Source organism: Miscanthus floridulus, chromosome 19 (genome assembly GCF_019320115.1).
Source record: "Miscanthus floridulus cultivar M001 chromosome 19, ASM1932011v1, whole genome shotgun sequence".
Classification (NCBI taxonomy): Eukaryota; Viridiplantae; Streptophyta; class Magnoliopsida; order Poales; family Poaceae; genus Miscanthus; species Miscanthus floridulus.
The window spans coordinates 24,393,562-24,465,067 of NC_089598.1; the positions used below are offsets into that span (position 1 = coordinate 24,393,562).

A 71,506-nucleotide genomic window follows, 5' to 3' on the forward strand; every position below is an offset into this window, starting at 1 on the left:
CATAAGAACCTGGTCGAGTAACCTCTTTGACGACATAAGGCCCTTCCCTAGGGGAAGAGAGCTTGTGCATCCCTTCAGTTTTTTGTTTTCTACGGAGAACAAGATCGCCGACAGCAAATGAATGACCTTTGACGTTTTGGTTGTAGTATCTCTATAAGCCTTCTAGATATTTAGATGTACAGACGCAGGTGATTAGGCGTTCTTCCTCGGCCCTGTCGACATCCTCAGACCGAACAGCCTCGGCCTGCTCTTCATCATAGTTTTCCACTCTAGGTGCTCGAAAAGTAACGTCCGCTGGTGGTATGGCTTCTAAGCCGTAGACCAAAAAGTATGGAGTCACGCCGGTGCTGTGACTAGCTTGAGTACATAGTCCCTAGACTATAGCTGGAAGCTCCTTGAGCCATCTGCCTAGGTGCTTTTCTTCTTTCTGATACAGTCGCTTTTTGAGGGCATCGAGGATCATGCCGTTCACCCGTTCGACTTGGCCATTGGCTCTTAGATGGGCAACGGAGACATATTTGACGGAGATGCAATGGTCTTCACAGAAGTCCTAGAAGTGATGGCCAGTAAACGTAGTTCCAAGATCGGTGATGATGCTGTTTGGTAGACCAAATCTGTGGATGATATCTTCGAAGAGCTCAACTGCCTTCTTTGTAGTAGCCGAGATGAGCGGTCTATATTCAATCCACTTGGAGAACTTATCGATGGCGACATATACATACCGGAAACCACCTGGTGCTAGTTTGAAAGGCCTGATCATGTCCAGTCCCTAGCATGCGAAGGGCCAGGAAGCTGGGATGGTTTGCAGCTCTTGCGCCGGCACGTGTATTTGCTTAGCGAAGAATTGGCATCCTTCACAATGTCGGACGAGGTCTTCTGCATCAGTGATGGCTGTGGGCCAATAAAAACCAGCTCGGAAAGCCTTGCCGACCAGTGTTCTCGAGGCCACGTGGTTGCCGTTGGAACCAGAGTGAATTTCGAGAAGTAGCTTTACTCCCTCCTCTTGGGTGATGCATTTCTGCAGTATCCCTTACTTGGCACTTTTCCTCACCAAGCTGCCGTCCACCAGCACGTAAAGCTTGCTTTGACGAACTAGGCGTTCAGTTTCAGTCTTGTCGGTGGGTACCTCGGCGCTGGTGAGGTACTTGATGAATTGCTCCCTCCAATCGGCGACCGGCGAAGGTACCGCAAGTACCAACTACTCGGCAGGGGGAACCTCTTTGACTTCCTTATCTTCTTTGATAGATGGCGTCGGGAGATCTTGAACGAAGACCCTCGGCGGGATCGTGGCGCGAGAAGAGCCCAGCTTGGATAAGTGATCGGCGAGTTGATTTTGGTCCCGTACCACATGGTGATACTCGATGCCATAGAATTTTCCTTCGAGCTTCCTGATTTCGACGTAGTAGGCATCCATCTTCTCACTGGAATAGGACCAGTCCTTGTTGAGCTGGTTGATAACCAACGCGGAGTCCCTGTACACCATGAGGCGTTTGACGCCGAGCTCGATGGCTATATGGAGACCATGAAGACACGCTTCGTATTCTGCGGCGTTGTTGGAGGCTAGAAAGTGTATCCGGAGAACATAGCGTAGCTTATCCTTGGTCGGCGTAATGAATAGAATGCTCGCGCCAGCACCATTGATGTTAAGGGCGCCATCGAAGTACATCACCCAGTGTTCGGGGCAAGTAGCGGCGATGGGCTCTTGGATCTCGGTCCATTCAACGACAAAATCAGCGAGCGCCTATGACTTAATGGTAGGTCTGCTTCTGAATTCGATGGAATATGTGCCGAGCTCAATAGGCCACTTAATGATGCGGCCATTGGCGTCTTTGTTGCGGAGAATGTCCCCTAGAGGGAACTCAGTGACCATGGCGATCTTGTAGTATTCGAAGTAGTGTCGGAGTTTGCGCGACGTAATAAGAATGGCATATAACAGCTTTTGTACCTGAGGCTAACGAGTTTTGGGCTCATTAAGTACCTCGCTGATGAAGTAAACTAGATGTTGTACTTTATAAGCGTGCCTGGCCTCCTCGCGTTCGATGACAATAGCTGTGCTCATGATGCAAGAAGTGGCGGCGATGTATATTAGCAGAGTCTCATCTAGACATGGCGCCGTCATGATCAGAGGCTTTGTTAAGAACACCTTGAGCTGCTCAAAAGCTGAGTCTGCTTCCTCTGACCAGGAGAATCGCTCGGAGGCCTTGAGGAGTTTGAAGAATGGTAGCCCTTTTTCGCTGAGGCATGATATGAAACGACTTAAAGCAGCTATGCAGCCTGTAAGCTTCTGTATATCCTTGATGCATGTCATCCGTTTCATATTGGTGATGGCGGAGACCTTGTCAGGGTTAGGTTCGATACCTCGAGCATTGACGATGTAGCCCAGCAGTATACCGGATGGAACTCCAAAGACACACTTTGAAGGGTTCAGCTTCCATCGGTACTTGTTCAGGTTGGCAAAGTTTTCTTCGAGGTCGGCGATGAGATTGTCGGTTGTCTTGGTCTTGATGACCATGTCATCTATGTAGGCTTCGACATTGCGGCCAATCTGGTGATCGAGGCACATCTAGATGGCCCTTTGATAGGTAGCCTCGGCATTCTTGAGTCCGAAGGACATAGTTGTGTAGCAGTATGCACCAAAAGGTGTAATAAACGACGTCTTGATCTGGTCTTCTTCCTTGAGGGAGATCTGATGATATCTGGAGTAACAGTCAAGGAAGGAGAGTAGTTCACAGCCGGTAGTAGAGTCTACAACCTCGTCTATCCGAGGCAAGCCGAAGGGGTCTTTAGGGCAGTGTTTGTTAAGATCAGTATAATCAACACACATTCTCCATTCTTTATTCTTTTTTAGAACGAGAATAGGGTTTGCTAACCAATCTGGATGATACACTTCTTTTATAAACTTAGCAACTAAGAGTCGTTTTATTTCTACCCTAATAGCCTCCTTCTTGTCTGGCGCGAATCGGCAAAGTTTTTGCTTGATTGGTTTGGCAGTCGGCGAGACATTCAAGGAGTGCTCGATCTTCTCCCGTGGTACCCCTAGCATGTCTGTAGGTTTCCAAGCAAACACATTGGCGTTGGCACGTAGGAAGGAGACGAGCGCGCATTCCTATTTGGGGTCAAGGTGAGCCCCAATCTTCACGGTCTTGGAGACATCGTTGAGGCCGAGGCCAACCTCCTTGATTTCCTTGGACTTGGCAGAGGCGTGGGGAAGCTCTAGCTCTAGGATCTCCATGTCATCGGCGGGCGCTATCTTGGCTTCGGTGACCACGCTAGCCATCTAGATGGAGAGGTCGGTGGCTTTGGTGAGAGCGGGACTCTCTATCTCGCAAGCGTAGGCAACGGAGAGGTTGGCCCGCAGAGCCAGGACTCCTGTAGGCGAAGGCATCTTCATCACCAGATATGCATAGTACAGTATGGCCATGAACTTGGCTAGAGCTGGCCGGCCAAGTATGGTGTGGTAGGCGTTGTCAAAGTCAGTGACGTAGAAGTTGATATGCTCGACGCGGTAGTTGCTTGCCGTGTCGAACTGTCCTGGTAAGGTGATCTCTCCAAGTGGTCTAGATGCCCTTCTAGGTACCACACCCTAGAAGGAGTCCGAGGGTGTGAGATCTGTTATTGCGAGGCCCAACTCCCTTAGGGCCCCGGTGAAGAGTAGGTTCAAAGCACTGCCATCGTCAATGAGGACTTTTCTGAAGAGCACCTTCTGGACGGTTGTGTCAAGGACGAGGGGGAAACACCCTATGTAGGGTATGTCCGCCTACTGGTCAGCCCTGCTGAAGGTGATGGGGACCTTGGACCATGGGCGATAGCTGGGGTCGGCGGTGGTTTCCTCTGAAGTGACGGCGAGCACTCGTCGGGCGGTGAGCTTCCATTCTCTTCTACTCTCAGTGGAGGCGAGGCCCCCGAAGATGGTGGCGACCACCTTATTGTGGTCCTAAAAGGCATTGTTGTTGCCCCTAGGTGGTCGGTGACCTTTGGCTACATCGTTGGCATCGTCATCGAGCCTCTTGTCCTGGAACTCCTTAGCCAGGCCAATGTAGTCCTTCATCTTGTGTTTGGCGTTCTTGTGAAGAGGGCATGGGGCGTCGAGGATCTTTTGGTACTATTTGTCATAGTTGCGCTTGGCGCAAGGTTGACTGATGGCGGCGACGATGTGTTCTGGCTAGCGGCGGCGATTTTGGCCAGGCCTGTGTCCTCCTATCCGATCACGGCCGCTGTCGCGATGGTGAAAGCTCTAGTTTGGTTTTTGGTTAATTGATGAAACCCTAAGTGCTAACCTAGTTTATCAAAGTAATTATGAGATAGGTAGCACTACTCCAAGTGATGAAGCAATGGTGAAGATCATGACAATGATGATGGCATGGTGATGGTCAAATGCTTAAACATGGAAAAGAAGAAAGAGAAAAACAAAAAGGCTCAAGGCAAAGGTAAAATTGTAGGAGCCATTTTGTTTCGGTGATCCAAACACTTAGCGAGTGTGATCACATTTAGGATAGATAGCCGTACTATTAAGAGGAGTGAAACTCGTATCGAAATGCGGTTATCAAAGTGCCACTAGATGCTCTAATTCATTGCATATGCATTTAGGATCTAGTGGAGTACTAACACCCTTGAAAATGTTTGTGAAAATATGCTAACACATGTGCACAAGGTGATACACTTGGTGGTTGGCACATTTGAGCAAGGATGAAGGAGATAGAGTCGAAAAGGAGTTAGTCGCTCTGGTTACAGAGTGACCAGACGCGTCCGGTATGGTGATCGGACACGTCCGGTATTTGGCGACAAACTCAGCGACCGGATGCGTCTGGTCGCCACACCGGACACGTCCGGTGTGATTTAGCAAATGCAGTGCTCAGCAGATCTTTTGATCGGACGCTGGCAGCGTCCGGTCCGGTGTGACTGCACGCGTCCGGTCATCCATGGGTGCTTACTGTACTCGACCGGACGCTGAGGCTCAGTGTCTGATCAGTTTCTAACAGACGCGTCCGGTCGGCCCTGGTGGCTTACTAGACTCGACCGGACTCGGCGGCTCAATGTCCAGTCAATTGTGTTTGTGCGTCCGGTATGAGCGTCCGGTCGTTGGCAGAATGGGCAGCAATGGCTCGGTTGGTTTGAACTAGACACGTGGCAGTCTGGGAGCTACCGGACATGTTCGGTAGGCTAACCGAACGTGTCTGGTATTCACAGCCGGAGAGTCCGGTGCTACGTCTGGTGCATTGTGACCGAAGCGTCCGGTCGATGCACAGTCAGCCAAATATTTGAGCCAACGGCTCTATTTCATGGGGGCTTCTATTTAAGCCCCATGGCCGGCTCCAGCTCACTCTCTTGCACATTTTCATTGACATAGCAACCTTGTGAGCTTAGCCAAAGTCCTCCCACTCATCTCCATCATTGATCCATCATCTTTATGAGATTGGGAGAGAATCCAAGTGCATTGCTTGAGTGATTGCATCTAGAGGCACTTGGTATTCGTGTTGCGCTATGAATTTCGCTTGTTACTCTTGGTGGTTGCCACCACCTAGATGGCTCGGTGCAGCGGTGGAGGATCGGCACGAGTTGGTGATTGTTCGTGGCCGTCTCCGGTGATTGTAAGGGGAGTTGTACCTTCCCCGGCGGAGTGCCGAAAGGTAACTCTAGTAAATTGCTCGTGTCATTGAGTTACCTCACTTGTGGGTAGGTTCTTGCGGTGTCCAATCGTGTGGACGAGGTTTGTGAAACACCTCTTAGCCGCCGAACCAGCAAGTGTTGGTCGACACAACGGGGACTAGCGTGTTGGCAAGCACATGAACCTCGGGAGAAAAATCGGTTGTCTCTTGCCATTTGATATTCTCTCGGTGATTGGTTTAGTATTCATCTTGTGATTGGTTCATTCCTCTACACGGCGGTATAACCATCCTACTCACTCATTTATATTCTTGCAAACTAGTTGTGGCAAGCTCTTTAGTGTAATTAGAATTGAGAGCTTGCTTTGTTATTTTAAGTTCATCTAGTGGAGCTCTTTAGAGTAGCAAGATTGAGAGCTCTTAGAGAGTAGTAACTTTACAAGTTGTGTGCCTAGTAATCATTGCTACTAGAATTGTTGGATAGGTGGCTTGCAACCCTTGTAGAGCTAGAGCAAGTTTGCATTTTGCTATTTATCATACTAATCAAATTGCTCTAGTTGATTTGTAGATTTTTAAATAGGCTATCCACCCCCCCTCTAGCCATATTAGGACCTTTCAAGTGGTATCGGAGCCGTGGTCACCGTTTGATTAAAGGCTTAACAACCTCGGTGTCAAATTATGGCTCAAGTTGTGTTCAACCATGTGGGGGGTAAACCACCGTTCTTTAATGGCACATGCTATGATTATTGGAAGAGAAAGATGAGGATGTATCTTGGTTCAATCAATGATCAAGTATGGGAAGTGATCGAGAATGACTATGCTATCATTGATCCTGATGATCCAACCAACCAAGATAAGATCAACAAGCAATGCAATACAATGGCTCTCAACACCATATACAATGCCATTGATTCCAAGGTGTTTGAGCAAATCAAGGATTGTGAAAGAGCAAATGAGGTATGGAAGAGATTGGAAGAAACTTATGAGGGCACACCGGCAATGAAGAGTGCCAAATTGTATATCCTCAAGGATAAATTGACAAGCTTCAAGATGAAGGAAGATGAGAGCATTCCAGAAATATTCCATCGTTTGTAAGTGATTATCAATGATTTGAAGGCATTGGGAGAGAAGATCAAGGATGATGATATCTCTCATCGGTTCTTGATGTGCCTACCTCTAAGATTTGAGATGTTGAGATTGCTTATCATAAGAGGAGGATTGAAGGAGATTACCCCCAACCAAGTACTAGGTGATGTCATGACCCAAGAGATATACCGTGTGGAAAGGGAGGGGGATGACAAGGATGACAAGAAGGAAGAAGAAGACAAGAAAAAGAAGAGTATAGCATTCAAGGCTAGTTCATCATCATCCAAGAACAAGGGCAAGTCCAAGAAAGAATCAAGCGATGATGATGATCTTAGTGATATTGATGATGAAGCTATGGCCTTATTTGTTCGCAAGATGGGAAAATTCATGAAGAAGAAGGGCTATAGTGCAAGAAAGAGAAGAGATCACACCAAGAGCAAAGAGTATGTGAGAAGATGCTACAATTGCAAGAGCCTCAATCATGTTGTAGCAAATTGTCCCTACAATAATGATAATGATGAAGATGAGAAGAAGAAGAACAAGAAAGATAAGAATGAAAAGGAGAAGAAGGAGAAGAGAATGACCTTCCAAAAGAAGAAGAAAGGTGGAGGCTATGTAGTCACTTGGGATAGTCATGGCTCATCGGATAGTGATGACTCTAGTGATGATGGCAAGAAATCTATCAAGAAAGCACTAGCAAGTATCGCCATCAACAACAAGCCCTCCATCTTCGACACTCCATCGACATGTCTCATGGCAAAGCCTACCAAGGTAAAATATGATGAGAGTGATGATAAATGTGAAAGTGACTCTTGTAGGAATAATAATGATGATGATGAGGATGAGGAGTACACCAAGGAGGAGCTCTTGGACATGTGTGAGCAAGTGCACGCTTGCAATGAGATGAAGAGAAAGGAGTGCAAAGAATTACGCAAGAAAGTAAAATTTCTTGAGCAATCCTTTGATGAGCTCAATGCCACTCATGAGCGACTAATGGAAGCCCATGAGAAGCTTGGCAAAGCTCACTCTAAGCTTGAAAAGGCCCACTCCTCTCTCATTGAGCAAGTCAAAGTGGAGGAAGCTAAGAAGGAGCAAATGATCATATCATGTGATGTGAGACTAACATGTGATCTTATTAATGAATATATTTTTGTTGCTCCCACTAATACTTCTTGTAGAAATATCACTTCTACTTCACCTTTGAGTGATGGTCTCACTTGTGAAACCTCACTAATGGTGGAAAATAAGACCCTCAAGAAGGAGGTGAATGAGCTCACTCATGCCTTAGGCAATGCCTATGGTGGAGATGCCCGCTTGCTAAAGTGCTTGGGTAGCCAAAGGTTTTCTCTCAACAAAGAGGGGTTAGGCTATACCCCCAAGAAAGGCAAGGCGGCCTTTGTCACTCCCAAAGTTAACTTTGTGAAGGGCAATGGTCGGTTTTACAATAGATGCAAGCAAGTTGGGCATATAGAGCAAAATTACAAGACTAACAAGAACAAGCTACCTAATGTATCCTCAATTAAATTTGATTCTTGTTACATGCTTTTCAAGGGTGCCAATGGTGTGAAGGCTAAGTTCATTGGTACACCAATTATGGGCCCAAAGAAGAAGGCCATTTGGGTACCAAAGACCTTAGTGACTAAACTACAAGGACCCAAGCAAGTTTGGGTACCTAAAAGGAATTGATCTTCTTTTGTAGGTGAATTATAAAGCCAGAGGAAGGCATTGGGTGCTTGATAGTGGGTGCACACAACACATGACCGGTGATTCAAGAATATTCAATTCAATCAATGAAAACAAGAGCAATGGGTTTGATAGTATCACATTTGGTGACAATGGCAAAGGCAAGGTCAAAGGGCTTGGTAAGATTGCAATATCCAATGACTTGAGCATTTCCAATGTGCTACTAGTAGAGAGCTTGAACTTCAACCTATTATCTGTAGCTCAATTGTGTGATCTTGGTTTCAAGTGCATATTTGGTATGGATGATGTAGAGATCATAAGTGTAGATGGCTCTAACTTGATATTCAAAGGATTTAGATATGAGAATCTATACTTGGTTGATTTCAATGCTAGAGAAGCTCAATTGTCAACATGTTTGATCACTAAGTCTAGCATGGGTTGGTTATGGCATAGAAGGCTTGGTCATGTTGGAATGAAACAATTGAACAAGTTAATCAAGCATGATTTAGTTAGAGGCTTGAAAGATGTCACATTTGAAAAGGATAAGCTATGTAGTGCATGTCAAGCCAGAAAGCAAGTTGGTAACACACATCCTAAGAAGAGCATGATGAGCACATCTAAGGCATTTGAGTTGATGCACATGGACTTGTTTGGACCAACCACATACACTAGCATTGGTGGAAACAAATATGGGTTTGTAATTGTGGATGATTTCACTAGATACACATGTGTATTCTTTCTAGTGGATAAGAGTGATGTGTTTGCAACATTCAAATCATTTGTCAAGGGCATTCACAATGAATTTAAAACAACCATCAAGAAAGTTAGAAGTGATAATGGTAGTGAATTCAAGAACACTAGAATTGATGAGTTGTGTGATGAATTTGGAATTAGACATCAATTCTTGGCCAAGTACACTCCTCAATCAAATGGCTTAGTTGAAAGGAAGAATATAACTTTGATTGACATGGCAAGATCAATGTTGAGTGAGTACAATGTGAGTCATTCATTTTGGGCCAAAGCAATCAACACGGCTTGCTACTATAGCAACCGACTCTATTGTCACCCCAGGATGGAAAAGACACCTTATGAGCTATTGAATGGAAGAAAGCCCAACATAGCATACTTCCGGGTTTTTGGTTGTAAATGCTATATATTGAAAAAGGGCACTAGATTAAGCAAGTTTGAAAAGAAATGTGATGAAGGTTTCTTGCTTGGTTACTCCACTACTAGCAAAGCTTATAGAGTTTAGAATTTGGCTAGTGGTACTCTTGAGGAGGTTCATGATGTGGAGTTTGATGAAACAAATAGTTCCCAAGAGGAAGATGAGAATCTAGATGATGTAAGAGGCACTCAATTGGTCAATGCAATAAAGAACATGGACATTGGTGAGTTAAGGCCTAGAGAGGTGATTGGTATTGAAGATGACAAGAATCAAGTGCTCTCTAACTCAAATATGCAAGCTAGTGGTTCTCATGATCAAATCCAAGCAAGCACTAGTGATGGCAATGTGCAAGATCAACAAATGGCTAGTTCATCATCTCAACCAAGTAATCAATCTAATGCAAGCAATCAAGTGCAAGTGCTTCAACCAACCAATGTTGTAAGAGATCATCCATTGGACACTATCATTGACTATCATTGATGATATTTCAAGAGGTGTGCAAACAAGATCAAGATTAGCTTCATTTTATGAGTATTTCTCATTTGTGTCATCCATTGAGCCTAAGAAGATAGATGAAGCTTTGAAGGATGTTGATTGGGTCAATGCTATGCATGAAGAGCTAAACAACTTCACAAGAAACCAAGTATGGGAGTTAGTTGAGAGGCCTAAGGATCATAATGTGATTGGAACCAAGTGGGTCTTTCGGAATAATCAAGATCAAGATGGGATAGTAATAAGGAATAAAGCAAGATTAGTGGCTCAAGGTTACACTCAAGTTGAAGGTCTTGACTTTGGAGAAACATATGCCCCGGTTGCAAGATTGGAAGCAATTAGGATCTTGCTAGCTTATGCTTGTGCCCACAACATCAAGTTGTACCAAATAGATGTGAAAAGTGCATTTCTCAATGGGTACATCAATGAGCTTGTGTATGTTGAGCAATCTCCTGGTTTTGAAGATGAAAAGAAACTCAACCATGTTTACAAGTTGAGATAGGCTTTGTATGGATTGAAACAAGCACCTAGAGCATGGTATGAGAGATTGAGGGATTTCCTACTCTCTAAGGGATTCAAGATGGAAAATGTTGACACCACTCTCTTCACCAAGAAGCTTAGAAATGACTTGTTTGTAATGTAAATCTATGTTGATGATATCATTTTTGGGTCAACAAATCAAGATTTTTGTGAGGAGTTTGGCAAGATGATGGCAAGTGAGTTTGAGATGTCCATGATTGGAGAGCTTAGTTACTTCCTTGGTCTTGAAATCAAGCAAATGAAGAATGGCACATTTATGAGTCAAGGCAAGTATATCAAAGACATGCTCAAGAAGTTTGAAATGGATTATGCTAAAGCTATTAGTACACCAATGGGGACAAGTGGAAGCTTGGATAGTGATGCTAGTGGCAACATGGTGGATCAAAAGATGTATCAGTCCATGATTGGAAGTCTACTCTATGTGACCGCATCAAGGCCGGATGTGATGTTTAGTGTATGCATGTGTGCTAGATTTCAAGACTCACCAAGAGAAAGTCATTTGAAGGCAACTAAGAGAATATTGATGTACTTGAAGCATACATAACATGTTGGATTATGGTATCCCAAAGGAGCAAGATTTGAGTTGATTGGATATTCAGACTCCGATTATGCAGGATGCAGAGTTGAGAGAAAGAGCACATCAAGCACATGTCAACTATTAGGAAGATCGCTTGTGTCTTGGTCATTAAAGAAGCAAAATAGTGTAGCACTTTCAACCGCCAAAGTGGAGTACATTTCAGTCGATAGTTGTTGTGCACAATTACTTTGGATGAAGGCCACTTTGAGTGATTTTGGAATCAAGTTCAAGCAAGTGCCATTGCTATGTGACAATAAAAGTGCCGTAAAGCTCACCAACAACCTGGTTCAACACTCAAGAACAAAGCATATAGATGTCCATCATCACTTCATAAGAGATCACCAATAAAAAGGAGACATTTGCATAGAGAGTGTGGGCACCGAAGATCAGCTTGCCGATATATTCACCAAGCCACTTGATGAGAAGAGGTTTTGCAAGCTAAGGAATGAATTGAACATACTTGACTTCTCCAATATGTGTTGATGCACCCCCACTATATGACATGCCTCTCCTTTGAGCAAAGCAAGGTAAAATTGATTGACATGTCATCCATCCATCCATTGCTAAGGACTTGTTTAGTGCATCTAGTCATTCCTATCATGTCCTAGGCTCATTCATGAAAATAAAATAAATTTGATGCTTGTATGGTACCACTATTGCTTGTATGTTTGAAATGAACTAGTGGTAGCATATGACATGTTTGTGGGCTTTGTAAACCTAGTGTTTGATTTAGAAAATGAGCTATAAGTGTTTAACTCAACATGGTACAAGATAACCCTTATTTGGAGGTGTGAAGAAGCTTGTCCTTGGATCAAACCGAGTTAAATATCTTTTGCAAGTAATCTAGATTGAACCAAATTGGGAAAATGATCCTCATTTCACATGGTTTCACCTCAACCTATCTATAATTTGAGCTCACCTTTTGTGCTAATTGTTGACAAAGGGGGAGAGAAACTAAGATATGAGTGATAGGGTAGTATTTGACATAAGGGGAGAGATATGATAAAGGAAATGGATCAATTAATTTTTTTTTGATCACACAAGTAGGGGGAGCAAGCTCATAAACTTGTATGATGCATTTGAATGAACATTTCATATATTTGCTTGCATGATACAAGTTCTTAATTTCAATATCCATGCTTGTGTGGTGTATGCTAGTTATAGGTTTGAATGATGAAATGAAAAACTAGCATGCATAGGCTAAGTAACTGGACTCATGCTCACATTATGAAAACTAGACCCTTACTTTTAATGTTGATCTCATGGGGTATTCTAGTTTTTGTGTATATCTAGTTACTAATGGTGCTAAGGATGGTATATTGGTGCACTCCGATTGGTATCACGCTTCAAAGGTCCATCTCTTATACCTTAGCATCATTTGGTAGAAATTGACTCCTATATTTCCTATCTAAGCATATGTGCAAGCTACAATCCAAACTCTTAGCATATATATAGGGGGAGCAATTACTACCATTTGGAGTTCATGAAACTTGTCCATACTCTTTTACACATGGTAGATATGCTTGGGCAAGCAACTTGAATTCAATTAAATCTCAATTCATATCTTTATGAAAGGGTTGTCATCAATTACCAAAAAGGGGGAGATTGAAAGCTCTAGTTTGGTTTTGGTTAATTGATGAAACCCTAAGTGCTAACCTAGTTTGGTGGCTTACTGGACTCGACCGGACTCGGCGGCTCAACGTCTAGTCAATTGTGTTTGTGCGTCCGATATGAGCGTCCGGTCGTCGGCAGAATGGGCAGCAACGGCTTGGTTGGTTTGAACTAGACATGTGGCAGTCTGGGAGCTACCGGACACGTCCAGTAGGCTGACCGGACGTGTCCGGTATTCACGGCCGGAGCATCCAGTGCTGTGTCTGGTGCATTGTGACCAGAGCGTCCGGTCGATGCGCAGTCAACCAAATATTTGAGCCAACGGCTCTATTTCGTAGGGGCTTCTATTTAAGCCCCATGGCCGGCTCCAGCTCACTCTCTTGCACATTTTCATTGACATAGCAACCTTATGAGCTTAGCCAAAGTCCTCCCACTCATCTCCATCATTGATCCATCATCTTTGTGAGACTGGGAGAGAATTCAAGTGCATTGCTTGAGTGATTGCATCTAGAGGCACTTGGTATTCGTGTTGCGCTACGAATTTCGCTTGTTACTCTTGGTGGTTGCCACCACCTAGACGGCTCGGTGCAGCGGTGGAGGATCGGCACGAGTTGGTGATTGTTCGTGGCCGTCTCCGGTGATTGTAAGGGGAGTTGTACCTCCCCCGGTGTAGTGCCAAAAGGTAACTCTAGTAAATTGCTCGTGTCATTGAGTTACCTCACTTGTGGGTAGGTTCTTGCGGTGTCCAATCGTGTGGATGCGGTTTGTGAAACACCTCTTAGCCGCCGAACCAGCAAGTGTTGGTCGACACAACGGGGACTAGCGTGTTGGCAAGCACGTGAACCTCGAGAGAAAAATCGGTTGTCTCTTGCCATTTGATATTCTCCCGGTGATTGGTTTAGTATTCATCTTGTGATTGGTTTATTCCTCTACATGGCGGTATAACCATCCTACTCACTCATTTATATTCTTGCAAACTAGTTGTGGCAAGCTCTTTAGTGTAATTAGAATTGAGAGCTTGCTTTGTTATTTTAAGTTCATCTAGTGGAGCTTTTTAGAGTAGCAAGATTGAGAGCTCTTAGTGAGTAGTAACTTTGCAAGTTGTGTGCCTAGTAATCATTGCTACTAGAATTGTTGGATAGGTGGCTTGCAACCCTTGTAGAGCTAGAGCAAGTTTGTATTTTGCTATTTGTCATACTAATCAAATTGCTCTAGTTGATTTGTAGATTTTTAAATAGGCTATTCACCCCCCTCTAGCCATATTAGGACCTTTCAGATGGTAACTACGGTCGTCGGGGCGGCGGTCGCTGTGGCGCCAGTCGTTAGGGCGATCGTCGTAGCGGTGAGACGGGCGATGAGTGCCTGCATCCTCATTGAAGCGCACCTCAGCTTCCTCGACGTCGATGTACTGGTTGGCGGTAGTTATCATTTCGCCGATACCGGTGGGCGGCTTGCGGTTGAATTTGGAGCGAAGCCCGCGATGTTGAGTCCTCGGATAAAGGCGGTGATGACTTCAGCTTCCGTGATGTTGGGAATAGAGTTCCTCATCTCGGAGAAATGTCGGATGTAGCTGCGGAGGAGCTCGAATGGCTTCTGGTTGATGCGGCTGAGATCATGCTTCATGCCGGGTCGAGTATACGTGGCCATATAGTTGTCGATGAAGACTTTCTTTAGCTCTTCCCATGATCCGATGGAGTCCGGCGCAAGGCTGGTAAACCAACTCATGGCGGGTGGCGTGATCATGACGGGGAGATAATTCGCCATGACGTTGGTGTCTCCTCCGGTGGTGCGGACAGCAGTGGCGTAAGCCTGCAGCTACTGAGTCGGGTTCATTCTTCCTTCGTAGGGCTCGACCCCGGTGATCTTAAAACCACGGGGCCACCGAAGCGTTTGGAGTGCCCTTGTTAAAGCTGGAGGCCTCTCAGGGTTGTCGACACCGTCGTCTGCGGTGTGTGGCCGGGGATAGGCTCGAGGGCTGAGTCCGGGTTGCCGTACTCTTTTTCATACTCCTAGCGGCAACACACTTCATCTTCATGGCAACCGAAGCGACGTTACTTGATATGCCGTCGGACATCCCGGAGGTTGTTGAGATGCACTCGAGCGTCCTGTTCGACCTCCTAGTCGTGTTTACGATGGTGTTTGGCGTGATGCCCCCCGGCTCCCCCCTAGAGAGGTAGCGACTGGTCGGTGAAACGGCTTTGACTGGGGCGGCAATTGGATCTCGACGTAGCTAATCGGTGAATCGTGCTCGTGGAGCACGAAGGTCTCTGATCCTCGTGAATCTCATTGACCTAACAGTGAGTCGCTTTAAGCATGGTGGCAATCTTGGTGAGCTCAGGCGTTTGAGGGAAACAAGCGAGCTCATTGGCGGCTACTACCAAATTGGCGCTTGGAGTCTTGAAGACGTCGTGGCCGTCAACACGGAGAAATTCTTTGTCGAGGTCATGGTCGAGCGGGAGCGGTCTTCCTTGAGAATCGAGCCGATTATTTTGAGCAACCTCGGCCCTCGCAGTGGCTGCCTCGTTTTCTCGCCGCTGGGCGCGGTTGACATTTCGGTTCTCCCGAGCAACGCGCTCCTCCTCTGTTTCGCTGTTCCGAGGAGGGATGTCGATACTGACGTTCAAGATCGCACCACCCCGGAAGGGTGGAAGGAGAAATTGCTCGGAGAAGGTTTCGACGAGGGTCTTCGTAGAGCCCTGAGACTCGGAGCCTGGAGTTCCTTCCGGGATGGTCTAGAGGGGCACCCCGGGGCTCTGGCCTAAGTGTAGCATGTTGATGGCTGGCGGAATCTCGATGGCGACCTGGTCGGTGAGTAGACGGGCGCAGTCCACCTGGTCGGCGAGTTTGCCCCTCAAGGCGTGTTGGTAAGCGGCAGCGGCGTTGGTGAACCCAAAGGGTAGGGCCGTAACCCCTGCAGTTTCCCGAGCAGCCTCCGATAGATCTGGATCAGAGGGTGGTCGGCGCTGAACCAGAGTGTCCAGAGCCGATTCGGTGATGGAGAGACAATCGACGAGCTTCAGTCCGACCCGATCGATAGATTCGATCAGATCATCGTTGTTGATGTGCTTCCTCTGGTAGCGAGGAAGTGGACGGCGAGTCGTTGCTGAAAGAGACCTTGGAATCGGCTCCGAGATTGGATCTACAGTTGCAGGTGCGGGGGTGATCGGCGCAGAACCGATCTACCCCGGCTCGAGGAGCTCTCTGACTTCGTCAGCGTTGATGACCCACGAGATGGATCCGACCGTGAAGATCTGGCCGGGCTGCGGAAAGGACGAAGAGCCTGCGGAAAAAGTCATCATGTTCGACAAGGAAATAACACGCACACCCCTACCTTGCGCGCCAACTGTCGACAGAATATCGTCAGCAGTCCTCCGAGGGGTATCCCACGAAGGTAGATTGATCGGCAGAGGAGCATGAGATCAAGAACAAGAAGGCAACAGAGACACACGAGTTAGACAGGTTCAGGCCGTTAGTGTGATGTAATACCTTACTCCTGTGGTCTGTTGGTTTGTATTAGCTATCGTATGATATGCCGTGATTTTAGAGGGGGTCCTTGCCCGCCTTATATAGTCCGGGAGGCAGGGTTATAAGTCGGTTAGATCTGAGAGATAACCGGAAAGTAATAACTGATTACAGGAATCTTGGGATCATACATATCCTAACAGATCTCGTAGTATCTTCAGGATATCTTCCCGGTGTCTTGCGGTAGGCGCCGAGCAGAGTCGTGCCCCGCAAGGCTTCGTCTAGTGGGCTGGGCCACCCCTAGGGGCGCAGCCCATGTGGCCTGCCGTCGGTATCCGGGGTCGTACACCCCACATTCCTCCATACCAGCCGAACGCAGCCTAAATTGGCAAGAAATGTACTCACGTGGAAGCCTGACGCCCGGGTTGCCTCGCTAGGGTTTGCCCGCGCTGGGGCTCCCGTGGTAGCGCGGCACAACGTCAGGTACCGGAGTCGGGAAGAGGGAGGGGTAGAGCGCGCGGTGATGGGAAAGGCGGACCGCGCCGCGAGTCGGAGCCGGCAAGGGCGGAGCGGCTGTTTCCTGGCACCGGTGGCACCGTGGGGACCAGCGGCGGTGGCGCAACCTCGGGGAGGGGGAGGGAGGACGTCGCTCGGGAGCGCGGCATCGCCAGAAGCTGCGTGGAGGCAGGGGCGGCGATCGGAGGGCATGGAAGCGGCGGAGGAGAAGAATCGGGATGGAGAGGACGGGCGAGGAGAGATCGAGAAGCCATGAGGCGGTGGGGATTTCCGTCAACACTGGAGACACGAGGGGATTTCCGTATCGCAAGACTAAGCATGTACCTACGCACATCCTGTCATTATGAAAACCTGCACATAGTTTAATGAAATGAAATTGATTACTGTTTTCTCTTCAATCAGTGCAGGCTTGCGACGGCTAGGAGAAGGAACGTCCTAGATTTCCAGTGGACTTTCTTGTAGGCAGCCACAGGACGCACAACTTCGACCGAGTCCTCCGAGCAATCAAGCTGGCCGTAGCCACGCATGTCACTTTACAATCAGTATATAAACTGATGAAGCGAGTGATCCAGATGATTCGTCTCGGAATAAATCGTTTGCTTACAAAGACCGTGTCACTCGAAGAGTGCATTTTGTCCCCCGAGGAACAACGTGGCCTGCCAGCACACTAGCTCAGCAGCCCATTGAACAATTTCGGCCCGCTCAACTAGCCAGAAAACCCCACTCGGGCCCTCGTGTGCTGCTGGGCTAGTGCCTCGGCCCCCTAGCGGCCCGATACGAACAGTGAACCACCTGACAAGGTAGGCGAGCCCTGTTGCTCTATGCGGAACCGAGTCCAGCAACCCAGGCAGGTAGAGCGAATCAGACCCACGGCCGCAGCGCGTCGGAAAAAGGAGACGAGACGATGGAGGCACGGAGGAACCAACGCGTCTCAGTTTCGCCCGTCATCGATGCCGGCGGAGCAGCTCCAAGTCTCCAAGAGCGTGCGTGATAGGCTGGCAACGATTGCCGATTGGCCGGCCTGTGCCCATCTCGTTCGGCCGGAATCCATCTGGCAACGAACGCACTCAGTTGCAAGCCTCCGTCCGATGATTGACCGATCGACGTCGTGTGCGCTGTGTAGACTGTAGAGTGCTCGTAGGTCCAAAAGGGGCGGAGCTCCGTCGAGACCCCGTGGTCGACAACAGAAACCGGGGAAACAAAGCCAGGCCACGCTTTGGTCATGTTCGCTTCTCTTCTAATCCGTTTTTTTCAGTTTGTTTTTTTAGTTAAAACAATATTTTTCTCTCACAACAAATCAGCCGGAACAATATTTCAACTTGATTTTTTAGCGAAGCGAACGGGACCTTTTCCATGGACGTCTTCTTGGTTGGATCCGTATCATTGTTGGTTCTTTCTTCGTCCAACCAGAGCCGGGCTGGCAAGCATTCCGGGTCGAGACGACCGTGTATCCACTAGTGCTGGTGCCTGTGTCATGTCTTTTTTTTTGGAACATGTGTCATGTCATTGTTGATTCTTCATCAGTTCATTCAGGTATGGATGGGATGGTTTAAAGTTCCGGCGCACTCCTACCAGAAAGATGCTCATCATTTAGTACAAACTTATTAATTTACAGACTTTAACTTTAGATTTTGCTTTTATACCAACTTACAAACATGTTGTGGAGGCGCAATGACTTTGAAAACGCAGCAGGAATGAACGGATTGGATGTTAATGTGGAAAGAATGAAGGCAGCGAAGAGCGAACCCCCTCTTTCAGTGACTTGTCTTTTGAAAACACTTCCGTCTGTGAAGGTCAGCCCACTAGATCGAGTATACTAACCACACTTGCAATTGGCCGGTGAGAACAGAGAAGACCCAGCACAACAGGACAGCGCACCTGCTCCCCACAGGACCAGCAATCAGGCAGCCCGATGGGTCCGGTACACGAGGGCCCCCTTGACCCGGACCGGGAGCCAGATCTCCCGTCCCGTCCCCATGCGGCCACGCCCATTCCGATTCCGGGACCGGGAGTAGCCTAGCCGTGCGTCCTTGAAGAGTTGAAGTCAACACGCGCGCGCGGTCCCCGGTCAGGAATTCATGCTACGGCGCATGACGGCAGGGCCCGCCCTCGCCCTCGTTGGGAAGCTTCAGTGGTGGCACGTGAGGCCGGACCGGACGGTCTCGGACCAGCCCAGACTCGGCTCCTCGCGGCCTCGCCCCGCCTTCCGCGTGCGCAGCAGCAGCCAGCAGAGAGACACAGACGCGGCACGGGGCACCTGCGGCGGCGGGGCGGGGCCGCGGGCTGCGCGCGCGCGATCCCGTCCCACATGGCCACGTCCGTGTCATCGCTAGGCGCCGGGGACGGACGCCCGATCGCTGTTACATCACGACCGCGTGGTGGTGGGGCGGGGGCTGTTCCTTCCAGCTTATTCGCCCGTATCTGATTTATAATTCACGACTTGAACAGTGTTTCTCTCTCACATCAAACCAGTCAATAATACTTTCAGCCATGGCTTATAAGCCGATTCCGGTGTCCACGCGGCTGCATGTGCGTGCGCGTTTGCCTTTGCGTTTCTGTGGTCTGCACGACTGCACCGCGTGCATTAGTCTCACAGCACGTGCGAGAGTCACTCTATCAAGTATCAGCTCCTCTTATCTTTTGGCCGAAACATTGGTACACTAAAAAAAGTGTCACCACTCACCACTCGCCCATACGTGCCAATGCTGTCGTTGTTGCACACATTGGGCGTCATGTCATGATCTCTTTGTTAGTGGTGGGACCTGAAACTTTGATATGTGGGCCGGGGGCTATGCTTCAAAGAGTACCCCAGAAAAATAAAAGGTCAATTCATTTACTCATGAGTATCTTTTGGGCTGAATTTTATATAATAATCTCTGTTAAATAGCAAGCGATGCCAAGGGATTACACGCAAGCCATGTGGGGCCTGTTTGGGAGGGTGGTCCGACGCCCTGACTACGCCCGTGGGCTGCAACTTCCCTGTGTTGGCGCACCTGGCCCAGCCTCGGAGCCTGCGCCGCACGGACCTTAAAGCAGGTTGGGCCAGGCCCCAGGAAAATGAAACCCCCTTAGTTTTTTCACCGCCCAGCTCCTTTCAGCACTCCGTGGCCTCGGTGAAACGATATGGGGTGTGTTTGCAACCCTGTACCTAGCCGGCCTGGCCAGCCCAACTGGCCCAGGCCTGGGTAGGCCTGCCCCAAGTGGTGCAACAGCTCTTGTTTGCGCCTGTGTACCCAGTGAGCTCGACTCAGGCGAGGCTGTGTTTGTCATCGAAGAGGCAGCCGGGCTGAGAGGCTAACCGCCACCAACTGCCATACCGAGATAGTGTTTGTCATTTGGCTGTGGTTGGCTAGGCCCATAACAACAAACAGAAATGGACATGAATGAAAGGAGAATGGGGTTGCTCTTCCATAACCGTTACAACAACAAATCAAAGTTTCAGCATGCAATAGTTGGCCTCAGACATGCTAGTTTAACAATTCATGGCATTACTGGCTACATGGGATAATCAAAGTCAGTAAAGAAGAACAGCAGCATCCGCTAGTCAAGTTTTGAAGCCAACAAACGAAAAAGTTCACAGAAACAGATAAGAGGCAGCAAAATGATATGTAGCCAGCTAATGCATCGATCCATTATGTCATCATTGACCAAAATACAACATTTAACAGTTCTTGCACATGGACAACCTGCACCAAATTGCTGCCTATTGTCAGCCACCCTCCCAGGCATACATCTACTGAAGGTTTGGCAAGCCGAGAAGGGCAACAAGTTAACAGAAAAGCATGTAGCCAGCTAATACAGTCATCATATTGTGTCATCATCGGCCTAATTAAAACAACAGCTGTGGCACATGAACAACTTGAGTGACAGACCAACTACAACCATAAACAAGATCAAGATGACAGTATTTTTGCAACAGCCTTACAGCCCAGGTGAATGAGAATAGATTTCAGAACCTTGAGCTGTCACCAGTTTATGGGATGCTGATGCATCCCCATGAGGGGCATCAATTGGTAACAGCAAGGGTTCTTGAGGTACCCTTGCATTAAAATCTCTAAGAGCATCATCATAGTTGTTGTACTTCTGATAGATAGCCCCTTCTTCCCTAAGCACTTGCTTAGCACACTCATACCATGTAAAATAAATCCCTGGTTTCTTCCCTTCAAAGACCACATAGCAGGGAGGCATTCTCTGAAACCAACCAAATGTAGAACATGTAAGTGGTCTGAATGACATGCCTCAGTCGACCATTCAGTTTGAATGATGGTGAACATCATCAGCTACTTGATAAAGAAAGACAAATGTAGGTAGTCAAGGCAAAGACGAGATCAAACTGCTACCTTGCAGTGGCCAAGGTAGTGCTCTTGCTCAAGCATGATAGCATGAGCCTGGTCATCCCAAAGAGCACCACTAAGGTCCTTCAACTTGCTCACCCTAGCCCATTTCTGCCTCCACTTCCTCAAGTGGTTGTACACTTGAGTTGGGCTAACAACCTCCCCACAGAACAGCTTGAGGGCTTTGGCCATAGAATTCACATCTTTGTCCTTGAAAACCTTGTCAGGACTGCTACCATCACTAACAAGGGCAGCCATCCTCCTTAGCACAAAGCCAGAGATGGTGTTGGTCCACCTCATTGCCCTCACAGCCCCATTCCCAGCTACAGGAGCAGCAACATCAACAGGGTTTACTGCACCTGGAGCAGCACCAGCACCAGCACCAGCTGTAACAGGGGCAGCAGCACTAGCACCAGCACCAGCTACAACAGGGGCAGAACCACCATTGATGAGCTGCTCCATCACTGAAGTACCAGCAACAAACCCACCCTCAAATGCACCTGAATCCATCCTAGGACTGGCATGTAATGAAATCAACAACAGAATTAGTCAAGAACAGACTGACAACAATATTAACAGTTGTATGAATAAACAACAGACTGACAGATCATGAAGAACAGAATGATTCAAGAACAGAATGAATGAAGCATAAAATTGGTCTCAGCTTTGTCCACTAAATTATTACATCACCATGACACACACATGAGTTCCATAGCAGGGTACAGAAACTAAATTCAAGAACATATTACATCAACTAGTGTTTGTTCCCCTCCCTTCCCACATAGCATTGCAAATGGCATCCCTTATTTTAGCCATGTCAACAGAGTCTTGGTCCAGATGAACTGGGGGCAGGTTGGTTGGATCAGCAGAAGTAGTGAAACCTTCCTCATCAGGCACTACTTCATCAATGCCAAAACCTAGGATCCAGTTATGCAAAATGGCACAGGCAACTACAAGCTTCACTTGTGTCCTATACTTGTGGAAGGGTTTGTTGTCCAAGATCCTAAACCTGCCCTTCAGTGCACCTATAGCCCTCTCCACAGTCACTCTAAGTGATGAGTGCCTAAGGTTGTAGAGCTCCCTTGCATTGGTGGGCCTATTCCTTGGGCCATACTCAGACAAATGGTACCTAACCCCCCTGTAGGGAGGTAGGAAACCATTTTTGCATACATACCCAGCATCTACCAAGAACATTTTACCTACACAAGACATCTACTGTGAGAGTGTGTGTTAATAGGCCATGGAATATATAATTAGTGTTGGTGTGCAATTACCTTCTGGCAAACTCAAGCCATCTTCCCTGGCTACAGCATCTGCCAAAACAGTTGCATCATGAGCAGAGCCCTCCCAGCCAGCCAGGACATAAGTGAATTTCAGATCACAATTCACAGCTACCATCATATTTTGGGTGGGATCCTTTTTCCTACCCCTAAAAGCTTGTTGCATGCGCCTAGGAACCCTTGCTAGGAAATGAGTGCCATCTATAAAGCCAATGACATCCTAAAAAGCATGGATCAGTCATTGCAACAGGTATAATGTAACTAATGAACCCAGGGTATACAATTACCTTAAAATATGGATTCCATGTATGGCTTCCAAGAATCTTTGGGTGAGTGGTAGTGCTAGCTGGCTTTATCATTTTATTCCTAAGCTCACCCACAGCATACAACACCTGATGAAAGTGCTTGTGGACAGTTTGGATGGACCTCCTAAAGGACTGGTGGACAACCCTAAATCTTTGGTTGTGCCCTACAACATGTAAAAACATGGCAACCTGCTCTTCTACTGACACCCCTCCCTATCAGTGACAAGACTCCTCTCTCTAAAAGTTCTCACTAACTTAAAAAAGCAACTCTCTTCATCCTAATCATAGAAATACACTCTGAATCAGTGGAATTGCATATCATTCTCAGTGTTCTCTGTCTGTGCTGTTCATTTTCATCCCTAATCAGGGCCAGTGCTATAGGATCAAGCAGTGGGGTTTTAGGTTCAGGGGTTTTCCTTTTCAGCCTAGTGGATACAAAGGTAACCATAACAACAGTCAAGGCAGCTGCCTTCCTACACAGCATGTCACGGCTCAAAGACAGATCCATCTATAAGCATGTAAAAATGTAACATGATTTCAGCTTAATGTACCCTGCTAGGCATCAACATGAATGTGAAATGAATGCATGCCAACAAAAGCACGGCTGCATCTTGTATGTGATGCCTTCCAGTGCTAAATTTGGACAACATCATCGACCAATGATGGAACAAAAAACTCAAAGCAATAGTAATCAGAAACAGATCAACATTCCTAACAGATCAAGAACAACAAGGTACAAGTAACACTAACAACTGCATCAAACAGTTATGAACAGCAAGGTACAATACTAATCTAAAACAGATCAACAACCCTAACAGATCACGATCCCAACAGATCAAGAACAGCAAGGTACAAGTAACCCTAATAGAAGCATGAAGCAGTTATAACAAGTATGAAACCCTAACAGATCATGAACAACAACGAACAAGAAACCCTAAGAACTTCAAGAAGCACCACAAAAAAGAAGATTGGGGGTCGATTTCACCTTGGCTTGGGGTCCAAACAACGGAGAGGAGGCAGATCTGGAAGTAGAGGATGCAGATCGGGAAGAAGACGAAGCAGATGCGGACAGAGAAGAAGAGGAACACCGCTGCCACGGAGTCCCAGCAGCAGCCGGAGCGGGGACGTGGCGAAGAACCTCGGCACCGGTGACCTAACCCACAACCAGCCGGAGGTCGTCGCCGCCATTTCGCTTCGCGCGCGGCGGCCAGAGCGGGAGTGGAGAGCGGGGACGTGCGCGAAGATGTTTCCCCTTCCCGCCAGAGCCCGCGTGAGCCACCCCGCCGCCGCCCAAAATCGCCCACGTGCGTCGCAGACGAGCTCGGCTCCAAAGAAATGAGGGTTTCGGTCGTTTCCAGAGAGCCAGGCGGAGAGGTCGATTTTTGCTCTGGGAAGCCAGGCTCGCTTGCGGGCCATCGACCACAAACATGGCAACTTGCAGCCCACGGGCGTAGCCGGGCCTCCGGGCCAGGGTCGCAAACATGCCCATGGTGACCGCCCGTCTCCTTCCCTCACCTTCCGCTCGGTCGAATCCTCCAGCTCCGCCGCCACTACGGCGGCCGCGGCCTCCCTCCCCATCCCATCGGCCACCGCCCTCGGAGCAATCGAGGCAGCCGGTAGGAGGCCTCGAGCGCCAGCAACACCTTCCTCCCACACCACCTCCTCCTCCGTGCCGCCCCGGACCTCCTCCTCCCCCACGCCTGCCACATCGTCGCACGTCATCGGCCACACCGTCGCTCCCTACGTCCTTCGGCCTCTAGGCGTGGTCGCTAGGTGTGGCCGACGCGCACATCCAGCGGCTACGAGGTACTCGAGGCGGATGCGCACCCAGGGCGCGTACCCCGCGGCGAAGAGGCCCTCGACGGCAAGCAGGTCAGGGACGTTGACGGCGAGGTGCCAACCCTGGAGGTGCGCGGCAACATTGGCGGCGAGGAGGAGCATAGAGAGCACGAGGGAGGTGCAGAGGAAGCCGTAGAACCTGGTGCGCACAGCGAGGCTCTCCTCGTGCGATGCGGCGCCTGCGTCGGTGTCGGTCCTCCCCGTCACCACCCACCTCCGCGCGGCGGCGACGACGGACAGCGCGGCGGTGCAGCGCCCATGATCTTCCCCGTGGCGCGGTGCGCCTTGAGCCGCAGCACCATCAAACGCCACCACATCCGGCCGCCTAGGTCGCGGGTTCTCCATGGCCGCATAGGCTGCTGCCGTGGCCTCGCCGCCCCAATGCGTCGCGGGCGGAGCTGCGCCCCTCCACGGACGCACGGCACCACCGTGGCCATCACCGGCCACCAGCCAGCTGGAATTAGCCTCATCCTCGCCGCCAAGTGGTGTTCTTGTTTCTGCCCGCCATGTGCTCGACAAAATGCCAATGACAAGAGGAAGGGAAGTTTTGGTGGGTAACGTTACCAAATTGCAGGACCAAGGTGGTCATATCTCTCTGTCCAGGAAACCAAACACGATCTAGAGTGGGCTCGGCTCTACTGCAACACAACACCAAACACGTGAAGTTGCACCATGGGGATCAGACTTCGGCTAGCCGCAGCCAGGCTAGTCGCCCGGGCTGGCCAGGAACACCCTCCCAAACAGGCCCGTGGATTCCTGGTAGGCCTTCCTCGCTACTGAAACAGATCGATTATGTGTCTGCACCCGGAAATTAAATATTGGAAAGAGATGACAAAATAGCTAGGCCACTCTTTAGTCGGAGTTTCATCAAAATGTCATCTATATTGTTCGCAAAAAAAAGGTGTCAGCTATATTAATAAATTCACATAAGCATTTGGCAATGTTTTTAAGAAGAAATAGAAAAAATGAATTTTATACGTCGATGTACTCCCTCTGTCCCAAATTCTGTCGCTTTTGGTTTCCGTACCGCAAGTTTGACTCAATCGGTAGAAAATAAGTGCAATATTTGTATCTTCAAATAAATTTATTAAAAAACTAAATTCAAAGATCTTTCCAATGATATTAATTATGTACCATAAATATTAATATTTTTTAATATATATTTTGTCAAAGTTGTTTCTCGAAAAACGAAAACGACCCATATTATGGGACGGAGGGAGTAACACTTTTGGCTTAGTTCCCCACTGTAGATGGGTCGTAGAATTAAATGTCTATTTAGTTTGTAGTCCCTTTAGCGGTAGCACTTAATGCGCAATGTTTTGTTTAAGCCAATGTTTCCGGGAGCCCAAAAGAAAAGGCAGCCCATTGTAAAATGCACTTCTTTCGCTCATATCTTAATACAAAGAAGTGTAGGGTGATAGGAACCCTCCCAAATCATCGCTCAAGAAAGTGCTACAATCACGTGAGAAAGAGTTTCGACTATGACAAAGACGAGCACACATTTGTCGAGGAATGATTGCGGAATAGTCGAGTAAAGAGGAAGGTGAAAGTAACAAAGCACCAGAAGCACAAGTGTCGAGCATCTAAATTGACTTTTCAAAGGTTCCAAGAACATTCAAATCTGCAGACAGAATTCTTGGGAAGATAGGACAAAATAGCTACTCATCATTTCGTTCTAAATTATAGTCTATTTTAGTTTTCTTCTCTAATAAATCAGACATTTCTAACTTCAACTAGGGTTATACAAAATACATCAACATCTAATTAGTTTTATTAAATTTTCTATGCAATATATATATATATATTCATAATGCATTTATTTGAATTTATAGATGCTAATATATATATTTTGAAGAAAAATTGACTAAAGTTAAACATGACTTAGGATGAATCCATAAAACTAAAGACTTGTTGGTTGTACTCATATTTACCTTAAGTCAATCCACTTGTATCGGAGTGGTACATACAGATTGAATAGCCAAACAAGATATAAAGCAAACCATACTTTGGGAAAGACAAATATATGTGATCTCAATCATAGCACTACTCCAATAATGTGGTGGGAGAATTTTTTTGCCCACTTTTGTCATTGGGAACAATTTACAACGTGGCGCTGAATGGATGCGCGATGTATAAGCATTCCCCTTTATTTTCCACTCAGACAACTTTGCAACGTGACATTATTCCACATTTCCTTTCTTGTATCAGAAGCTGAAACAGCGACCTTCTCTCTTTTTATCATACTGTTTTACCACTTTACTGCTGGCTGCATTTAACTTATGATTACCATGCATAAGCACTAAGTAGTTGAGTCAATTTATTCCAACATCCAACAGGCCGAATTTTCTATTTTTAGCTATTTTTTTGAAATTTTTTTTCACAAATATGCCTCTGGAGTAAAGATTTCATAATCTGAACCCTTAGCTCGGCGCCATCGTTGCTGACGACGAGCTAACACGTCTCGGTGCCAGCGTCCCTGGCGCCGAGCTCTTGGGCTCGAAGCAAACATGACGGTGACATGGCAGGAAGCTCGGCGCCAGTCACCCTAGCGCCAAGCTCGGCGCCGTAGATCTTGGCACCAGGGTGACTGACTGCCAAGATCTACGACACCGAGCTCGGTGCCAAGATCTACTACGCCGAGCTTGTCACCGTCACGTTTGCTTCGAGCCCAAGAGCTCGGCGCCAGGGACGCTGGCGCCGAGAGGTGTCTCGGCGCCAGCAACGATGGCGCCGAGCTAAGGGTCCAGATTCTGAAATCTTTCATCCAGGGACATATTTGTGAAAAAATTTCAAAAAAAAAAGCTAAAAAATAAAAATTCGGTCCAACAGGTTACACTACCAGGCTTCTCCCCCACTTTTCTTTCTTTCTTTTCTACTTCTTTTGGAGAGAGAGAGAGAGGCAACTTCTTTGTTCTTTTTTTTAGAGATGAACGAGACAGAGGAACGGGCTCGTTGAAAGACTGCAACTACTACTTGTACCCATCCGCGGGGTTATGGAAATAACAATGACGACCAGCTAAATTTCTGTACAGAAATGATATGCAACACATATGTGTTTTAGCAAAAAAAAAAAAATACATATATTTTTTATCTCTCTCCCTCTATTTCTCACCGGTGACCACCGGCGCCGGCGACGGCAACCGGCGAGCTCGCCCCGGCACCCGTGGCAGCGGCGGCGGCGGATCTGTGATTTGTCATTCCATAGAAAAAAAAAATTATGATCTGTGATCTGTGGAGGCTAGAGGTAGAAGAAGGGTGACGACTGTTGGATCTTAATCCTATGGTGAAAAAAAATTCATGTGTTGAAACTACATAAAACACATAGTTGTGTATAAGACGGACTCATTTTCTAACCTTTGGGCGGAAATGAATGGTCTCGCCAGTCTCCAGCATCTTCTAATATATAAGCAAATCTGTGTGAAAGATAAACCTGTTCCAGAACGACATGTGAAACCAACTCCAATTCGGTCAGACGGCGTGTTTAGGTAATATAAATACTTGGCCCTGGTGACGCGTATGTATCTTTTGAACCTTCCACGCGATTGTAAGTTTTGTGCAGTTGATCCGTGTAATAGGACGTGGATGAGTTCATACATTGGCTTTGTGTTGAATGAGATATTCCTTTTAGAGAATGTTAGAGCATCTTCAAAAGTCTTTATAAATCTTACTCTCTAAATCAATGGGTTATTTGCATAAAAATCGTTTTTTATATATTTTCACTCTCCAACAGTTTTTCTATATCTCATGCGTACTCTAGAGAGTCATTCTTGTCTTTTATTTTTGGCTAGCGAAAAATTCAGAATAAAATATGACTATATTTGGATGACCATTTAGAGAAGACGTTGAAAAGTAGTTTTTCACCAAAATCTCTATTCCTAGCATTTATGAAGAATATGGATAGTGTCTTGGAGATGCTCTACTGGGATATAAGTGTCTAGGGATCATATGGGCATAGCTAGTAGGGGGAAAACATTCAGTCAAATAAGTCAAAAGTGAAGTATTTGCATACCCCCCCCCCCCCTTTTTTTTTACACAACCTGTTATTTAAAATAAAATGCCGCTTAATAAAGATAAATGCATATGTAAATTGAGCTTAGCTCAGTTAGGCCAAACTATTTTTTTAGTGGTAGGTAAGTTACTGTGCTTCGCGAAAAGGGTGAATATGTGTTTGAGTTGAAGCAGAACTTGCTCTGGATGGCAGGTGGGAACGAAATGGCCAGACCTTTAGTTTTGATGAAGTGCTTATTTTAACACACCAATGTGATGTGCGCGTCCTCAGCTCTAGGAAGTGGACGAACCTTTGGTCCTTTGTGCGTCTTTGATGTTCGCGATACATAAATGTGTGAAAATCCTCGCGTGTTTGGAGAAAAGATAACAAGGGCGGGCAAACAGTTTGGTTCACTAGCTCTCGACTGTATTTTTTAAGCACGTGAGTTGCCTCTATAATAAAAAAAATGATAAGAAGACACAACCGAACCAACCAACGAAACCACCCGCTAGCATATGACCAAACAAGATAATTTTCGCATGCATGAGCAATAACGACAAAGATCGAGTTTACCTAGACAAGCCGGCCCTGCTCCTCCAAAGGAACCACCGTCCACGTCGCCTGAAATTGTCACAGACGTCCGATCTCCCCCACCGACGGCCCAGATTGTTTCCGCCGGATTCTTTTGAAGTGCCTTCTGCCCGGATATACCGTTGGAAGCGGCTAGCTTCACCTCTTCTCTGTTTCTCTTCTCCGGCTTCTACCAGAATCCGGTGAACCAAATATATATCAGGCTGAAGCTGCCTCTCCTTCCCGACCCTTCTCCTTCTCGACACTTCTCTCCCCTCCACGCTCTCTCTCTCCGTCTTCCTCCCGGTACGGCCAGGGCGACGCTCGCCGGCGCGAGCGGGGCGCGGTTGCGGCTCCCCTCCTCCCCCCTCCCTGGCGCGCCTCTCCTGCTCCCTCCCCCCCCCCCTCTCTCAGCGGCGCGGGAGGGCCCCGGCGCGGCAGCTCCGACGGCCCTGGCGAGGGCGGCCCTAGCACGGAGGGCCGCGGTCCGCGGCAGCGCCGGCGGATCCAGCGAGGTTGGCCCCTAACGTGGAGGCCCTAGCGTGGTCTGGAGTCTGCTCTTCATCTTGAGGTCGCTTGTCCTGCTCAGTCTCCTCTTCCGAATTCCTACGTGGTCAACCAGTATGCTAAAAATTATCAATTCTTATGCATTGACTAAACTAATTGCAGGTGTGTGGGTGCTTTGTAATAGGTTAGCACAGTCATCAGCATGCTTTGGTGAGCTTGTTTGTAATGTGAGTGCTTCTGCGACTGGGTTGATAGAGTTGGAAATTCAGTGGACCAAGCAGCTGGACCAAGGTACACACATCTGCAGGTGGAATTCCTAAATCCTTACTACTTTGCCAGAATTATTACTGCCTTTATTTGCCATATGACTGCAGCAGGAAAGGTGTGTGCAGACCAAGGATGGTCTATTTTATCACCATGCTGCCAAAAGGTAATAATACTCTGTTTAGTTGGGAATGTATTACTGCTTGTTACTGCTCCTATATGGACCGATATGGCTTTCTCTGTTTATATGTTGCCATGGTTCAATGTATGTGTTAAATTTACAAAGGATAGAAGAATATATTGTGATGTGGCTTCATAGTACAGAGTGCAGTTCACATCACTGAATAAAGTCAAAATGTTATCTAATGCGAAAATATGCTCTCTGATTAAACCATCCAAAACACTGCGTTAAGTAATCCGAATGCTGACTAAACACTTACCAATCCAATGATAAGAAAGAAAACAGAAGTGGCACTCTGACAAAACAGAAGTGACGTCCGATCTCCCCCACCGACGGCCCAGATTGTTTCCGCCGGATTCTTTTGAAGTGCCTTCTGCCCGGATATACTGTTGGAAGCGGCTAGCTTCACCTCTTCTCTGTTTCTCTTCTCCGGCTTCTACCAGAATCCGGTGAACCAAATATATATCAGGCTGAAGCTGCCTCTCCTTCCCGACCCTTCTCCTTCTCGACACTTCTCTCCCCTCCACGCTCTCTCTCTCCGTCTTCCTCCCGGTACGGCCAGGGCGACGCTCGCCGGCGCGAGCGGGGCGCGGTTGCGGCTCCCCTCCTCCCCCCTCCCTGGCGCGCCTCTCCTGCTCCCTCCCCCCCCCTCTCTCAGCGGCGCGGGAGGGCCCCGGCGCGGCAGCTCCGACGGCCCTGGCGAGGGCGGCCCTAGCACGGAGGGCCGCGGTCACGGCAGCGCCGGCGGATCCAGCGAGGTTGGCCCCTAACGTGGAGGCCCTAGCGTGGTCTGGAGTCTGCTCTTCATCTTGAGGTCGCTTGTCCTGCTCAGTCTCCTCTTCCGAATTCCTACGTGGTCAACCAGTATGCTAAAAATTATCAATTCTTATGCATTGACTAAACTAATTGCAGGTGTGTGGGTGCTTTGTAATAGGTTAGCACAGTCATCAGCATGCTTTGGTGAGCTTGTTTGTAATGTGAGTGCTTCTGCGACTGGGTTGACAGAGTTGGAAATTCAGTGGACCAAGCAGCTGGACCAAGGTACACACATCTGCAGGTGGAATTCCTAAATCCTTACTACTTTGCCAGAATTATTACTGCCTTTATTTGCCATATGACTGCAGCAGGAAAGGTGTGTGCAGACCAAGGATGGTCTATTTTATCACCATGCTGCCAAAAGGTAATAATACTCTGTTTAGTTGGGAATGTATTACTGCTTGTTACTGCTCCTATATGGACCGATATGGCTTTCTCTGTTTATATGTTGCCATGGTTCAATGTATGTGTTAAATTTACAAAGGATAGAAGAATATATTGTGATGTGGCTTCATAGTACAGAGTCAAAGTTGAGCAACGGGCCGGCCCGGCACGGCCCGGCCCGGGCCCGGGCTAGGCACGGCCCGTAAGGGCACGGGCCTGATTGGCACGGCGTGCCGCCGGGCCGTGCCCCAATGGGACACCGTGTTTGCTTGCAGGCCCAGGCACGGTCCGTGGGCCGATTTACAGGCCGTGCCAGCCCGTTCAGCACGGGGCCCATTAAGACATCAGGCCAGCCCGTGGCCCGCTGTTTAAAAAACACCTTTTTCAAATTCATTTCAACAGATCTACAGTTCAGGACATGTATCAAATTCATTTTCACAATTGACAAGTTCACAAATCACAAAAACATTTCAGAATTCACATTTCATACTTGATATCATAGCTATAGCTCACAAGTCACAAGTTCACATAATCACATTTCATCAGTTCACAATAGAGCAAATGGAAGCCAAATATGTTTAAACTTGAGCTGTTCGTGCAATGCCGCCTCATTAAAAACCTTTGTAGGTAAAACTCACACCTCGTGAGATAAAACCCTACAAAGGAAAAGAGTACGGCCAGCTCATTATTGAATGGTTCAATTGTTCAAAGTTATTACAAACCAAGTGTCTCAAATGTCTTCTCTCACTCAGACTCAATGCCTCACTCTCACTAACTGCCTAAGTGGTTATTCCACTAGCACCAGAGTCATGATCTAGAAACTGATTCTTGAAGTAGTCTTCATACTCCTCATCCTCCACTGTATGCTGTCCCTTCTCTTCACCAAGCTCCCAGTCCTTCACGCAGATCAACATCTCCACAGTGTCTGGTCCCAATCGACGTCGGCGCTCCTCAATGATCCTGCCAGTAAGACTAAAGCAAGACTCCGAAGAAGTTGTTGAAACAGGGACAGACATAATATCTTTAGCCATTGTACAGAGAACTGGGAAGGTTAGTTTATGCTCATGCCACCAATTCAGGACATCAAAATCATCATCATAGGCCACAACATTGTCACTGTCAAGGTAAACAGTGAGCTCAGAGAGACCAGGAGGCACAGCAGATGATCCAGCAGTACTTGAAGGACCAGAAGAAACTGATCCTCCAAATATTTTGCCCCATGCCTGCTTCCTCTTACCTGTCAATCCAGATGGATGGGTGGTCCTAGCTGGCCTAGCTGCACCAAACTTAGATTCATACTTGTCATACAGTTTATGCAACTCAAATTTGACCTCAGCAAGATAATCAATGTAACTCATATTGTTACTCTGAGCAAGCAAGTCAAGCACATTCTGCAAACCTCTCATCTTAGCCCTTGGGTCCAGAACAAAAGCAAATGCATATAACAGTGGCACATGTTTCCAGTATTTAAGAAATTTAGCCTTCATTGGAGCAACAACATTACATAGATTAGAATCATGTTCATAGTCATGCAGGTGGCTAGCAATCTCAAGTATGTGATGCAGTACCAAAGGACTAGTAGGGTAATAAACACCAGACAGAGCAACAGTTGAATCATAGAACAATTCAAGAAACTGCAACACCTTTTCAGCAATGTACCAGTGCTGTTCAACCAACAGAGGATAGCCAAACTGAAGATTAATGAACACAGAAAATACAGTTCTATATGGCATTAAATGTTTAAGCATAAGATAGGTTGAGTTCCATCTAACATCCATATCCAAACAAAACTTACGAGGACGCATCCCCTTAGCTTGGCAGTATTCCTTGAATTGAGCAATGCGCTGATTAGATGAATTTAGGAAGTTAATTGCAGTTCTAAAAATCTCTATGCAAGGTTTAAGCCTTTTCAAACCAGATTTAACAATCAAGTTAATTATATGGCAAGCACATCGCTGATGCACAACATGATACACCTTTTTAGTATGATCAGAAGGATCAACATCATAGCCCAGGTAACCATCAAGCAAAGGGGTCAAAGCAAGCATAGCAGTTGTATTAGAAGATGCATTATCAAGACTAACAGAGAAAACTTTGTCAAGCAGGCCCCAATCTCTAAGCACACCAGAGATACATTCAGCAATGTTAATGCCATTATGACTCACTTCAATCAGTTTAAAACCAATAACAGATTTCTTAAGTTCCCAATCAGAAGTAATGTAGTGAGCAACAACAGCAATATAATCTTCCTTAGCATTACCAGACCAGATATCAGATGTCAAACAAACAGAAGACACACCAGGCATAACAGCAGCTTTAAGGTGCAACATTTTTTCATTGTATAGCTTAGACAGATCTCTAGCTGTGCTAAATCTAGTGACCCTCTTATATCTAGGATTGTGAGCACGCTGAATGTAATCATCCCAAGCATCATTATCAGCAATAGACAAAGGCAGATCCAATCTAGCAATCAAACGAATCAGCTCATGCCTAGCAACATCAGGCTTATACTCCCAGTTTCTATAAGATCCATCAGGGTTTAAAGCAAGCCTACTTTGAACAGCATTAGCCCTATCAACTTTCTTTTTACAGGATATTAGATGTCTTTTTAAGTGACCAGTGCCATTAGCAGATTTACCAGACAAACGATGACGACAAAGCTTGCAAATAGCAGAAACAACCTGCTCACCATCCACTACCTCTTTGACTTCCTCGAAGTCAGCCCACACAGGGGAGCGCCGCTTACCAGTACCAGTGGTGGACGAAGCGAGTGAAGCTGCATCACTAGGGGCCGCCGCCGACGCACCAGCAGCAGCACTAGCCGCCGGCGCACCACCATCAGCACCATCATCTCGGTTGGTCGGAGGAGCACTCCTACCGAACAAGAGATGAGCAGCATCGCCCATGTCGTCTTCGTCGTCGGGGATCTGGCCCAACGACCTGAGCTCGTCATTGATGGTTGGACCATCGTCGTCACCAGAGCCGGCCATGGCTACCGCACAGCCTCTTCTTCAGCTCTCGGCACCGTTCCTCAACGGATCTAGCGGCACCAGCTAACGCCGGTGACCTGCAATGCAAAAAGAAAACAGAGAGTCAGAGAGAGAGAGAGAGAGAGAGAGAGCAGAGAGGTTAGAATAGATCAAGATTCAAGGCTACGGGCTAGATCTAGGGTTAGAGTGGAGGTGGAGGGCTGGAGGCGTGGAGATCAGCTTACCTGCATGGAGCCGGAGCCCGGCGCCGGAGAGACGGAGAAGAAGACGAGCGGCAGCGGCACCACTCCCCGACAGACGGTGACAAACAAGTTGCACGGTGGTGAAGACCTTGCCGGTCAGAGAGAGAGAGGGAGGGAGAAGGAAGAAGACAGTACGAGAGCTCAGGATACGGCCGGAGACTAGGAAGATGACGAGAAAGGAGAGCAAGATCCGGCGGTGGAGACGGCTCAGAAGGGAGAGCTCCAAGATCTCCAAGATCCGGCGGTGGAGACCTTGTCGGAGTGCAGGACGAGCGGCGAGCGGTGGATCTTGGAGTCCTTGCCGGCGTCGAGCGGCGAGCGGTGGGCGGCGGCGCAAGGCGGGACGAGCAGGCGAGGTGGGGTGGGATCTAGGGTTTCGCGGTGGGGAACGGTTGCGGCGGCCGGGGGAGGGAAATGAGGCGCGGCCGCGCGGGGGGACGGCCGGCTGGCTTATATAGCCCCCCGGCTTACCGGGCCCTACCGGGCCAACCCTAGAAAAACGGGCCGGGCCGTGCCGCACGGCGTGCCTTGTTGACAGCCCAAGCACGGCCTGCAGCGGGCACCGGGCCGGCACGAGGCACGGTCGCGTACGGGCCGGGCCGTTTTCGGACCGGGCCATGCAACCGTGCTTCGGACCGGGCCGAAAGCACGCGGGCTGCATGCTAATCTTTATACAGAGTGCAGTTCACATCACTGAATAAAGTCAAAATGTTATCTAATGCGAAAATATGCTCTCTGATTAAACCATCCAAAACACTGCGTTAAGTAATCCGAATGCTGACTAAACACTTACCAATCCAATGATAAGAAAGAAAACAGAAGTGGCACTCTGACAAATCTATCTAATACTATGCAGGAGTTACGACTTCTAACATTATGTCACACATTTCAGGAAGGCCAAGAAACTACAGGTACCATGAAACTTTGATTACATTGCCATCCAATATTCAATTCGCACTCAAGTGCTAATTTGTCCCATTATAAGATGCTGCATCAACATAAATTGCATACCAGATTCTACAAACCAAAAGCCAGGGAGAGAGCTGGAAAAAGTTTCCTGTGCCAACATCCCAGTGAGACTACATCCTGCATACCTCCATGAATTTCTTTTATTGGGTGTCCTATTTCTTAATTATTGTGGCCCAGCTCTACTACGTACTTACGTAGGCCTACATGAGTAATTTTTCTTACACACTAATATATCCTATAAAAAAGAAACAGTAAATGCTTCGAGATGGCTGCAGTACTATATTCAGCATCACAGATGCTCCACCTACAAAGGAGTCTAGAATAATTTAGCTATCACATTTTGTTTGCATCACAGGCTGTTTCAATTTCTCAAAGGACAAATATGAACAAATATTTACGACTGGGAGTACCAAATCGAGTTGGTGTAACCTAAAAATGAAACCTCATTTTTTTCTTTGTTGGTTTGATTTTTTCGTCAGCTCAATTCCTTTGGGTTGTATTGCAGGAAGCTACAACCACTTCAGAAACTTGCAATCAATTTATCTATTTGATTTTCTGATCCATAATTTCTTAAGTCAACCAAACAGTTCACTAAAAATGTGCAAGCTGTCTCTTCTCTATGCACTCTACAAATGATGCGGATTTCATCTTCAAATTAGTAATAGTGCTCTAATGTTGATGACAAAAAAAGGCAGAATAAAGATATATGAACATGAATGCGGCTTCCTATTTTTCCAAGTCCCTATCTATTTTGCAGTTGAACATAGTGCCTAATGGCTTCATGTGCATCATAGGTCCTCAGTTTTAAGCCTGGACAGTCCCAGCTACACAGATGCTAGACCAATATAAATGCATGCAATATTTATCTGTGCAATATCTATCTGTTATTTCCTATTAGTGTATCATTGCTTATGTTCCATATTTCCCGTATGGTAATCACTGACATATTATTTATAAATGATTCCAAGGATGTCATCTGATCTTCTAATCCTGGGGTCGGAGGAGAAAACCACCATGGCTGTCAGTGAAGGCCTCAAGCCGCTTGCTGGTTATCTTCTACAGCTCATAAAAGCCAACTTCATCGCCTCTGGTAATTGTGATTTGCGCAGCTTATTAGACAGCCTCTGAGTTTATTTTTTTTAAACATAGAAACAATTTCAGGTTTATATCTAAAATCTCAAAAAAAAGGTTTAACGGGATGGAATTTAGGGGTGCATCCTGCAACTTAGGTTCCCTGTTTTTTTTTATTGTGCCAATATGGTGACTACGACAAATGCAGGTAGCCCTTCTTTTGAACAATTCCATTTCCAGCCTTATTTGAATATACCATGCCTTTATTTCTCTTCCATACCTGTTTGTTCATTGTAGGATGGTCGGACGTAATATATGTATGGGACAATGGACTGTCTTCTTTTTCACAGCTGTGTTCGTTAATGCTTTGATTTTTAGCTATGAAGTTGTGATATCTCAGATTGCCAACTGCCCATCGATTTTGGCAACAAAAAACTGATATATGAGGTCCTTATTTTGACGACGTTGCCATGCGCCCCTCTCCCATAGCAGCATCGTGCCCTACCTCGTTGTTATCTGCGTGTCCTAGATGGAGGAACACCAATGATGCGAAGTTCCCTACCTCGCATGGGTGACTGCAATCAGAGCTTATTTTGTCTCTAATGTTCCTTGTCATCTTGTTGCTCTCCAGGTATCCCAACAGGCAATTTGTTGATGGAGATGACTATTGAAACGAGGGTCAGTCCGCTACGATGAATTTCTCTGAGGTTTGGTTTTGCTGCCCCTTTGTCCTTTCGTGTCGCAGGTGTAGAGATAAAAAGCATCCTCGATGTTTGTTCAATCCGATTTAGCCAAGTAACAAACCACTCAAATGTTGGAAATTATAAGGAGGATGCTTATTTTGTCCCAAATTTTGTACTGCAACTTCGACCAACCAACTTGGTTTCCATATCAGTTTTGCCTTGCTAATATTGTGGAGTTCATGGAAGGGATAACTTTTCATGCTACCAGCTGGCAAATAATTTTAATTGGGGATTATCTTTAGTTTTTTTATTACTGTTATGCATCTATTGTCTAGTGAAGGTCTTTGTCTTATTTGTCAAATCTTTGAAGTAATCTATCCTTCAAGTTGAAATATATTAATGCAACCTTCTTTCTCTTTCAGATGTGATCTGGTGATTTCTAGGTTCCTCGTTTGTAACCACTACTGGACCAAGATAACCCGGGTTTTATTAAGCAGCATCGGTGACTCCGTTCTGCTTGCTTTCCTCCCCATTGCATGTAACCTTCGGTCATCTCAAGACCTTGTCTTCCTCAAAAGCAACCTGCAGTAATCCCATTGTCTTTGGTCTAATACAGTTACCGTTGTTAACCTTCCTTAATTAGATTATGAGTGCTATTTCAGATAAAGTTGTGTGGTGCATATTTCACCTTCAATGAAATAGTTGTACAGCTAGGAAAGGCTAAAAGAGATTTAGCAAGTTCCTTTTTTTAATAATTGTCATTTTGGATTGAAACTTGATCGTTTTTCCATATGCACAATAGTAGAACATTTAACTCTGCAAGGTTAGATAGGTCTAATATTTGTTAATTCATCAATGCAAAATATCCATGCATGCTGGGCACAGCAATGTGCATGAAAAAGTTTACATAGCTTACCTTAAGTATTACATCTTGACCGCAGCGGTGCGCTGGGCTGCATCTCGTTGCCGGTGGTGCATGAGTTACTTATTCTTTCTAATCTTGCTGGTATATTTTCCCAATCCCAAGCCATTTTAGTACATGGTGAAGGTTATATTTATTACAGTAAGATAACTGTGCTGCGAGAATCTGAAAAAGGACGCTGCACACAAATGCAGTATCCTCATGCCATTGCTTTTTCATGTATTACTTTGATTTCAAACTCGCCCGCAATGAATGTAGAGCCTGAATACTTTAGGTGTTCATTCTATGTGCTGCTTTTCTCTTTGCGGAAGGAGATACATGGTTACAAAAACTGTTTCGGTGCAAGCCTTGACTGTCTCATGGTTCAGCGGGATATCTGAAGGATCTGTAATGACTTTCTGTGTCTCAGTATCATTGTGTCGCTAAGATTCATTTTTGATACTGACAGGAATTTGCACTCTCTCAGAAGTACCACAAGGAACTCCTCCGGTTGAAACAAAACGACTACACAAAAGCGCATGAACTTCTCGAGCATGTTTACATAGACCAACAAATATCAAACACTGATGCCTCTGGTGAGTACACTCACATTCGATTTTCTTGCCTTTGGAGGATCATTTGATGCTCGTTTCGTCTTAGTTCAACAGCTCAATACAAAGCTTTATTCCCAGTTGTTTCTCGAGTAGTTCATTCTGTGAACAGAGACTTGATTTGGGGATATCTTTGCATCCATTATTCTGTTTTTTTTTCTGGTTTCTCTACTCCAGTGACTCCATGTACAATAGCTGTATAATTATGCTCCAGTCAACTCCTATATTATTTCGCATTATCCAATGCTTTGCAATGTCCAAGTTACCGTCCTAATTCCTCAAATTTGAACCTGTGCGCGCGATGGCGCGCGCCCCTACACTAGTTTTAAAACAATGGGCTGCGCCAGGCCTGCTGGGAGTTGGAACGCAACCATACAAAAAGATCGCCTAGCTAGCACGTAAAACCGCCCTACTATCCATATAAAACCGAGAAAATTAAACAAATACTAGCACTCTAGCAGCACACATCACTCTAACATAAACAGTCTAACTGCTGCCCTACCGATAAGAACGGGGCCGGTTTCGTCCACCAGTTGTTGGCGCGTCCCCGTCGGCCACGGCTAGGCAGGCTGCGTCGATCGATACACGTCGATGCGCACATCAGCGATCACCAACGCCATAGGATAATCATTTTCAAAAAAAAAAAAAAAACACAACCACGTGTTTTATGCAGTTTCAATACATAATTTTTTTGCACCATAGGATTAAGGTCCAACAGCTTCCACCTTTCTTCTACCTCCAGCCTCCCGCCTCCAGCCTCCACAGATCACATATCACAAATTTTTTTTTCTATGAAAAGACAAATCACAAATCCGCCGCCGCCACCACCACCACCACTGCCATGGCTGGCGCGGGCGCGAGCGTGGGGAGGCACGCCGGGCGCGGGCACCGGGGCGAGCTCGCCGGTCACCCTCGTCAGCGCCGGTGGTTACAGGTGAGAAAGAGAGAGATAAAAAAATTTAATGTTTTTTTTTCTAAAACACATGTGTATTGTATAACATTTCTCGAATAAAAACGATACGTTTCACGGAGCTTTCACCCGCTAACTAACCGACCCCAGCCCCGGCCGGCATCACCAATGATTCAAGCACTCACTCCAGCTAATTCCATCACCTGCCGAATTAGAGTAGCGATAATTAAATCTCCCGGTCCCGGGCTACTACCCCCAGAAAAAGTAAAAAAAGGCGACGCTTCCCCAACCTTCACCCACCTCGAAGCCACGCCCACACGAACAAAGCCGCTGCCTACTCGCCTTTATATACCCTGCCACCGCGCCGTGCCTCCGTGTTCTCTACCTCGCCACTTCGCCAGCGACCGACACCTTCTCTAGCTCCAAGGCTCTCTTCGCCGGCGAGCGTCGTGCTCCTTGGTCCGTGCGGCGAAGCGACGAGGACGTACGAGACGAGATCGACGCGGGCGGTTTCGATTTGCACATCGTCATGGGGCTGAGGAAGCGCCTGCTGGGGTGCTTCGGGGCCGGCGGCGGCGAGCAGGAGCAGGGGCATGAGACCGCGGCGGCGGCGGGCAGGCGCCGCGGCGGGAAGCCGACGCTGCGGCGGCTGAGCACGGCGAACCTGCGGTCGCTGTCGCTGCAGGACCTGTCGCGGAAGCTGGAGACCACCAAGCTGCACGCCTTCACGCTGGACGAGCTCAAGGCCGCCACCAAGAACTTCTCCACCACCAACTTCCTCGGCGAGGGCGGGTTCGGCCCCGTCTACAAGGGCTTCGTCGACGGACGCCTCCGCCCGGGGCTCCAGCCGCAGCACGTCGCCGTCAAGTACCTCGACAGCGACGGCGTCCAGGGACACCGCGAGTGGCTGGTACGTTCTTCCCATCTGAATCAACCACTGCTACTTGCGTGCTGATAAATCTGAATCGAGTCCTGATCTGGTTGCGCTGTCTTGTCCTGATCAGGCGGAGGTGGTGTACCTCGGGATGCTGAGCCATCCTCATCTGGTCAAGTTGGTGGGCTTCTGCAACCAGGACGACCACCGGATGCTGGTGTACGAGTACATGCCCAGGCAAAGCCTCGAGAACCATCTTTTCAAGAGTAAGCACTACTGCTGCTAACACACTAGTTCTTAATTTGGGTGCCTCTGATCGATTAGTTGACTAACAGCTCCTGTTACATGTGCCTGGCTGCAGATCTCCTTGCGTCGCTGCCATGGTCGACGCGGCTCAAGATCGCCGTCGGCGCGGCCAAGGGGCTGGCGTTCCTGCACGAGGCCGAGACGCCCGTCATCTACCGCGACTTCAAGGCCTCCAATATTCTTCTCGACTCGGTAAGCCTCACCAAGTCCAATCTCTCTCTTTTTCCCTCAGCATCAATCAACAGCTAGCTTACAGCACATTTCCACAAAAGAACGCCAACCCGACGACCTCTTTACTGACGAGCGAGCAATTTTAGGACGGTAAAGAATTGCCCCATTGGGTGCTTAGTCGTTGTCATGCACGTTGCAGATTCTTTCTTCAAGCGAACTGTATTTTTCTTCGCTCTTTATAAAATGTTTCTTACCTACACGCCAACCATCGCACGTTGTCAACCGTTCCGTGTCAAACCCTTCTTTTTTAAGGATTCAACACTCGTGCTCAAATCTGATTTGCTTTGCAACTACCGACAAATTAGTAGCAAAAGCCTCTGGTTTTATTCTAGGTGCCGGCCGTTAGGGATAACCTAGCAGCTGGAGCATTATAATATCGTGGTTAGTTTGGATTTTGGATCCTGATGCTTTGTAGCAGTTGCAAAACGCAACAAACAGTGATGTCTTCATCCCAACCACTACAAACGCACAGTACTTTTCCTCAAACAACTGCTGCCGAATTTTGAATCGTGTCTGACCTCAAGTTTGAAATTCATTTTCAGGACTACACGGCGAAGCTGTCCGATTTTGGGCTGGCGAAGGAGGGTCCGCAGGGGGACGAGACGCACGTGACGACGCGCGTGATGGGCACGCACGGGTACGCGGCGCCGGAGTACATCCTGACGGGCCACCTGACGGCGAAGAGCGACGTGTACAGCTTCGGCGTGGTGCTCCTGGAGCTGCTCACGGGCAGGCGCTCCGTCGACAAGCGCCGGGGCCGGCGCGAGCAGAACCTCGTGGACTGGGCGCGCCCTTACCTCCGCCGCGCCGACAGGCTGCACCGCTTCATGGACCCCAGCCTGGAGATGCAGTACTCGGCGCGCGCCGCGGAGAAGGCCGCCAAGGTCGCGCACCAGTGCCTGCAGAGCGTGCCCAAGGCCAGGCCCAGCATGCGCGACGTCGTCGACGCGCTCGAGCCGCTGCTGGCGCTCGACGACGACGTGCCCATGGGCCCCTTCGTCTTCACGGTCGGAGGCGCCGCCGCTGAGGCGGAGGCCAAGCCGGCGCAGGCCGTCGAAGCCTGCGCGGACGGTGTCACTGTCACCAACGACGACGACCAGGTGGAGGCGGAGGCGGGCAGCCGGCAGGGCAAGAGGCATGTCATGTCGGCCGTGCACGCGGAGAGCCCGCTGCGGAGCCGGTACGCCAGCGCCGTGAAGAGACCAGAGAGCCCGCCGACCCTGAGCAGGGCATGAGTGTATTGCGAATTTACAAGTGTACATAGCTAGCTGACAGATTGTTCATCAATTCTTGTGTTCATCTGTTTTTCTTTTTGTGATGCTATTAATTCGTTCTCTCAAGAATTTGAAGGAGAGAGGTTTTTGTTTCAGTTTTTTGTTGTGTTAATATACTGCCGAGAATACCTCAAGTTGTGAGGTGTTTGTATATCGAAAGTTGGAGGCAACATGTATTGCAAAAGATGTTCAAAGTAACATTAACATCGTTTATCTCTTAATTTCTGTGTGTACGAATGCGTTAAGATCATGATTGGAGGATGGTAGGTAAGGAGCCACAAAGACTTTCGCTTTGCCCTAGGAATGAGGTGGTCCAAGGACACGTGTGACCGAGCACGAGAGCACTAACCTGTATTTCGTCGACCAACTACTACCACCAGATGAAACATGAAAGCGGCAAAGTCTTATTTCGTCGACATCCAGGACGGAGGGATTAATAGTTTAGCACAACAAGCATCTTGTTATATAGTTTGTGAAGAAAAATTTGCAATTTTTGAAAACTAATGCTTTGTAAATGCTAATCTACAAAATCTTGGGAAACATGAGGACCCAGTTTTGGCAGAATAGTGACAGTGTGACACAGCTGATTTGCAGCGTAGTCACAAAAAAAAAAAAAAAAACCCGATTTGCAGTGCAAATCGGATGTCCCTGTTTCTACAATATGAAGACCTGGTTTTATTAGTGACAAAATGAATTCTGTTAGATTTGTATTAAAAATACTTATGATTATGATGTTGTATAACATACTGTCAAAGTAATTGTCTATCGGGTTCATAAACCCGGGGTCCCTCGAGGACCGGCTTCTGCGCCAAGGCTCGGCCCAAGAGTCTAAAAACAACAGGACAAAGGGGCGGTCCAACAACCGACCGGAAGGCCAGGCCCAAGAAGAGCAACGCCCCCTCGTCGGCTACTTCGGCCCACCTATCCGACCGGAGCGCTCAATTCGGGCTCCAGCCGTCTCCGGACGGCATCTCCGATCAGAAGGCCTGCCCTAAGCCTTACTTCTGACCCCGACCCCGACCCCGCGTCTCTCCGACCGGGGTACGTAAGGACCCTGCTCACCGCTCTCCGACCGGCGCAACCATAGCCGACTGGAGCCATCCGACCGGGGACGCCCGCTCGGTAGGAACCAGAAGGCGTGCGGAGAAAGGCAAGGCAAGACTCACAAGTCAAAACCACTGTCCAGGGACCATACCCTGCACGGAACAGTACTCTGCAGCCACCTGACACAAACAGTATTGTAGGCGCCGACATTTATCCCTACAGTATTATAGGCGCCGCTGGACTCCCGTATGGCAAAAAGCCCTCCACGTGCCTATGGGCATCGATACGGTATGGGCGCCAGGATTTACCGTACCGGGTGAACATAGCGAGATTCCTCATATGCCTCTAGGCATCAAACAATATTTGCAGGTACCGACGTCCACCGTCCCTGAAGAAGGCAGCACGACCTCCCACATGCATCTGACATTCTACAGTAACATCAACAGTGTTGTAGACGCCTACCACTATCTTGAACCCGCCGATGTGGGCAACAAGACTCGGTAGGCGTGGGCAACAAGGCTCGGCAACATACGTCCCCTCACCCTCTCACTTGTAAAGCCATCCCCTTCATCTATAAAGGCGGAGCGCTTCCTCCAACAAGGAGGGAGACCGATCCCAGTAGGCCAGAGTTCCTTAGATCGATAGCTCAACCACAGAACCACCAGGTTCAGACCTCAAGCATCCGCTTGAACACTTAGCTCATAGCGAAGTTCCTGTTACTCTCGGCCCTTCCGACCGGAGCCGACCGGACCTCTTGTACACCCCATCTTTCTCCCCCACTGCAAACTTCGAGCACCTGGGCTTAGGAATAAAGTCACCAACTGACCCCAACAGGACGTAGGGCACGTTGCCCGAACCAGTATAAATCATGTGTCATTGAGTGCAAGGCCACCTTCGATCACAACGTACAACAAAACTATAAATATTCACTAGTTGGTCACTTTCTGCACCGACATTGTCTGTCAAAGTATTATGCATACTAGTAATATATCAAGAAAAGGTGAGTTCAACGAGTAATGCACAGAGCTTTATCATGACTAAAAGGAAAACTTTGGCTGTAAACATTTGGCTAAGACTGAAGACGGTATCTACAATTGTTGTTACTGTGTAAAATCGTTCAAGCAATGTTTTCACAGAATGCCCCCCAGCAATTTTGAAGTTCTGAAACGTAAAGGCCAATTCAAAACGCTTCCAGTTAGTAGAACGCATCAACCCCAAATGGACTGGCTGAGTTTTCTGAAGTTTACAGGACAAAATATCAGTTGTCATCTCACTGAATCCGAAGCAGGGAACTTCTCATTTCTGAAGAGATGAACTGTGATGTTCTTGTCAGAAGTCTTGGTCTAATACTCCTCTACGGTGCACCAACATTTGGGTGCACTAATGCTTCAGCAGCTGAATGTGCAAGGGAACAAGGAAAAAGAGTTAAACAGGCATCATGTATTGGTGATGCAATTGTCGCGACAGTTCACATTCAACAAAAACTGAAAATTCTGGACAGTGAGTCAAAGTGGTGGCACAGTTTTGTGAACTGACAAGGTAGTAATGAATCGAATTATATTGTATATTCTGACTATTTTAGTGTCTGCAAAAAGACTTATATTCAAGGGAATCAGTAAACACAACCAAAAAATAGTATACCATTTTCTGAAACACAGGTAGAAACCATAATCTGTATATGTTTGAAACTATATGACTAGTAGAATAACTAAATAAGAACCCAATGCAAAACCCAAGAGGATTTTGATGCAGCAACTAGCCAACTATGTATATTTAAAACTACAGATAAGTATCTGAACATCTGAACTAAAGTATACGGTAGGCAAATTACAGTTTCTAAACATCTGGCATGCAACAACAAGTTCACTGATCTATCATAGCAAAGGCCAAACTACAAAACTGCACACTTTATCGTGGTCGCAAAATCTGTCCACGATGTAATACGTTTATTGGAGTCTAGTAGCTAGGGCAGCTCGGCCTTCTCGTGATGGCTCCTCGCCACCACGGTTGTTCCGCTTTGTAATGTTTCCTCCAAAACTCTCTTAATGAAAAACGGGCAATAAGCCCAATCGAGAGAAAAAAGTATTCAAGTAAGCATATGTATTCTTATTAGTATGATCAATCGAACACCTTTCATGAGAAGAGAAACAGACAGTGCTGCAGAGATTACCAGGAAAAAAACCCCAGCAAGTTCTTACCTGGTGAATCAGTGGTGAGGACGACGATGTCCATGGCCTGCTCATTGGAAGGCAGGTCGATGACCAGAGGAGTTAGCCGCCCGTTGGAGCCGGCCCGCACGCACAGCGTGATGCTTAGGACGTTGGCTTCACCCACACCCAGTTGGGCCGCTAAATCTCTCCTCAGGTGGGACACGGACCGCCCATCGAACTGTAGCATTCTCCAGACGAGCGGGTTGATGTTCCCCTGATCGTCCGCCCGCATATAGTGGATCGTCCGCCGAAGCACCGCATGCGGCTGGACGCCCCGGCGTCGGCGGCGGATCGGGCCACCGACGGGCACCGCTGGAGCCTGATGCAGTGGAGCAGAACACTGGTGTTTAGGAAACCAAAACAAGCAGGCGACACTGGCAACTCTGAATATACGTTGCGATCAGAACACAATGTTCAGACGTAGATAACCAGAGAGATGTGGCAAGAAAATAACAAGGACAGACAACCATCCATAGCGAATAGCCAGAATTCTCAGGAAAACACATCATGGGAAGGAATTCAAATGATGACAAGAACTCAGCAGCCTAATGAACCAACGCAAGATTATTAGGAATATTCCAAGAAAGGTTGCGAAGTTAGTTTCTTGAACTGACAGTTTGGATAGCTAGTACGAAATGGGAAGACGGACAGGTGTAATCTCATCAAGAACTGCTCCCTGATAAGACAAAAGAAAGGCAGAGGAAAGAATTCAATAACCCAGAACCATTTCTCCCTAAGAGAATGCAGTAATCTTTTAGCCCACAATGTGCAAAGATTTGATTGCATCAAGATTCAGTAACTAACAGCCTCATCAGTAACAAGGAGAAGAACCCAATGATCAAGTTTGAGTGGTTCTTGAAACTGAAGAACAAGTCGCAGAGTCGACAGATTCCAAGAGCCGTTCTACGCCCGGATAAATACCATGCGAGGACGAATCCAAAGCAGAGGAGACGGCGAACTCACCGGAATTACAGGCGGAAGTTCAGGCTGGTCCGCTCTCGAGAGAATGGGTCCAACGGTCAATGGGACTCTTGGATGGACGTCTATCGGTGGCGTCCAACCACTTCCTGATTGGTGGGCGCTCGTCGTACAACACTATAAAGGGAGGTGGAGGTCAGGGCTCCACCAACAAGGTTAATCTAAGCCGCCGTAACCGACCTATATAGAAACCCTATCTGATCTAAACAGAAGGGTGCTGCCAGCGATGGGAAGCCCCATCGACTTTACCGTCACCTCTGCAGTGCCACCACCGAGACACTGGACCGCGTCTCTACCGCACGGCGTTCGACTACACCGCCACGCCGCCGACGGCCACATCATTGCGGCGCTATGGCCGCAACAGCCTTAGGGCAAGGTACATGACGCTTCTCCATCTAAATTAAGATATTACCCGCTAGATCTACAACCAGAGGTTTAGAACTTGCTATCAATGGTATCGGAGCCAGTTTCTAGTGTAGATCGAAAATAGGGGTAGAATCACTAACCCTAATGACATGGACCGAGAGCGAGAGGGACTCACTGAGCTCCTCCGCCGCCATCAACACCACCGTCGCGCGGGAAGGAGACGCAGAGCCTTCGCCGGGATCGCGGGATTAGGGCCCCACCGTCGAGTGGCATCCGAACCCTAGAACCAAAATTCTGAGCAAAACCCTAACCCTAATCCCCAAATCAGACAAATCCGAGAAGAACGAAGCAAGATCCAGGCAAAGAAGAAGAAGGGGAAAGAGGAAGAGGCCTACCTCGCTGTGCACCACGCTGCCGCCTCGTCGGCACGTGGGAAGAAGGCCGAGAGGGGCGACTACTCGTTGGTCTTGCACGGGCTCTAGCCAAGGGCGCCGTGGCTAGGCCCCTCGATGGCGGCGCGCTCATCCATTGGGGAGCGCGCGCGCCGGCGAGGGAGCCGACGACGGCGCCATACTCCACTGCACTCTCGCTCTCTGTCGTTGCGCGCTGAAGTGAGAGAAGGAGAGGGTGGAGAGTGAGGCTAGGGTTAAAGGGGGCCAGCTGCGCAGGGGGAGCGAGGTCTCGCCGCCATGAACGACGGTGCCGCCATCTCCCTCAGGCCGTCACGGGCAGTCACCATCGCATCTCACTCGGGTGCGGGGAGAAAGCGAAGAGAGGGGAGGGAGACGGAATGACCTAGGGTTTCGGTGGCCGGCCGTCGCATCACGTCTTTTGATCCGCCGAGAAGGCCATGTGACCGTCGATGGAGATCGGACGGCGCAGAAGCAACGGGCCAGAGGCCGGCCTAGGCGGGCGTGAGTGGGCAGGCGGCTTTGCTGGCCCAGGCCTAGGTTGTGGCGTGGGAGGCACAGCGCGCACGCAAGCAGAGCAGGCCGGGCCGGATTTCGCTGGACTAGGCCGCGCGCTGCTGCGCTATGAAGCTTGGCCACATGCTATTTTCCTTAGGCCGGGCCAAATGAACAGTATCTAATGTTTTAAGTTTTTGTTTATTTTCAGAAGCAGTTTTGACCATTTTCATAAGTAAATTTCGATGAATTTTGTCAAGTTTTAAATCTCTGTCAAAATTTGAACCAACGGGATAATTTTTTCAGAGAGTAGATGAGTAAAGTAAAATGCTTCTGAAAAGTAAATAAAGAATTTCTCATGTTTCCGCTGCAAAATTTAATGTTTATTATCTTCTATTTAAATTCGAACCAACTAGAGAATTTAATTTGAAGAGCAGTTATATTTAGAAAATTATGATCATGTTGATCCTCTAATTAAATTGGAACCAACAAAAAAAATTTAATTAGAGGAGTAGTCAGTTTTTGTTTATGTAAGATTATGGTATTGTTATTTTCTGACCAACGTTGATGATGACAATATTATAACGAATTTAAGTTTGAAGTTTAAATCTCTGATAAATTTTACACCAACGTGGTGAATTTTCCAGAGAGTAGATAAGGACCAAGAAATGCACCTGAACTAAAAGAATGTATTCCATTTAGTTTTCGCTGCAATGAAGTTGGTTATCTTCTAATTAAATTCAAACCAACGGGAAAATTTAATTTTGAAGAGTAGTTATATGGATTTTAAGTTAATTTCTGAGTTTTATGCATTAATTCTATTTTCTGCTCAACGGTGATGTAGAATTGATGCAGAGGCACCTTGTTTATTTAACCGATGAGATCACTCGGCTACATGCCAACGGGCTGAATGCTGAGGTATGCGAATGAAAAAGGCTTGAGTCAAGCCAGTTCAGGACAGTTTTGCTAGTTTACTAATTTTCTGATTAAATTGAAACCAACGGGAAGATTTAATTGGAAAATGAAGTATAAGTGAATGTTCTAGTTGTCATGACTAAGTTTTAATATAGATGTATCCTGTATGGGGAGAAGTTTTGGCATAGTAATTATGCTAGTCCATCCTGCATGAAGAGAGAAGTTTTGTGATGATTCACATGTTATTGTATCCCGCATAGCGAGAGAAGTTTGGGTAGCTCTTATGTTGTCCAAGCATTGACCTGGCACAATAGAAATACATAGTCATGGCCAATAATAACCAAAAGATAAAAAAAGATGCAAGTGTGACTTACAAAAAAGTATCGCAAATGAAAGACCTCGTTGAGTTCTTAAAGTAAATTAAGGAAAGTGTACTCCTAAATGGATCAAGAAATAACTTTGTTTACATGACACAATCATGTGAATGAAGTAAGTTATAAGTGTCTCCTCGTTTACAAGCTTTCTGAATAGTTATCGAAATTATGGTAGTAAAGTTCATGCATATTTCGAGGGGGGGAAATATATAGATCAATTAAGAAAGATACTCTTTATTAAGAGTGAGATAAAGATTAATTAAGATGAATGTGACCGTCGGAGGAGTACAATGGTTACAACAATGATACTCCTAAGCAGAGAAATAACTAAATTCCTAGACCTTTTAAAGTTTTGATAGGAAGATAGCGTAGTCAGTCTCAAAGATTTTAAGGTGGTGCTTAAAGCGCCATATGAGATTTTAACGGATTAAACCTAAAATAAGATATTTGAAGATACACTATCTTTAGAAAAGATGGAAAGATCTGGGGAAGCATGGTATGTAGAGGTATGTAGAGACCTAAGACTTGAAGAGAAGAGGGGTTGTGTGCCCACTCCAGTGACTTAGGAGCAACAAGTTTCTCAATACCTGTTGATGTTGTATGACCAATACAACACCTGTTGTTAGCTCTTTGAAGGAGATAAATAATGTAAATAAGGATCTTGTTATATAAGAGCCTGTCGAATTAATTGTCTCTTGACAATGAAGAGCAACAACAGCCACATATGAAAGTGCCAGTAGCTGAGGCCCCAAAAGGTCTCAAAGAATTAGTAAACCAGTTTTCTAATGACTATGAAGTTTATGTTAGTAAAGAAATTCAAATGAAGGGTGATTCCACCTCATTTGAAGAAGCCATGAGAAGCATTTACTCGTTTAAATGGTAAGAAGCTATGAAAGTTGAAATGAATTCGATGAGTACCAACGATGTTTGGGACTTAGAAGTAATTCCTAATGGAGCCAAAACAGTAGGCTGTTAATGGGTCTACAAGACAAAATGTGACTCCAAAGGGAATGTAGAAAGATATAAAGTATGACTTGTGGCAATATGCTTTAAGCAAAGAGAAGAATAGATTACAATGAGAGTTTTCTCTCCAGTCTTATGTAAGGATTCTTTTGGAATCATAATGATGTTAATGGTACATTACGATTTAGAGTTACATCAGATGGATGTAAAGACATCATTTCTCAATGGGGATTTATATGAAAATGATTACATGGCACAACCCAAAAGGTCTTGTCGTGGAAGAAAAGAACATATAAGATGCCGCCTGTAGAAATCCATTTATGGGTTAAAAGTAAGTCTCTAGACAGTAGTATTTGAAGTTGATGAAACGATAAGAAAGTTCGGGGTTTTTAAAGAAAATGAGAAGGACAATAGCGTTTATGCGAAGTTCAAGAATGGAAAATTCATTTTCCACATCCTGTGAATAGATGACACTCAACTCACTAGTAGTGATGTTAATCTGTCATCGGAGAAGTAGTTTTGTCCTCAAGTTTCAATGTGAATGATCTTGGTGAAGCGTCATTGGTTCTAGAAATCAAAATTCACCGAGATAGATGAAAAGGGGTATTAGGACTATCACAAAGGCATACTTAGAAAAGATTCTAAAGAAATAAAGTATGCATGCGAGTAAACCTATGCCTGCTCCTATAGTCAAAAGTAATAGTTTTGGGAACTTTAAGTGTTCTAGGAATCGATATGAGATCGATCAAAAGAATATGGTTCCATATGCTTCAGCTATTGGAAGCTTGATGTGTGTACAAGTACAAGTAAGAACTTACCTTGACATAGTTTATGTATCCGGAATATTTTGGCAGAAGTCTAGTTCAGATATAGATCACTGGAATTGAGTTGAGAATGCCTTGCAATTTTGCAAAGTATAATAGGCCTTATGCTGAGTAAGAAAGAATAAGTACTCTCAAATAGTTGAGGGTACAAAAAGTTAAGTCTTGGCGAGATGTGTAGTGAAATCCACAGCAGTTGCTAACACTCGCAGTTGGAGTATTATTGTGGAAAAGCTCTAAAGAAACAGTTGTGTTGTCATGAGGCTTAAGGAACAGGCAAAAGAAGGTTAAGGAAATTTGTACCCAGATTTAACAATGGTAGGCAAAAGCAATAACCATTTAAAGTAAGTTAACTCCTAAGACAACAAGTCAAGTGTGCTGCCAAACACATTGACACTAAGGTATATGTTGTAAAGGAGAAAATCCATAATCATGTTGAAAGCATTGAGCACATAAGTACCGAGTGAGTACTTGCGGATTCACTAACCATAGGCTAACCACCCAGTACGTTTAGAGAACACACAGTCGATATGGGTTTATGAGAAAGTCTATGATTTTTGGATACTAAGGGCCTAGTTGAGTATCTATTTCAAAACAAAAAGGTGCGTTGTAGTTGTTTAATCTAATGGCAACAGACCGTGACGATGAGGCACGCTCTATGCACTGATCTGTGATGAAATAGGAACAAGATAAAGTAAGTAAGTTAAGTTTAAGGAATAAGCTGAGATCAAGGAGGAGAATGTTAGTTTGATCTTGGCCAATTGGGCCCTTGGATCAGCACCCTGATATGGGGGTGCCCAACCGCTCCCTGGTTTGTGGCCCCCCGTCGCACAGCACTATAAAGGGAGGTGGGGGCCGGGGCTCCACCAACGAGGTTGACCTGAGCCGCCGTAACCGACCTACAGAGAAACCCTATCCGATCTAAAGAGCAGGGTGCTGTCAGCGACGAGAAGCCCCACCGACTTCACCATCGCCTCTGCAGTGCCACCACCAGGACACTAGACCGTGTCTCCACCGCACAGCGTTCGACTACGACGTCGTGCCGTCGACGGCCACATCATTGTGGCGCTATGGCCGCAATTTCCTTAGGGCAAGGTACATGACCAAGCTTCTCCATCTAAATTAAGATATTACCCGCTAGATCTACAACTAGAGGTTTAGAACTTGCTATCAGCCACGACCGTCCATTGCATCGTCATACGTGGCTGCGCCATGCGCCGAACGTGCGATGACGAATGAGGACGTCGTCGGACTTGTTGTTCACGGCGAGACCTCCCACAGAACGTCGACCTGCCCCGGGGCATTGTAGACGCGCTGGACGACGCGGCAGGTGTGGTGGGAGCCTTCACCTTGGCCCAAAGACGGCGCCGGAGGCGGTTCCACGCGTACGAGGGCGAGGTACCGGCCGTAGGCGACACCGTGGAGGAGGACGTAGGCGGTGCACCGCCCACACCTCGTTCAGCGTCCCACGGTGCCGGCACAGGGTGATCCCCACCCTGCCTCCTCGGCGTGAAGGTACGTGTCGTGCGCGCGGCTCCGTAGGCGCAAGTGCACCCTGTCAGGGAAGAACTCCATCGCCGGCGCAGGCGCTGGTACTTCTTCTGCGAGGCCTCGAGGGCGTGGGTTTCTTGGTGCGGTCGCGAGGAGGAGGAGAGGGGGAGGAGTTTGTTGGGACGGTTATGTTTGGGCACCGAGGTGGGCGGGCCGGGGAGTTTGAAGGCGATGATGACCGATGGGATTTGCGAGCATAGTTCGGTTGCTGAACACGCCTGAACATACCACTAGTCGCTCGCCCAACGCATGCTGTCCGTTTTCCCGCGCCGTTTCACGCGCCCGCATAGGCCGCAGCGCCACGTCACCAACACGAGAAAGAGAGGAGGAGGCGGCGGATGCTCAGCCGACACCAGGAGGAGGAAGAGACACCGAGACGCGGCAGCAGAAAAGCGAAGAAGGATATGCAACACCTGATCTGCTTTTGAAATATTCAGATGCAACACTTACAACATACGTCTAAAGGCAGATGAAACACTTGAAACATGCTTCTAAAACACTTACAAAAAACACCTAAAAACACTTGAAAACCATGTAAAACATGCATAACATCCAGATAAAACACTTGCAACATATGTGTGAAACATATGCAACATCCAAATAAACACACTTGTAACATACGTTTGGAAAAAAGAGATGAAACATTGGGAACAAAAGTTTGCAATATACTGGGTACAACCATTGCAACATATGCAACATCCCAATCTACTTTTGCAACATCCACATGAAATACTTGGAACATCCAAATGAAACATCTGAAACACTTCAAACATACTCTGGCAACGTGCATTTTCAGCGCGCAGTGTCACCTTGCTGCTTGGACGAATTGCGGAGCTTGATGTCGGCGCGAATCGGTGGTGGCGCATGGAGCTCACCGGTGCTCCCCTGGGTGAGGACCTGCTCGCCGGCCTGGACGAGCACCTGCTCGCCGGCATGGGTGAGCACCTGCGCGAGGCACGCAAGCACCCTGGGCGAGCATCTGCGTGAGCACCCCTGGGCGAGCAGGTGTTGCCTGGGCCAGCGCACCATTGGCGAGGGTATCGGAGGAGGCCGCGGCGGGTGGCTGCCACGATGTAGGCGAGCAACGCAGTAGAGTCGAGCGTGGATGTCAGTTGGAGCGGTGGATAAGGCCATGCCGGTAGAGGCAGAGCGCGTAGAGAGATTTTTTTAAAGGGTGCGGACAGAGCGAGCGGACGGATAAGACAACGAGTGGAAAAGCCGCATCCGTCCGTACATCACGCCCACCCGATAGCATTACTGTTTTTTTTTTGTTTCAATGGGCTCAATACGCATCAACATCATAGTATGTTGCGCTAACAAACTCGAACTAATTAAGTCTGCTGAAAGCTGGGAACGTAGCTCATATGCTCTCAGTAGTTCTGAGAGATCAGTGAACTTGTTAAGTACTCCTAGATCACAGATTCACAGTGTTGCTCAGATTTTTCAGAATTTCTTCTGTTTTGATATACTACTAGGATGATCGGCCCGCTTCGTTGGGCCTTATCCGATGCCTCAGTGCGTCTCAATCTGTTTCGTTTTTACGTTCAGTACTACATCGTCATGTAAGCCTTGGAGATATTGATTTTCCTTTTTCCGCGAACGTGCGGAATTGCGGATACACTGGAGATATATTGATGGACTAAAAGAGAGCTTAGTATGAAGTGGGGAACAGACTTGCTACTATTTTGTCAGAGTTCTTCACCATGCATTTATGTATTATTTGCTCTTACTAGAGGGAGCAGCAAAAGGAGATAAGTTCAATCCAGCCATGACAACTAAAGACAGAATATGATGTCAGATTTGTAGATGCACCAAGTGCCAATATAAGCTTAAACATCCAGAGTAACGAACTATCACGTTTGATCGTTTGAATAAAGTGCGCCTTTGTCTCCACGAGTGGAACATGTCCCTTGAAGTCTCAGGTATGGATGACTCAATATGCTCAACTGCTAAAAATGATTATGCACTGGAAAATACAATAGGAAGCATCCGTGCAGCAGCAAAATCCATATTTATTAAGCAAACATGCATGTGTTTTGAACTATACGCTTTGCATCACGAACATCGTGCTATACAGATAGCTAAACTTTTTTTGCTCATTGAATCAGTAATACTAGCTGGCAAAGAAGGAAGCTTGTTGTAGCTTTTTTTTTTTTTAGAAAGGAAGGTTTCCCCTGCTTTTGTATTTCAAAAAGCAAACGTTTCACAGTTTTAAGTTTCGGCACACTGCCAGAATTCAAGGCCTTGTGGCTGGAACCTGATACAAGACATCGAGATCATCAACTTACTACCCACAGCAGCTAAAGCTTCAGAAATTATGTTACAGACATTCCTAGCAACACAGCAGTCAAAGAATAAATGTGGGACGGACTCCTTGTTCAGAGCAGAAAATACAAGAAGGATCACTAATATCTCTTCGTTTAGCCAAATTGTCTCTAGGCTAGTTATAGCATACTGTATCTATCAGATCAAATGGGAGGCAACAGGTTAATTGAAGTTGCATAACTAAAAATTAGAAGACAAAAAAAAAATGCTATTGTTGTAGCAGGTTTGAGGATGACGGGGGAAAATAATAAGAGCATGTTCAAGAGAATTGCTATCTAACTTGCTATTACTATTTTTAGTTAAAGCTCTAGATAAATGGTCTCCAACAGACTAGATACACAACATCCAGATAAAACACTTACAACATATGTGTGAAACATATGCAACATCTAAATAAACACGCTTGTAACAGACGTCTGGAAAAACAGATGAAACATTGGGAACAAAAGTTTACAATATACGGGGTACAACCATTGCAACATCTTAATCTACTTTTGCAACATTCACATGAAACACTTGCAACATCCAAATGAAACATCTGAAACACTTAAAACATATTTTTGCAACATGCATTTTCTCCGCGTAATATCACCTTGCTGCTTGGATGAATCGCGGAGGTTGACACCGGCGCGGAGATTGGCTGTGGCGCATGGAGCTCACCGGTGCTTCTCTAGGCGAGGACCTGCTCGTTGGCATTCTCAAGGCCGTTCTTGACATCTGTACCTATTATTGTAGCAGGTGTGAGGATGACAGAGGAAAATAATAAGCAAAGAAAAGTAAGGCCAGGACATGGGCCTTTTTTTTAGAAACAGGACATGAGTGTTATAAACAACAGTGCCTCTAAACCATAGATCGGGGTAAGCATCGTACTTAGGGTTCCTCTAGTTCGCCCTGGCGCAGTTGCGTCGCAGCCTCGTGGACGCCAGTGTCGAGGGAGCTCGGTGCGGTGGAGTCCAGCATGGTGGAGACGAGGTCTAGTGGCGATGCAGAGGTACGGGCGGAGTCGGTGGGGCTTCATATCGCTGGCAGCACCCTCTTTAGATTGGGTTAGGTTTTCTGTCGTGTGGGTCACGGCGGCTCCGATCAACCTCGTAGTTAGAGCCGTGATACCCTCCTATCTTTTATAGTGCTGTGCGACAGGGGCCCACCAACCATATTAGGGTTGGACGCCCCCGATCAGGGCGCAGATCCAAGGGCCCAATAGACCGTTGGGCCTATTGGTGGAGATCAACTAACATTCTCCATCTTGATCTCACTACCATCTTTCAATTTCATATCATTTACTTTTGTTCATTCAATTACAGATTAGCGCATAGAGCATGTTTCATCGTCACGGTCAATTGTCGATAGATTTAACAGCTACAACACACCACTCTGTTCTGAAATAGATACTTAACTTTGGGCCTTCTTTTGTCCAGGAATTTTAGGCTTTCCCTTAAACCCATGCTAGCTACATGTTCGCTGAACACGTTGAGTGGTAAGCCTTTTGTAAGCGGATTCGTGAGCATCTTTTCGTTACTTATATGCTCAAGACTTATGACATGATCTCGGACTTTATCTTTCATAACATAATACTTTATGTCAATGTGTTTGGCAGCACCACTTGACTTATTGTTGTGAGCATACTGTACTGCCGGATTATTATTGCAGTATAACTTAAGTGGTCTATAGATGTCGTCAACTACCTTCAAACCGGGTATGAACTTCTTTAGCCAGTTCACCTGTCCCGTTGCCTCATAACACGCTACAAACTCGACATACATTGTGGACGATGTAGTGATGGTTTGCTTTGAGCTTTTCCATGAAATAGATCCCCTTGCGAGAGTGAATACATATCCAGACGTGGATTTTCTATCATCTCCCGCATAATCAGAATATGAATATCCCACTATATGGAGTGAATCAGATCTTCTATACGTCATCATGAGGCTTTTTGTTCCTTGCAAATAACTCAAGACTTTCTTTACCAATTTCCAGTGTTCTGTTCTAGGATTGCTCTGGAATCTGCCAAGTAACCCGGTAACAAATGCCAAGTCAGGGCGCGTATATACTTGAGCATATTGCAAGCTTCCGACAACTGAAGCATATAGAACCGCTTTCATTTGATCGATCTCATATTGGTTCCTAGGGCATTGAAAACCCCATATCTGTCGCCCTTGACTATAGGAGTAGGTGAGGGACTACATTTGTGCATACTAAATTTCTTTAAGATCTTTTCTATGTATGCCTTTTATAACAGTCCTAATACCCCTTTACTTCTATCTCGGTGAATCTCGATCCCTAGAACGAACGAAGCTTCACCAAGATCTTTCATATCAAATTTTGAGGACAAAAATTTCTTTGTTTCTAGCAGTAGACTAACATCACTACTAGCAAGTAAGATATCATCCACAATAGGACAAGGAAGATAAACTTCCCATTCTTAAACTTTGCATATACACAATTGTCTTCAACATTCTCTTTAAACCTAAAATTTCTTATTGTCTGATCAAACTTCAAGTACCACTGTCTTGAAGCTTGTTTTAATCCATAAATGGATTTCTTTAGGTGGCATCCCATTCATTCTTTTCCTTCCATGACAAAATCTTTCGGTTGTGCCATGTAAACATTTTCCTCTAAGTCCTCGTTGAGAAATGTCTTCTTTACATCCATCTGATGTAATTCTAAATCGTAATGTGCCACTAATGCCATTATGATTCTGAAGGAATCCTTACATGAGACTGGAGAAAAGATCTCATTGTAATCAATCCCTTATCTTTGCGTAAAGCATTTTGCCACAAGTCACGCTTTATATCTCTCTATATTCCCTTGAGAGTCAAGTTTTGTTTTGTAGATCCATTTACAGCCTACTTGTCGGGTTCATAAACTCGGGGTCCCTCGGGGACCAGCTTTCGCGCCAAGGCTCGGCCCAAGAGTCTAAATACAACAGGCCAGAAGGACGGCCCAGTCGCCGACCAGAAGGTCTGGACCAAAAGGAGCGGCGCCCGCTCGTCGACCCCTTTGGCCCACCACTCCGATCGGAGCACTCGCTTCGGCCTCCAGACACCTCTGGACGCCCTCTCCTATCGGAAGGCCTGGCCCAAAGCGATACTTCCAACTCTGACACCTCGTCTCTCCGACCGGGGCTCGTGGGAACCCAGCTCACCGCTCTTCTCCGATCGGCACACTCAGAGCCGACTGGAGCCATCCGACCAGGGACGCCCGCTCGGTAGGAACTAGGAGACGTGCGGAGAAAAGCAAGGCAAGGCTCACAAGTCAAAACCACTGTATCAGGGACCATACCCTGCACGGAATAGTACTCTGCAGCCACCCTGACACAAATAGTATTGTAGGTGCCGACATCTCCCTCTACAGTATTGTAGGGGCCGCTGAAACTCCCATACGGTAAGGCCCTCCACGTGCCTCTGGGCATCGATAGCGGTATGGGCGTCAGGATTTACCGTACCGGGTGAACATAGCGAGACTCTTCACATGCCTCTAGGCATCAAACAGTATTTACAGGTACCGACGTCCACCGTCCCTGAAGAAGGCAGCACGACCTCCCATTTTCATCTAATATTCTATAGTAACATCAACAGTGTTATAGGCGCCTACCATTATCTTATACCCGTCGGTGTGGGCAACAAGCCTCGGTAGGCGTGGGCAACAAGGCTCGGTAACATACGCACCCTTTCCCTCTCATTTGTAAAGCCGTCCCCTTCATCTATAAAAGGGGGTGCACTTCCTCCAACAAAGGAGACCGATTCGAGTTAATCAGAGTTCCTTAGATCGATAGCACACAATCACAAAACTGCCAGGTTTGGACCTCAAGCACCAGCTTGAACACTTAGCTCATAGCGAAGTTCCTGTCACTCTCGGTCCTTTCGACCGGAGCCGACCGGACCTCTTGTACACCCTATCTTTCTCCTTCTCGTTTGTAACCCCACTGCAAACTTTGAGCACCTAGGCTCAGGAATAAAGTCACCGACCGACCCCGACTAGATGTAGGACACATTGCCTGAACCAGTATAAATCATGTGTCATTGAGTGCTAGGCCACCTCCGATCACAACGTACAGCAAAACTACAAATATTCACTAGTTGGTCACTTTCTGCACCGACACTACTGTTTTGACTCCTTTAGGAATTATTTCCATGTTCCAAACTTTATTGGCATTCATAGAGTTCATTTCATCTTCCATGGCCTCAAGCCACTTTGATGAATGATCAGTTCTCATGGCTTCTTCAAATGAGGTGGGATCATCCTCCATTTGAAATTCCTCAGTGTTGTATACTTCATAGTCAGTAGGAATAGCTGATTTTCTAACTCTTTGAGACCTAGGGGCCTCCACATTTAGCACATTTCTGTTTGAGGCTGTTGTTGCTCCCCCTCATGTGTGGCAATAGGTTCTATAGGATCCTAAAGAATAGTTTCATCATCGTCATTCATTGTTGCCATAGGCGGAATAACAACAGGTACTGGCACCACAGTATCTTGCACTGTCGGTGTAGCGACAGCAGGTAGTGAGAAAAATGGCTCATGAATCATCGGAGTGGGCGCATGCACCCGCTTCGCTTCAAGGTCAATTTCTCGAGCTACCATGCTCCCCCTCATTATTTCATCATGTAGGAAGACAGCGTGTCTCGTTTCCATAAATAGTAGAAATGAAAACCTTTTAACTTTTCTGGGTAGCCAATGAAATGGCAACTTACTATTTTGGGATCTAGCTTTCCAATGTTCGGGTTAAATACTTTAGCCTCAGCAGGACTCCCCCACACACGTAAGTGATTTAGTGAGGTTACTCTTCCTGTCCACTACTCATACGGTGTTTTGGGCACCGACTCACTTGGTACTCTATTGAGAATATGAATGGCGGTTTTAACACCTCCATCCACAGGCTCAACGGTAAGGTGGAGTAACTTATCATACTGCACACCATATCCATTAGGGTACGATTGCGTCTTTTAGCTACTCCATTCTGCTGAGGTTCGCCCGGTGTAGAATACTGGGCTACTATACCATTCTCCTATAAGAACCTTGCAAAAAGGTCCAGGAACTTGTCCACATGGGGTATGCCGACCGTAGTACTCCCCCACGGTCGGACCTGACTATCTTAATCTTTAAATTGTGTTAGATTTCAACTTCTGCCTTAAATATCTTAAATTTATCCAATGCTTCTATTCTTTCTTTGATTGGATAAATATAGCCATAATGGGAGTAATCATCTGTGAATGTTATGAACGAATCGTAACCATCTACACTCTTTATAGGAAACTGACCACAAATGTCTATGTGAATAATCTGTAAAATTCCTGCGTTTCGTTTGACATCTTTCTTAATTTTCTTTATATACTTTTCTTTTATGCATTCTCTGCATTGTTCTAAATCTAAGAGCTCTAATAGAGGAAGAATATTATTCTTAACTAGTCTTTCTATTCTCTCCCTCGAAATATGGCCTAAACGACAGTGCCATAATTTCGACGATGCCTCATGAACTCTCTTATGCCACATTTCCAGAGTAACTCTCTATCACCAGCTGCTTTATCAGCTGGGTAGCATATATCTTTAAAGAGCCAGTGAACTGACTCTTTATTCTATCGAGGTACTCGGTGACCGTGTCACACTCTGGGATTGAGCCCACAATTGCAGGCTCAATCGTGTTCTTTATCACAGCCAAATATTTCTTGTTGGCAGTGACCCACTTCCTATGCTCAAGGTCATATGACATCTTTTGGGATTCAAAATCCCTCTCTTTAGTTGTCCAAGCGACATCAGCCTCGTTTGTCTCTCTCACCGGTGCCACAGGCTCAGTGGAACACGGTGAGGTGACTACCCAGTCCACCGCAGCCAAGATGAAGGCCAGGTCAATCTTTTTCTAACATAAAAAATAACAATAATTGCATGCATTAATTCCAACGTTGGTCAAAATTAAAACATACAACTGTTCTTATACACTAATTCTACATCACCGTTGAGCAAAAATAGAATTAATGCATAAAATCATTAAAATTACGATATTGTTATTAACAACGTTGGTCAAAAAATAACATCATAATCATATCAAAATCTCTTTTTTCTCCAATTATACAATTGTTCTTATACACTAATTCTATATCACCGTAGGACAGAAATAGAATTAATGGATAAAATCATTAAAATTACAGTATTGTTACTAACAACGTTGGTCAGAAAATAACAACATCACAATCATGTCAAAGTCTCTTTTTCTCCAATTAAATATCACGTTGGCTCAAAATAACTGGAGAATAAACATTTTCTTTTGCAGCGGAAACATGAAAAATTCATTATCTATGTTTCAGAAGCATTAAACTTTTCTCAAATATTATCTGAAAAATTATCCCGTTGGTTCAAATTTTAACAAAGATATTAAACTAGACAATTCATCGAAATCTGCTTTTGAAAATTAAATAAACTTCAAATCTTTTCATACTATTCTTCTGGCCCGGCCTGCTGCAGCAGTAAAACGGCCCAGCAAGCCAGCGTAGTGCCCAACCCAGCCACGCAGCCGTAGCACGCCGTAGTGCGCGTGGCCCAGCAACACGCCAGCACAGCCCAGGCCCATCAGCTACAGTAGCGGCCCGCCCTGCAACAGCAGCTCTTTCGCACATGCGTGCGGCTCCTCTCCCGCGCCTAGGCCGCAACCTGGGCCTGGGCCACGAAAGTAGCACACTGCGCTCGCTCGCTTGGGCCAAAAGGAGGCCCGTTGAATCTAAGGCGTCCACGTTGATCTGACGGCCGAGCGACGATGTCGCTGGATCAAACCCCCCCCCCCCGGCCGCGGCTGCCCTAGAAACCCTAGGTATTTCTTTCTTTCCTTTCTCTCTCTCTCAGCGCAGCAGCTCGCGTCGCAGTGAGCAGCTATGGCGACCGAGCGACATGGCGCCGTTGCCGGCCCCTTCGCCGGCACGCACTCCCCACGCGGGTGAGCGCGCCACCGTCGAGCGAACTAGCGGCGGTGCCCCACCGCACCCATGGAGGCCGTGCCTGAGCGGCAGCGGCGGTGTCTTTTCGCGCGCCGACGAAATGGCAGCGCGCCTGTTCATCCCGCGCGACGACGGTGTCGGCAGCGGCGAGGGTAGACCTCTGCCCTTCCCTTTCTTCTTCCCCTTCTGGATCTGAGTCATGCGATTGGGGATTATGGTTAGGGTTAGGGTTTCTTTTCCTGATTCGATTCGTTCGATTCGGTTCATCTCTTTTATTTGATTTCTTTTCTTTTCTATTTGTACCGAATCGCTCTCTTCTCCTTCCTTGTCGCGAGTTAGGGTTAGGGTTCGATTGAACCCGATTCGGTTTTGCTCTTGGTTTCGATTCGAGATCGGCGAGATAAGCCCCTTCCCCTCTTTCCCTTCTTCTCTTTTGGATCTTCTTTCTTTTCTTTTAGAGTTGAACCAATTTGGGGTTGGGGTTAGGGTTAGGGTTTGACTCACTGGAGTCACTGTTCTTCTTTCCCAATGAGTTCTTTGTGGGTTAGGGTTCGACTTTGATTCTTTTCTAGACCGAATCCCTCTTCTTTTGTTCTTTCCTTCACCCAGTTAAGGTTAGGGTTAGGGAAACCCTTCTGTCTGCTCAGATCCAAAAGGAGGTCTGTTCTTTTCTTGCCGCGCGCCGGCGAAGACGGCGGTGCGGCACCTTTCCCCGCGCGATGGCGGTGGTGGCCGAAAGTTCAGTGACGTCCGCCACCCCCTGGTCTCTTTTCAATTTTCTTTTACCCGGTTCGGGTTAGGGTTTCAATCCGAAACGGATCGAACCCTTGTTTTTTTTTTGATTTCTTTTCAATGCTTTGCCCCATACTAGATCTACATACTGACAACCTTGGCTTTGATACCATTGTTATAAACAACAGTGCCTCTAAACCGTAGATCGGGGTAAGCATCTTACTTAGGGTTCCTCTAGTTTGCCCTGGCGCAATTGCACCGTAGTCTCGTGGACGCCGGTGTCGAGGGAGCTTGGCGCGATGGAGTTTAGCGTGGTGGAGACGAGGTCCAGTGGCGATACAGAGGTACGGCGGAGTCGGTGGGGCTTCTCGTCGCTGGCAGCACCCTCTTTAGATCGGGTTAGGTTTCCTGTTAGTGGGTCACGGCGGCTCCGGTCAACCTCGTAGTTAGAGCCGTGATCCCCACCTATCTTTTATAGTGTTGTGCGACATGGACCCACCAACCATATTAAGATTGCGCGTCCCCGATCAGGGCGCAGATCCAAGGACCCAATAAGCCATTGGACCTATTGGTGGAGATCAACTAACAATGAAGCCTAGTTAAGCGTATACTCAAGGATGGGTCATCAAGCCTGGCCCGCTAAGAAGGTCCAACCATAATACTCGCCATGATTTTTATAAAAAAACACTAAGGGGTTGTTTGGTTTCTCCTCCTAAACTTTAGTCGCTATCCCATCGGATGTTTGGATACATGTATGAAGTATTAAATATAGACTAATTACGAAACTAATTACACAGCTTGCGACTAATTTGATAGACGAATCTTTTAAACATAATTAGTCAATGATTTAATAATGTAGTGCTACAGTACATGTGATAATGATGAATTAATTATGCTTAATAAATTCGTCTCGTAGAATACTGATAGATTATGTAATTTATTTTTTTATTAATATTCGAACATCCATACGACACTGTTACATGACATCATCTAAATTTTAGTCATCGAATCCGACACCCTCTGAGATGCTTAGCAAGTCACGGACGTTGCGAACTGTGAAATCCGGAGATGCGCCTAGCCTACCAGCAGCAAGTCATCTCACGGCACCGCTGACCGAGAGCACGCGTGGAGCACACATCGGTGTTGCCGTGTTGCTCACCGCCCGCCGGCGCACAGGCGGAGGCTGGACTCTGACAGCGGCCAGCGGGGGCGGGGCGGACGGGTAGGCAACGGCGCAACGCACAGCACCACTGCAGCAGTAGCCCAAGCACGTCAAAACGACATAGGCCATCTCAACGCCTTTCTTCATTCTTGGGTCGTGTCGTATCTGCCATGTTTTTTTGCTTCTTCTAGAAGAAAAAATGTGCCCGTGGGTACGACTGTACGAGTACCGATAGCCGTTTTCTGAGTACTGTACTGAGGATTTTCAGCGCCATTGATTTTGTCGGTTTGGAAGATGTACGCGGTAGAGTCTTGCCGTATGTGATCGGAAGGTCCCGGGTTCGATTCACAGTCTTCTCGTATTGCACAGGCGAGGGTAAGGCTTGCCACTGATATCCTTCCCCAGACCTCGCACCGAGCGGGAGCTCTCTGCACTAGATACGCCCTTTGATTTTGTCGGTTTGGTAGGCACTTTACCTCTTCGAAAGGTAGACGAGTGACGTCGACACGTCGTTGACTGAAATCCAATCCAAAGGCCCCGTTCGGCTTATCCCATATTCAGCTTTTTCGACTTCTTTTTTTAGCCGGAACAATATTTTTCTCTCACAACAATTTTGCCAGAACAGTGTTTTTTCGCCAGTTTCAGCCAAATTTCTGTCAGCCGAACGGTAGCCAAAATGCTCTCTTCGGATCGGCTCTTCAAATCAAATAGTGTGAGCGAAAGAGATGCTCGATTTCATCTTTTTTTGTGTGCAAACTGGGCCAAGTATATTGTACTGTACTAGAATATCCATGTTCTCGAACTTTTGAAAAATCCAACTCCAGCCTTACAGCGAATGGACCGATCGGCCGATATTCCCATTGGATGGTGGGGAGACCGTCGTGTATCGGAGAGAAATCTCCAAATCCAAATCCTAACGTGTGCATTCCGGGGCTGTTTGGTTGTGCAGGCCAGGCAGCAGCCACCAGGCGTCCGATTTCAACTGCCTGTGGCCACTGGCCAGGATGGCTTGCCTGGCAGGCAACTGCCTGGGAGGCTCGTGTGTCTCTGTTCCTCCTGGCCGGCCGATGGGGTCAGCACAGAGCAGAGCACCGTGCCACCGCCGACGCGCCCATCGACGACCATTCCGTTATTCTTCCCACTGCGTGCCGTCGCTTGTCGCCTTGTCTGTTGTCGGGAAAGCCAGATGGAGATGGCCAAGCTGCTGTCGCTTTCCGTGCAACCTTGTTCCTGTTCGGGTGGGTGTGCAACGGCCAACGAACCAGCGGGCAACAGCTTCGGCTCGGAACGTTTGATTGGGCGACGGGTCCGTGTCTTCACCAACAACGCGCGCCTGATCATTGGTAAATCCATTTATCCATGGGAAATGGAAAGCATCAGCGACGTTTTCTATCTACAGTGTCGTTATTTTTTAAAAAAACAAAGAAACAGAAGTGCTATATGGCAACAGAGCGTTTTTTTGGGGGATTTCACACGCGATTTCTAGGGCGTCCGATGAGCACGGGGACGGCAGTGGAGGCCATCTGATTTGTGCCCACGACGCTGTCTGCTCCTCGCTCATGCCCCGCCGTCTTCTTCCTCGCCAGCGGCCGTCGTCTTCTTCCCCAGCTCCGGCGCGGCGGCTAGGGTTCCGGCAAGCCTCTCCCCCTCTTTCTTCTCCAACTTCGACGGGTATAGAAGGGGCCGGCCAAGGGAGGTAGAGGCAGGCCATGTGGTGGGGATGGAGGCCGGGCGGTTTAGGGGCCCTGGCCATGGTGGAGGCGACTAGGCCAGGAAGGGGCGGGGGCGTCCCTGCATCATCGGTGAGGATGGCTATGGCGGAGCTCTAGCGAGGGGGGCGGTGGTTGGCAGCGTGGGGGAGGACGAGCAGGAACGGCGGCGGGCGGCTGGAGAAGGAAGAAGAACAATGGCAAATAAATCATGTGTGGGGTGGAGGTCAAAACACACGAATGATAGATAGACAGACAAACTCCAAAGAAAACATGAGTGTGATAGAGTTTGTGAAATATGATGGCGGAATGGCACCGCGTGAACTAGTCGAGTGGCTCGATGTGGGTTGACAGGAGCTAATGCTTATAATAAATTACTAAAAACAAACATGAACATTGTTTCCACTGTGCATGAAAAGAAATTGAGACGGCCCACAGTACATGAAGCCAGACATGACACGCCAATTAGGGAGGCTTTTACCTGTGTACCCTTAAAAAAGATGTCACACTCCTGCGTACCCCTCAAAAGTTGGTCGTCACCTACATGCCCTCGCTCGAACTTTTCTTTTCCCTCACGCCATTCCGTCGGCATTTGCTCCTAACGGTGGGTAACGGCTCTGGAGAATGACTCAGTTGCCCTTGGGCTTGTATGGGCGTCTGAACTTTTTCGTTTCTCCTGTGCCATTGCAAGGCCAATTGGCTTTGGCGCCAGAGACGCCGCTGTTGGCGCCAAAGGACAGGGATTTGGCGCCAAAGAGCCTGCCCTTCTCCTCCTATATATTGGCGCCAAAGGCCAGGGAGTTGCCACTCTCTTGAGCCCTCTCTCTTTGACAGCCATGTCACAAGGTAGCAGCAGCTATGGTGGTGCGCCAAGGCGGCGTGTGCTTTGCCTGAACTGCAATGTGCTCGCCAATCGCTTCATCTCGACGACCAGGGCCAACCCCAACCGGGCCTTTCACAAGTGCCCTTATTTCGCGGTTTGTGCTTCTCTCTTTGGTCAACATTGTTTGTCTTTCCCTCTTTGCTCAGTCTCTATGTTGGATTTCAGATTGGAGGATGTCAGTACTATCAGTGGGAGGATGAGATGGGGGAGACAGCTACACCAATCCAAGCAGTTCCACTGCAGGCAGTGGCAGCACCTAGTGGTTTTCCCACAGCTCCTCCTCTGGCCATCTTGCAGGAAGGTTCCCAGGCAGCTGTAGTTGAAGGCCATGCACCAATGGACAAGAGGGTGCAGCAGCAGCTTAGGAGGATTGAAAAACTTGTGTATTTGTGCTTGGTGCTTGCTTTGTATGCTATTTTCAAGAAGTAGGCTACTGTTGTGTGTGTGTGTGTGTGAGTTTTCATGGATGTATGGATCAATCAATGCATGAATGAATAGATGAATGAATGAATGCTTCTCATGGTTCATAACAACATTAAGACAAAGAAACTAACAGTTCACTCATCCATCACATAACTGGTAGCATAAAGTGTTTCATCACCAACAGCATATGGTGTTTGATCACATCACTTACAGTTTACACATAGAAACTAAATTACTAGAGTTTGTTCACATCACTAACATGAACCATCAATTTAGACAAGGTTTTTCATGACAGCTCCAAAAGAACATCAAAGTACCAAAAGATCATGCGTCAGGGCCAAAAAAAGAACATCACAGCACCAATAGAACATCACTAGAGTTTCTTACTGCAGCTTCTTTGGTGTCAGCTTCTTCTTCACTGCTCCCTTATTTCTTCTTGGTGTGCATTGTGGATCCACAGGCTCAAGTGGGAGGTCATCAACTGGCTGGCTGGGCTAGGTGTCCACTGTAATGGAGTCCTCATTGAAAGGAACCAGATGCACAGATAAGAGTGGGACTGGATCATTTGAACCAGTTCCAGACCTGACAGTCAACAGTATGCATTAGATTTCCACCTGGTTGAAATGAAAAGGATGAGGTAAAGAACAGGTACCTTGTAGACACACTAGTATGAGCTGAGGTTGAACTAGTGGTGGCTGGTGCTGCACCCTTGTGTTTCTGTGAGGAGGTTGAAGAAGAGGATGACTTCCTCTTCCTTTTGTTATGGATGGCATTTGCCACTGCCTCATTGAATGGGAACTGCATCTGGGATGGCTGACCCACCACAAGACTCCTCTCTGTGTTGCTTGCTGCAGCCTTCTTCAACCTCTTCTTTAGTGTGCCCCTACAAAGGAAAATAGATTAGCTTCTATGTATGCAAAGCTATGTACATGCAAAGGTAGCTATATGCATAGGACAACAGATTACCTTGCTGCCTCCATTGCAGCTATGTCTTCTGGGTTCCCATTCTTACAAGTGTACCAGTGATGGCCCAACTGATGACAGATGGGGCATTCATGTTTCTTTGACTTCCTCTGGCTGCTTCTTGTGATTCTCTTGCAAGTACTTCATTGCTTCTGGTTTGGCTGCAGCCATTGCTTCATAATGCTTCTTAAACATGTATGGGCTCCATGAATATGAGGAAGCCCATAAGTGATCATCAAACACTCTACCACTATACCTCTTCTTGAAATTCTGTACTAAGTGATACATACATTCTCTATGTTCAGTTGTTGGAAAAACTTGACTGACTCCATTCATTACTGCCTGCCCACAGTCTGTATGGAATGTCATGCCTTCTGGAGTGCCTATTGCCTCCTTCAATCTCTCCATGAACCAGATCCAATTTTCATTGGTTTCAGAGTCAATCACACCAATAGCAACTAGATACATCCAGCTATGGGCATCTACTGTACATGCAACACACAACTGTCCCCTAAATCTCCCTGTCAAAAAGGTACTATCTACTGCAAGATATGGTCTACATCCCCTAAGAAATCCATCAACACATGCTTTTAGAGCAAAAAATAGCCTGTTAAACCTGACCTTATTATTGATGGTGTGATGATCAATGACAAGAACTGAACCAGGACTAGATTGTTCTAACTGGGCCTTAAACCTAAACAAATTGTGGAAACTCTTGCCCCAAGGCCCATAAAGTTGATCCATTGCAAGGTATTTACCTTTGTACACTTTCCTATAGTTGATCTGAACCTTGTACAGATCCTTCAGCCTCCTTTGCAGCTCTTTTGCACCAACATTTCCATCCTCTTTCAACCAATCAATTACCTTGCTGCACACCCAAAACTGACTAAGTCCAACACATGATCCTTGTCTCCTAGTGCTCTAGCAGCCATTTCCATGCTCATGTGGGTTCACCTTCACCTGGAAAAAAAGTTGAAAAGAAACACATGTTAGCAGCTAGGTACATGCAAGGAAAACAGGTAGCAGTCAATACCACAAATTGAACTAACACATCACCTGAATGCCATGTCCATCAGCTGAAGTTGAGGCATGCAGTCTCCACGGGCATCCCTCATTCCTCAGAGAACAGTACACCGTATACCTCCCTGTATCACTCTTGTCAATTTCATAGTTGAACTCATGTTTAATAGCATGACTAGCTAAAGCAATCTTAAAAGAAGCCATATCTGGGTAGATAGTTCCCACTATCATAGGAGGGTCATCTTTGTCATATTCAACATCAGGAAATTGAAATTGCTCAGGCTCCCTATCAGCAACTTCCTCATCAGAGGATTCATCTATTTCTACTTCCTCATCTTCCTCGTCACTGGTTTCATCATCAGAACCTGACTCAGCACACTCCTCATCCCTATCAGCAACTTCCTCATCAGAGGATTCATCTATTTCTTCTTCCCTTTCTTTACTCCCCCCTTGGCTCTGAGAACTGGTAGGAGGAGGTGGAGGGTGGTTGGGACCAAGATCAATATACAAGCCTTCATCATCAATCCCCATATGCTCATTCATTGGATTTGGGTTAGCCAGAAACTCAGGTTGGCTTGGTTTGGGTGGCTTAGACTTGGATGTTTGCCTTGGTTTGGGTGACTGAGACTTGGATGGCTGTCTTGCTTTGGGTGGCTGAGACATAGATGGCTGGCTTGGTTCTGCTATGCTTGGAGAAACAATTGAAGGAGTGAATGGGGGCTCAACAGATTTCCTTGGGCTACCAGACTCCCAATCAGGAAGCACAGGCTGAGTACCAGGACTATGATATGCAATAGTCAACAAGCATGTTCTGGTTGCCCTATTTTTTTCAAACATTGCTAGCATCTCTTGGTCATTGCGCACAGGTATGTGAACTTTACTATGCATGCACCAGTAAAACAATGTGGCTACATCACCATAGCTAGGAGGATACTTGTCAACCAAATCTTCCATAAGCCCAGTTAACAAAGTTATGTCTGCATCCACCACTTCATTCATAGAAAACCACTTTGCACGACAATTGGGACCAACAATCCGCATTTCTAGGTTGTAACTACTGTTTGGGTCCATCCTACAGATGAACAAGGAGCACGTAATCAATAAACCCTAAACACAATTCGGTAGCGCAATACACTAATGCAATCAACATCAATACAAGGAGGGAGGAGGAGCGGTACTCACCCTTCCCGGAACCAACCCGGCCTCTCGCCGGGTCCGTTCCACGGCATGCCTGCTCCGCCCGACCGTCTTGCTCCACGGGGCTAGGATTTCGAGGGCGGGCCGCCAACACCGACTGCCACCGTCTCCAGATCCGCCGCCGCTAGGGTTCGCCGCCGCGTCCTCCCGCGCTCGGGTGAGAGAGTGAGGAACAAGAATGGGGAGAGACTGAGAGAGAGGCTCGGGTGAGACTGAAGGAGATGCGGCCCAATATGTCAGTGACCCAGAGGGCAAGGAGGATATTTTTCTAGCCCGATCCCACATGTCAGAGCCGCTAAACGGCCAAAACCTAACAGAATGCCGACGAAATGGCGTGAGGGAAAAGAAAAGTTCGAGGGAGGGCATGTAGATGACGAACAACTTTCGAGGGGTACGCAGGAGTGTGTCATCTTTTTTAATGGTACACAGGTAAAAGCCTCCCAATTAGGAAGGACGCGCATTCATTAAGTGCTTGTTTAGTTCCCAAAACTTTTCTCAAAAAGTGCTACTGTAGTCATCACATCGAATCTTGTGATACGTGCATGTAGCATTAAATGTAGACGAAAAAACTAATTGCACAGTTTGGTTAGAAATTGTGAGACGAACGTTTTGAGCCTAATTAGTCCATGATTGAACAATAATTGTCAAATAAAAACGAAAATACTACAGTAGCCAAATTCCCAAAATTTACGAACAGCGTAAGCTGATCATCTCCGATGTTATGGACCACGGCAGCATCTAGCTAGGATCTTTTCAGGCCCATGTGTCCTAGAGCGGATCTAGTAGTGGGGCGGAATGAACTCGAGCCGTCCACCCATTGCAACCTGTTGAAGTTTCTCTTTGAGCCTATGCTCCATTTTAAACGTAGTATAGAAGATATGAAGACCTTCATTTTCGACCATGGCCTCGTTCGGCTGGTAGAATTTTGGCTGAAACTGGTTGAAAAATACTGTTCTGACTGAATTGTTGTTAGAGAAAAATACTCTTCCGGCTAAAAAAAGAAGCCGAACAAACCGAATATGGGGTAAGCCGAACGGGACCATAAGAGAGGAGGGGCTGGAACTAGAAGTTGAGAGCCTGCTTTATTTTTAAGGGCGTGTTCGATTAGTGACCTGGCAAACAGCGCCCCCGTCAAGAATTGATATCACCTGCCGAACGATTGAAAATCGACGTTTAGGACCGCTGTTTGGCCCTGTAACTAATCAGGCTTTAAATGCCCTTTCGTCCCCCCAAAAAAATATCATTCAAACGTTTTTCAACTTTGATAGGAACATATATAAGAAAAATATTAATATTTATGGTCCATAATTAGTATCATTAGATACATCGTTAGATATATTCTCATAAAAACGTATTTGGGGATATAAGTTTTGCTAATATTTTTTTTACAAACCTAGTCAAATTGTGGGATTTTATAGTGATATTTTTTTAGAAAAAAGAACGGAGGGAGTAGAACGGTAGAAGAGAGGAAGTGTTAGAAAGTTGGAGCCTTGGAGGTCGAGGATGAACCGATGAATTCCGTCCTCCTGTCTTGCCTGCAGCCGTCCCCATCGCTCCCTTTGGAGATACGCCAAAAAGGCCTGGGGAACGCATCGCCTCCCTGGTCTCCCTCTGCCCCTCTCTTCCGCACACGGAAAAGGGACGCCGGAGCCGGACGCCTCTGTGACAAACAATGGAGAAGGCGCGTCGCCACCCTTCCGCGCGTTGCATTCGACGTTGCCCAAAGTCCGACATGACGAGTGGGGGCTGACGTGCCCCCGCGATAAGCAGCCATGGA

General features: G+C 47.0%; 3 protein-coding genes and 1 long non-coding RNA gene across 4 annotated transcripts; 2 read left to right on the plus strand and 2 right to left on the minus strand.

Annotated features, from left to right (window-relative positions):
• Positions 1 to 31,795: 31,795 nt before the first annotated feature.
• Positions 31,796 to 35,101, minus strand: LOC136527596 (zinc finger BED domain-containing protein RICESLEEPER 2-like). Its single transcript, XM_066520379.1, has 2 exons — positions 34,418 to 35,101; positions 31,796 to 34,270 (listed from the first exon to the last, which is right to left on the minus strand). The coding sequence occupies exon 2, from the start codon at positions 34,191 to 34,193 to the stop codon at positions 31,983 to 31,985; it is 2,211 nt and encodes a 736-aa protein (XP_066376476.1). The 5' UTR covers positions 34,194 to 34,270; positions 34,418 to 35,101; the 3' UTR covers positions 31,796 to 31,982.
• A 116-nt stretch (positions 35,102 to 35,217) lies between these two features.
• On the plus strand, positions 35,218 to 37,187 carry LOC136525345 (uncharacterized). Its single transcript, XR_010776498.1, has 4 exons — positions 35,218 to 35,346; positions 36,373 to 36,494; positions 36,566 to 36,683; positions 37,107 to 37,187. It is a non-coding gene; the product is annotated as an uncharacterized lncRNA (long non-coding RNA).
• A 2,684-nt stretch (positions 37,188 to 39,871) lies between these two features.
• Positions 39,872 to 42,463, plus strand: LOC136526860 (serine/threonine-protein kinase RIPK-like). The gene is made up of 4 exons (XM_066519431.1): positions 39,872 to 40,490; positions 40,585 to 40,720; positions 40,816 to 40,952; positions 41,534 to 42,463. The coding sequence occupies exons 1-4, from the start codon at positions 40,110 to 40,112 to the stop codon at positions 42,224 to 42,226; spliced, it is 1,347 nt and encodes a 448-aa protein (XP_066375528.1). The 5' UTR covers positions 39,872 to 40,109; the 3' UTR covers positions 42,227 to 42,463.
• A 1,934-nt stretch (positions 42,464 to 44,397) lies between these two features.
• Positions 44,398 to 46,540, minus strand: LOC136526711 (uncharacterized). The gene is made up of 3 exons (XM_066519293.1): positions 46,483 to 46,540; positions 45,508 to 45,838; positions 44,398 to 44,704 (listed from the first exon to the last, which is right to left on the minus strand). Exons 2-3 carry the CDS (start codon positions 45,749 to 45,751, stop codon positions 44,664 to 44,666), a joined length of 285 nt encoding a protein of 94 aa, XP_066375390.1. The 5' UTR covers positions 45,752 to 45,838; positions 46,483 to 46,540; the 3' UTR covers positions 44,398 to 44,663.
• Positions 46,541 to 71,506: the final 24,966 nt, after the last annotated feature.

What these genes read in the sequence shown, in the direction of transcription:
- LOC136526711 (XM_066519293.1), bottom strand. Translation starts at nt 45,751, where the DNA reads ATGCGGGCGGACGATCAGGGGAACATCAACCCGCTCGTCTGGAGAATG. An exon ending in CCTCACCACTGATTCACCAG is followed by an intron (nt 44,705 to 45,507) that starts GTAAGAACTTGC and finishes TTGCACATTCAG; the next exon opens with CTGCTGAAGCATTAGTGCAC.
- LOC136527596 (XM_066520379.1), bottom strand. Translation starts at nt 34,193, where the DNA reads ATGGCCGGCTCTGGTGACGACGATGGTCCAACCATCAATGACGAGCTC.
- LOC136526860 (XM_066519431.1), top strand. Translation starts at nt 40,110, where the DNA reads ATGGGGCTGAGGAAGCGCCTGCTGGGGTGCTTCGGGGCCGGCGGCGGC. An exon ending in AGGGACACCGCGAGTGGCTG is followed by an intron (nt 40,491 to 40,584) that starts GTACGTTCTTCC and finishes TGTCCTGATCAG; the next exon opens with GCGGAGGTGGTGTACCTCGG. An exon ending in CCAATATTCTTCTCGACTCG is followed by an intron (nt 40,953 to 41,533) that starts GTAAGCCTCACC and finishes ATTCATTTTCAG; the next exon opens with GACTACACGGCGAAGCTGTC.